General features: G+C 41.8%; 2 protein-coding genes and 1 pseudogene across 2 annotated transcripts; 1 reads left to right on the forward strand and 2 right to left on the reverse strand.

Moving 5' to 3' along the window:
• Positions 1–6,786: 6,786 nt before the first annotated feature.
• Positions 6,787–39,558, reverse strand: LOC121447340 (annotated as a pseudogene).
• A 9,139-nt stretch (positions 39,559–48,697) lies between these two features.
• On the reverse strand, positions 48,698–64,912 carry LOC121447341 (acylcarnitine hydrolase-like). Its single transcript, XM_041650537.1, has 11 exons — positions 64,695–64,912; positions 63,700–63,841; positions 52,837–52,970; positions 52,494–52,752; positions 51,671–51,769; positions 51,264–51,404; positions 51,071–51,151; positions 50,699–50,843; positions 50,143–50,280; positions 49,299–49,371; positions 48,698–48,881 (listed from the first exon to the last, which is right to left on the reverse strand). Exons 1-11 carry the CDS (start codon positions 64,910–64,912, stop codon positions 48,698–48,700), a joined length of 1,614 nt encoding a protein of 537 aa, XP_041506471.1.
• LOC121446892 (ferritin light chain-like) lies at positions 54,865–57,523 on the forward strand. The gene is made up of 2 exons (XM_041649788.1): positions 54,865–54,877; positions 57,043–57,523. Exons 1-2 carry the CDS (start codon positions 54,865–54,867, stop codon positions 57,366–57,368), a joined length of 339 nt encoding a protein of 112 aa, XP_041505722.1. The 3' UTR covers positions 57,369–57,523.
• Positions 64,913–72,089: the final 7,177 nt, after the last annotated feature.

A 72,089-nucleotide genomic window follows, 5' to 3' on the forward strand; every position in this document is an offset into this window, starting at 1 on the left:
GTTTTGGCTATCCTGGGTTTTTTGTTTTTCCATATAAAGTTGATTATTGTCTTCTCCAGATCTGTGAAGAATTTTGATGGGATTTTGATGGGGATTGCATTGAATCTATAGATTGCTTTTGGTAGAATTGCCATTTTTACTATGTTGATCCTCCCAATCCAAGAGCAAGGGAGGTCTTTCCATTTTCTGGTGTCTTCTTCAATTTCTTTCTTCAAAGACTTATAGTTCTTGTCAAGTAGATCTTTCACTTCCTTGGTCAGGGTTACCCCAAGGTATTTTATGCTATTTGTGGCTATCGTGAAAGGTGATGCATCTTTGATTTCCCTCTCTGCTTCCTTATCCTTAGTGTATAGGAAGGCAACTGATTTTTTGGAGTTGATCTTGTATCCTGCCACATTACTAAAGGTGTTTATCAGCTGTAGGAGTTCTTTGGTAGAATTTTTGGGGTCACTTATGTACACTATCATATCATCTGCAAATAACGAAAACTTAACTTCTTCCTTTCCAATACGAATCCCCTTGATCCCTTTATGTTGTCTTATTGCTATTGCTAGAATTTCAAGCACTATATTGAAGAGGTATGGAGAGAGTGGACATCCTTGTCGTGTTCCTGATTTTAGTGGGATGGCTTTGAGTTTTTCTCCGTTTAATTTAATGTTAGCTGTTGGCTTGCTGTAAATAGCTTTTATTATATTTAGGTAGGACCCTTGTATCCCTATTCTCTCCAAGACCTTTATCATAAAGGGGTGTTGAATTTTGTCGAATGCTTTTTCAGCATCTAGTGAAATGATCATATGGTTTTTTTTCTTTCAGTTTATTTATATGGTGGATTACATTGATAGATTTGCGTATGTTGAACCAGCCCTGCATCTCTGGGATGAAGCCTACTTGATCATAATGGATAATTTTTCTTATGTGTTCTTGGATTCGGTTTGCCAGTATTTTATTGAAAATTTTTGCGTCGATGTTCATGAGTGAGATCGGTCTGTAATTCTCTTTCTTGGTTGGGTCTTTTTGTGGTTTTGGTATCAGGGTAACTGTAGCTTCATAAAAGGAATTTGGCAATGACTCTTCTGATTCTATATTGTGAAATACATTAAGGAGTATAGGTATTAGTTCTTCTTGGAAGTTCTGGTAGAATTCTGCATTGAAACCATCTGGTCCTGGGCTTTTTTTCGAAGGGAGATTTTTGATGACCATTTCTAATTCTTTGCGAGAAACCTGTCTATTTAGATCATTCACCTGGTCTTGGTTTAGCTTTGGTATATGATACTTATTTAAAATAATGTCCATTTCTTTTGTATTTTCCAGTTTTGTGGCATACAGGCTTTTGTAGTAAGATCTAATGATTCTCTGAATTTCCTCTGTGTCTGTGGTTATGTCCCCCTTTTCATTTCTGATCTTATTTATTTGCGTGTTCTCTCTCTGTTGTTTAATTAGTTTGGATAGGGGTTTGTCGATCTTGTTGATTTTCTCCAAGAACCAACTTTTTGTTTCATTGATTCTTTGGACTGTTTTCTGTGTTTCTATTTTGTTGATTTCAGCCCTCAGCTTTATTATTTCCAGTCTTCTACTTCTCCTGGGCGCGTCTGCTTCTTTTTTTTCTAGAGCTTTCAGGTATGTTTTTAAGTCCCCAATGTATGCATTCTCCGTTTTCTTTAAGTGGGCACTTAGTGCTATGAACTTTCCTCTTAGCACTGCTTTCATTGTGTCCCATAGGTTTGAGTATGTTGTCCCTTTATTTTCATTAAATTCAAGGAAGACTTTAATTTCTTTCTTGATTTCTTCCTTGACCCAGGTGTGGTTCAGTAGTTGACTGTTCAGTTTCCATGAGTTTGTCGGTTTTTTGGGGGCAGCGTGGTTGTTGCCTTCTAACTTTAATCCGTGATGATCTGATAAGACACAGGTGGACACTGATATTTTTTTGTATCTGTGGAGGTTTCCTTTGTTTCCGAGTATGTGGTCAATTTTTGAGAAGGTTCCATGAGCGGCAGAGAAGAAGGTATATTCTTTCCTATTTGGGTGGAATGTTCTATAGATGTCTGTTAAGTCCATTTGCTTCATTACCTCCAATAATTCTCTTAATTCTCTATTAGGTTTCTGTCTGATTGACCTGTCCCTTGGAGAGAGAGGTGTGTTGAAGTCTCCTACTACTAGTGTGTGTGGTTTGATGTCTGCCTTGAGTTCTAGTAATATTTCTTTTACATAAGTAGGTGCTTTTATATTGGGGGCGTATATATTCAGGATTGAGACGTCATCCTGATGAATTGTTCCTGTTATGAGTATAAAGTGACCGTCTCGGTCTCTTCTGATTGATTTTAGTTTGAAGTCAGTTTTGTTAGAAATTAATATGGCCACACCTGCTTTTTTCTTAGGACCATTTGCTTGAAACACCTTTTCCCAACCCTTTACTCTGAGTAGGTGCCTGTCTTTGTGGTTGAGATGTGTTTCTTGCAAACAGCAGAATGTTGGATCCTGTTTTCGTATCCAATCTTTTAGCCTGTGCCTTTTTATAGGTGAATTGAGCCCATTAATATTAAGTGATATTAATGACCAGTGGTTGTTTACTCCGGTCATTCTTATTGCTTTTGGTAGTAGAGATTGTGTGTCTCCCTTCTTTGAGATGTGCTCGTGAAGGGTCATTAGATGCCTGGGTTATTGTAGGCAGTGTTGGCAGTGTTGGATTCCTTGGGTTGCGATTTTCCTTCTATTACTTTCTGTAGGGCTGGATTTGTGGCTACGTATTGTTTAAATTTGTTCTTATCCTGGAATGTCTTGTTTTCTCCATTGATAATGAACGATAGCTTGGCTGGGTATAGTAGTTTGGGTTTGCATCCATGGTCTCTTAGCTTCTGCAGAACCTCTATCCAGGACCTTCTGGCTTTCATAGTTTCCATCGAGAAGTCAGGTGTAAGTCTGATCGGTTTACCTTTATAAGTTACTTGCCCTTTTTCTTTTGCAGCTCTTAATATTCTTTCTTTAACCTGTATATTTTGTGTTTTGATTATTATATGGCGAGGAGATGTTTTTCTTTGATCCAGTCTGTTTGGTGTTCTGTATGCTTCTTGAATATTTAAATGAATATCTTTCTTTAAGTTGGGAAAGTTTTCTTCCATAATTTTGTTGAAAATATTTTCTGGGCCTTTGAGCTGTGACTCTTCTCCTTCTTCTATTCCTATTATTCTTAGGTTTGGTTTTTTTATTGTGTCCCATAGTTCCTGAATGTTTTGTGTTGAGAATTTGTTGGCTTTGCTGTTTTCTTTGATCTGTTCGTTTATTTTCTCTATGGTGTCCTCAGCATCTGAGAGTCTTTCTTCTAGCTCTTGTATTCTATTGATTATGCTTGTTTCTGTAGACTCTGCTCGTTGGCCTAGATTTTCCATATCCAGCTGGTCCTCAGTTTGTATTTTCTTTTTTGCCTTCATTTCAGTTTTCAATTCTTGAACTGTTTCCATTACCTGTTTGATGGTTTTTTCTTGGTTTCCCAGGGTATCATGTACGTATTTACTCATTTCTTCAAACTTTTTGTTATACTTCTCATCCATTTCTATAAGGGCATTTTTTACATGTTGTTTAAGGGACTCTATTATCTTCATAAAGTCGATTTTTTCCACTACTTCTGTGTTAGGTTGTTCAAATACTTCTGTTGTAAGATCATTGGGTTCTGATGTTTTCATGTTGTTTTTCGGATTATTGGGTGAATTCTTGCCTTGGCGCCTGCCCATCTCCTCCTATTGATCCTATCCAATGGGTCCTTTAAAAACTGGATCAGGTTTCCCTGCTGGCCAAGGGCTCCGCTTACAAAATGCCCTCACTCTCTTTCGTGGTTCCTGCTGCAGGCCAAGAACCCTCTCACCCCTCCGAAGGATCTTCAGGACAGGACCAGGCTCCCCTTGTGCCAGTGACCTGGCCAACCAAAGGCCTACCTCTTTGATTCAATTGTAGTAGGGCGATCTGCTCTCCTATTGCACGCCTGTTCCCGCCACTTGGGTCTGCCGCTGCGCCGGTCCCCGAAAGCCTCTTCCTGTATGTGGTGTTGCTCCGCCGCGTCTGGCCGCGCCGCCGCTCCACCACGTCTGGCCGCGCCGCCGCTCCGCCGCGTCTCTGTTGTCTTTTCTTTATCATTTGATTCTACAAATTTTTAAATTTCCCTCTTGATTTCACTCAAGAAAGTGTAATCATCAGTCAGTAGTGTGTTGTTTATTCCTACTAAACTATATGTCTTCTATAGTTTCTCTTACTGTGGATTTAGAATCTTATCCTATTGTGATCAAATAGATGTAAGTATTTCAAATTTCCAGTATTTCTTAAAACTTCTTGTGTGTCCCAATACATAACCTATTTTGTAGAAAATTCTCACGGGCTTCCAAGAACTCCCATTTTGTAATGTTTAATGGGGTGTTTTGTGGGTGTCTATGAACTCCACTAGATCTGTGATATCTTTAGTGTGGATGTTACTCTGTTTTTGTGGGGCACTTTTAAAAGTGCTTTTCCCCCCGTCCATTTTTTACTTTATACCGTGGCTAGTGTGATGGCAACTCCTACTGAGAACGAGTTTGCAGTCACTTATCCTCCTGACAAATATTTTTAGGGCTCGTTGGTTTCAACACCAGAACTCTCTGGACTCTGAGAGCTTATGATAAAGCTGAGATAGTGAGCCATGAACAGGAGTTTCAGAATCCCAGAGAACCCTGTCAGGATTCACCAATGAGTACAGGGTCAGGAGATCCTGCTTGGCTAGGAAAGACTTCATGGATGGAACTGGATGGGTGTCTACTTTAGACAGCCAGCAATGCTACCTGAGAATCTGGTTCCATCTCTCTAGTCTTCAAAAATATAGAGTACTCAGAGCCTGGCAAAAAAAGGCCTTCCTTCTCAGGGCTTTTCTGAATGTTTCCATGACATGGTACAACCATGGTTGTGCCTGACTCCTCCCATCCAGCAAGGCAGTGTATCCCTTCAAATTGTCTGTGCTCCCAGTCCTGTCCTGGGCAGATGTTCTCTCTTCCCTCAATTTCCTCACTGAAGGAACAGTGGGCCTATGGCAGATGACTGTCCCAGCTCTTCTAAGAACAAAGACATGGACCTAGATAATTTGTGTTATCTGAACAGTCTAATGTTCTTAATAATTGGCAGCAGGAGCCCAGTACTGAGCTCAGGCAAGAGTGGGAGAATCTGGCACCAGCCCTCTGGGAGGGTATCGTTCTCTGCCCATGGTGTCCAGAATGGACAATGTGACCCCAAAGCTCATGCTGTCCTGGGGTTGCTCTTCCTTCCACTGGATTTTTAAAAAGGGGGAGTTTGCCAACCTGGGAAAACTTGGCTTGTTGGGCGAGCTGATCAGAAATAAGGGGGATATGATATGTCAGGATCTCTAGCACAAAGGATCTGGGCTCTTAACGACAGAGAGAAAATGTTTTGGGACAATTTAGGTAGATTGAGCAGAATTCAGCACCCTTGTATAATGACATAAAGTAAAAGAGAGGGCATTTATTAGAAAGGCCAAAATGTTTAGTAACAGTAAAGAGGTAAGAATGGAAGTTATGTCTATGGACAATCAAGGGGGAGAGGGTTATCACAGGGAACAGGAGGTTTCGGGGGAGCTATGGAAGTCAGAAGGACACCCCCATATGTGGGCATGTGCTCAGAGAGACAGGGGACAGAACCTCTATTGAATATGTATGGACCTTCTGGTACCCCTGCCTTGCTATTAGGACTCACCCCATAGACAAACATCTTCAAAGATGTTTGATCTGTGCCAATGTGGGAGCTGCCATGTCTATAGAACTCCTGGAAATCAAGACAAACCTCAGCAGGCACACAGTAAGCAACCTAGTTCTTCTGGACATATATCCCTTCCCCCACACACATGTGCCACACACATACATGCACACACTCCCAGACTTGAGGAGATAATAGATACCAAATCCTACATCTATACAAAATTCTACCATTAACTACTTTGGTATGGAAATAAATGAATGAGGTTGGACGTTGGGAAGGGGAAGAATTAAAGAAATTGATATTGATGAATGAACAAATAATCTTAAAATAATTTGTAGGTGATATTTTATTTACAAACACAATTTGTAGAGTCACTTTTAGATGTTTTCAGATTCAAAGACTGAATTGGAAGCCGATTTGTGCTGTATCTATGAGTCATATTTCTATATTGAAACTTAGGCTCCAATATGATGATGTAGTTAGGCCTATTGGAGGCCTGGGTCATAAGAACTACTAATTATCCCATCTCACACAAGGTATTGTCTTTGGGTCAAAGAGCTAGTCAATAAAATACAGCACACCTGTTGGTATCTTATCCTTGGACTTTCTCTAAAAGTATGAACTTGATGAGAGAGGGCACATGCTTTTGATACAGCCCACAGTATGATATGGGTTCCTTTAAAAACCCATAACAACGTTCTCCAAAGCTTCTTCACTTAAAGAGGGTTTTGGTCTTAGAGAAGAGGATAGTGATGATCAGAGATGAGGCAAGGAAAGAAAGAAGAGACCTAGTCCCAGTGGGGTGTGAAAAGAGATGGGTACTTTGGGACTCACAAATCCATATTGTTATGGGAACATTTATTGAGTGGGTCTAACAAAAGATGACCCAGCAGGATAGAGTCACATACAGAGGATTCATGATAAATGTAGAAGAACAGACAAGTGTAGAGGTTGTGAATGTTATGTGAATGCTAAGATCAACCCAGGTCACTCAGTATGTTTTGGGAACCTCAAGGTGACCTATCAGCAGCCAAAGCTACCCACTATTCCTCACACAGGGCACTATAGCTCGTTGTGCATGTTCTGAGATTTCTTTGGTTCCTGGATCTTCTCAGGCAGAGTCTTGGTCCAGAACTGCAGCCTTCTGGCCTTCAGGGCTCGGCCCACAGCAGGCTGGATGTCCAGCTTCAGATACTGCTCATCCATCATCCATCATGGGCCAGTAGAGTAGACCCTCGCTGTTGGGGTTCCTGTGGATATGGCAGCCAGGGGGAAGGGTGAGGTCACTCTGATTCTAAGTCTGACCCCTGATTTGGGTCAGGCAGTAAAACAATTAGGCCAGTGGTGAATGTGGCTGTTGGGACAGGTGTCCTGATATAGGGATACAAGTGTCACCCACTGGTTTCTGCTCCATGTGGGGGAAGACTACCTGACCTGTTTTATGTCTCCCTCTGAGAGGTAATATCTAAAGAACAGTACCATAGCACTATGAGATGTCACTGTGAGATGAGCAGTATCTGACACCTACAAAGTATCTGTATAAAGGTGCTATGAGGTAAAGCAGACCCTATCATGTGATGAAATGTCCATGCATGCTAAGGCCTCCATCCAAAAGGGATCCCTAGAGAGGGACCCACACCTGGAAGGTTTAGGGAAGGGCATGTTCTCACCCATGTCTTGCAAAGTTGGCCCAGTACTTCATCATTCTCCTGTTCAGTAGCTCTTCCTCCTCAGTGAGGTTAACTGGAGTCATTAGGAAGACAAGGTCCAAGTATTTGCTACCTCATGCAACTGCCAATTCATGCGTCAGATTTATAATTCTAATTGTCAACTATTGGTTGCTACCTCCCTTCTTCACTATATACAGTATCCAAGATCCATGCAAGCCTCTAATTGAATTCTTTTTTTTTTTTTGGTTTTTCGAGACAGGGTTTCTCAGTGGTTTTGGAGCCTGTCCTGGAACTAGCTCTTGTAGGCCAGGCTGGTCTCGAACTCACAGAGATCCGCCTGCCTCTGCCTCCTGAGTGCTGGGATTAAAGGCGTGCGCCACCACCGCCCGGCTCTAATTGAATTCTTGACCCAATGTGCTGTCAACATCCCCATTACAGGTTAGATTGGGATAGGTCCAAATTCTAAACCAGATATCTATATATCTATATCATTTATATAATCTGTATCTATAGCCATATCTATACAGGTTTCTTCATGGAATGAGAGCTTAGCAGTCTCTCAGAGAGTCATCTGGTACCTTATTCAGGTCAAGAAAAATAAGGAAAGACTCACGTTTCACACCCCAGAAGAAGGACCCAAAGACAAAAGGAACCTCATCTCCATGGTCAGCCTTCACGTGGGGTGGCCTTAATTGCTTGACAAAGGTGGGCTGATGTTGGAACTCATAGAAGTATACAGGGGCATGGAAACCTGGAAGTAAAGACAGATGGTGACTTAGTCCCTTACCTGGAACTTTTCTGATGCATGATTGCTGACAAGAAACCTTGATGAACTATTACCTGGAATCATAAAAGTTAAGTGGCAGAGGGAGCTTTTGGCTAGAGCTCTAGCTGTGGAAAAGCCCTTGGTTAAACTATATCCATGCCTTCCCAGTTGAGTGGTTTTGTCAAGTCAATAAAGTACGTGACCCATTTTCTCTTCTGTACCTACATGTCACTCTATTAAACTAGACATGGGGTGACCTGGAACCACACTGCTCCACAGTGCGCATCCATGATTCACATCTCTGAACTGCTCCCCTAATCCTTGTTACAGATGTACTCACATTGAAGATGTGCTACTTGGAGTGCAGGGATCACAAACATGAAGTCTCCCATCATCTCCATGTACTGTATTTGGAGGGCTTGTGGTTCCTCAGTGTCCCCCATGTACTCTTCCATTATCAGGTTGCTACACTCAGGAGGCAGCATCTACACCAAGGAGAGCCAAAAGAATGAGGTTAGGCAGGCAACAGCCTTTGGCATGGGGAAAATGGGACCTGGGATGAGATAGGGTATAGGCAAAAAGGTTCAAGCTCAAATTTTTGATATGGGACTCCCCTCTGTATGTTATGAATATATTTTATTACCATTGGTTAATAAAGAAGCTCTTTTGGCCTATAGCAGGACAAAGTATAGCCAGGCTGGAAGAGATATAGAAAGAGAGTAGGTAGAGTCAGGGAGACACTATGTAGCTGCCAAAAAGAGACAGACATCAGAACTTTAGTGGGTAGGCTACAGTCTTGTGGCTATACACAGAATCATAGAAATGGGTTAATTCAAGATGTAAGAGCTAGCTAGAAATATGCCTGAGTCATTGGCTGAACAGTGTTGTAATTAATATAGTTCAATGTGATTATTTGGGTCAGAGTGGCCAGGAAATAAAAGCACAGTCACCATCTACAAAATGGCACACCAACGTGGGACAACTACACCCACATAAAAACTGAGAGAGCTTGGGAAGGAATTCTAGACACAAAAGAACAGAACCAAGAGCAGTTTCTTGGTAGCCACATTCTTTTTCAGATAGGCTTGGTTTGCTGGTTACAAGCAGAGGTGTGGCTCCATTGAGAAATGGCAGCTTCTTGGTTCATGCTGGTAGCATGAACTCTGGCTCTTTCAGGAGGTCCTGAACTTAAATAGGGTTTGTGAGCATTGTGTTACTAGTTGCTCAATGGCAACATAGACCCACTGTGTCCCTGGTGCTGGGGTGGTGTGCATGGCTCACAGAGGTGGTGAATATGCCTCTGCCATGTTGGACTGGGCAGAGTGAACAGGCAGGGCCACGAAGTTGGCCCTAGCCATGTTCTCTTAGCAATAAAAAAGCACCCTTGGTCAGAAAAGGATTACAGATATGCAATAAAGACACACTCAAACAAAAAAAGACCTCTAAATGGGTCAAAGTGTTGGATAAACATACATGGGTTTAAGAGGGAGAGGAAAAAGAATATAGATACTTATAAAAATAAGTAAATGGTTAAAAAATAAAACAAAGTCTTTAAAGCAACAGTAAAAGTAACTTAAAAGAGTACAGTCAGTCTGGAGAGATGGCTCAGTGGTTAAGAGCATTGACTGCTCTTCCAAAGGTCCTGAGTTCAATTCCCGGCAACCACATGGTGGCTCACAACCATCTGTAATGAGGTCTGGTGCCCTCTTCTGGCCTGCAGACATACACACAGACAGAAAACTGTATACATAATAAATAAATAAATATTTTTAAAAAAGGAGTACAGTCATAGATGAAAAGAGTAAAGAAAATAAGTCATTTACAGATGGAATATACACAGAGTCTAGATTATATATGTTATTGTGTTTTCTTTGAATCTTTTGACTGCATAGAGACATTTAATTCTGGGGGCTACTAAGTTAAACCAACATAAAGATATCTTGACTTCAAAATTTGGGTTTAAGGATATGTTGCTTTGAAAAAGAGGTTCTGCTTTTGTTTCCACAGATTTCCTGTGGATTCCTTCCAGGCTAAAGTGGTTTGATGGAGCAAGATCCCCTGAATGGTTTCCATGAACCCTAAAAACACTTCGCCCAACAAACAACAGGAAGCAGTTTGGAGAAAACCATGCCCAAATTCCCAAAATGATAGTTTATAAATGTTGGTTTTCATTTAAAGGGGAATACTTTGTTTTGGTATGGATCTTGTTCTATTGATAAAAATTTAAGGCTGACTTTGTTACACTGTATATATGTATTTCTGCTCTTGTTTAGGGTATTATGTATTTGTGTAGCTCATTTAAAAATGTAATATATAATTAAAATTACAGATTAGTAGATGGTCATCTGTAATAGTTAAACTGTAGTCATGTTAGTTAGGTTTCCTAGATGCTCAGCGATATATTTCAGATGGCTAGGTATTCTTCAAAGATTTCAAATACTTAAAGACTATGGCATTTAAAATATTTTGTTAACTTAGGACTTTTCATAACAGTGAGACACATCTGTTCCTGACAGCACTATACCAATCTACTTCAAGAGGATGATGGGCATTGAAGAGTCTCCTTATAGACTTTGTTAGTTATTTGGGCCATAAATTGCTCTTGTCTGAACTGCTTGATGGTATACTATATGAACTGGCATGCAGGACCCACAGAAAAGTGACTGCAGAACTTTCCAAAGGATAGAATCGTCTTTCAGAGTTGCTTCTTCACAGAAGAAACTGCCAGACATTCTCCATGACACAAAAGAAAGCAATTAACGAACTTTGCCAGCACAAGGCAGAACAGACCTTTGAATTTCCTGCTTCATGGAAAAGTCTGCCTGTAGGCTGAAGATGGATGCCCCAACACTACAGAAGAACATTGGGTGACTGTCCAGGCAGCAAGATGTCTCTGTCAGATCTAGAGTTTAGAAAGTTGCTTATAATGCACTTCTTATTTACTTAGGTAATATTATAACATTCTGGGGTCCTTGAAGAGTTGAAGACAGATAGTTATAGTTTTCCTTAGTTATGATAAAAGACAAATTATAAATGAGACTTTAGACTCACAAAGATAAAATAGATGATAGTAAATTTTCTTTAATTTTGCCAGATACAAATAGACTAAATATTGCAACTGTATTTCTTCCTTGAACCTGTTTTGTTATATGTAATTTTACTATGTTAAAGTTAAAACCTTCCTTTTAATTTAGACAGAGAAGGGGAGATGATGTGGGTTTCCCCTTTGTATGCTATAAATATGTTTTATTACCATTGGTTAATAAAGAAACTGTTTTGGCCTATAGCAAGGCAGAATATAGGCAGGCTGGAAGAGATATAGAAAGAGAGTAGGTGGAGTCAGGGAGATGCCATGTAGCTGCCAAAGCAGACAGATGTCGAACTTTACCTGGTAAGCCACAGCCTTGTGGCTACACAGAATAATAAAAATTGGTTAATTCAAGATGCAAGAGCTAGCCAGAAATATGGCTGAGTCATTGGCTGAACAGTGTTGTAATGAATATAGTTTCTCTGTGATTATTCAGGCCAGAATGGCTGGGAAACGAAAGAGCAGTCGCAACCTACAAATTTTGTGGAATATTACTTTAACTGGGAAAAGATATGCTACATTTGTTTGTGTGGTGGAATATTATTTTAACTGTGTAAAGGTATGTTGCATTTGTTTCAGCTGCCTTTGTTAAGGATATTAAGCTATGTTAAATTTGTTTATGCTGTGCTTGTTTGTGTAAAGATGTGTTGTTGTTTCACCTAAGGCACCTAGTTAGTCTAATAAAAAGCTGAATGGACAATATCTAGGCAGGAGAGGAACAGGAAGTGCTGGCGGGCAGAGAGAATAAATAGGAGGAGATATTTAGGCTAAGGAAGAAGAAGAGAAGAGTTAGAAGAGAAGGAGGAAAAAGAGAGGAACACACCAAGAGACAGAAGTCAGGTAGCTGCCCACCAGACACAAGGAACAGTAAAGTAAGATATACAGAAGGGAAGAAAGGTAAAAAGCCCCAAGGCAAAACAGGCAAAGAGAAACTGATTAAGTCATAAGAGCTAGTGGGTTAAGCATAAGATAAGTGTAAGAAGTCATAACTAATAAGAGGTCTTCTTGTCATGATTTGTGATCTGGTTAATGGCTTACAAAAAAGAAAAAGATACTCCAAGGTGACCCCACACAGAATCACACATATATACTGACCTTTATTAATAGGGATACTGTCTGAGAAGGAGATATGAGGGACTTCTCTATATAGACGTCAGAGGTCTCTCACCATTTGTGCTGCTGTTTTCTTCATAACAGTCTCCAGGTTCTCTTTGGTTATTTCCTTTATTTTCTGGACATTTTCTATAGCCTGGGAGGCAAAAGACAAGTCTGATAGACTTGGATTAAAGATGCATTGAGTTCCCACTGCTTAACATGTGAGTCTCTAGGTTCCCAGAATATTGGAAGTGAGCCTCACCACAGGGATGATCCAACCATACTCATCATTGTTGACACCAATGATGCTGGGGACAGGGCGAAAATTCCCAGAAGCCAACAACTCTTGGGGATGCCTGGGGAAGAACTCTCCATCCACCACAGCAGGAATGGCCTGGAAGACCTGAGGGGCATTAAAAATCAGTGCTGAAGGTTAGTGAAATAATATGCGGACCCACTGAGTTACTCTCACCATTTTCTCAGTTCACGTGAGTTTCAGGGTGCTCCGCTCACTCTGGAAGAGAACCTACACTTAGAACAGTCTATCTTGGTTCCAAGTTCATATTGTATCAGAACTAAAAGAACACAAAGTAATAGAGGCGAGGTATTTGGCTCAGAGTCCCACATCTTGTTGCCCAGGTCCTTCCAGACACACAATTCTCCCCACCTTGTTAATGGCCAGAACTTCTGCTTCACCTTTGTCTCTCAGGCAGTGCACCAGGGCCTCTGAGTCCATGCTTCACATCCAGTAGACTAGCCACCGTCTATAAGGGAACAAGCAGGGAGAAGAGCTTTCTCAATTCCAACTCGATGCTATTGTCCCCAAATACAACACTATAGTGTGTGTTGTGTATGGATTGGAATAAATATGAAATTGTTCCCAAGTCCCATAGCCCATAGGCAAGCAAACTTTTATGCAATATTCTTAATTCCCTATTGTGCACTCTAACCATTCCAAAGAAAGCCAAGAATACATCTTAACTCTTCAGAGCACTGCACCCGTTCTTATTTTAGATAGCTGGCTTGATGTGTTAGATGACGGCTTTTTAAAGTAACCTGGAGCAAGTGTGGAATGACTGTTTTCTAAAGGACGTTTAAGACTGACAGGTAGTGCAGGGAAATGACTCCACTCTACCAAACCATAGTAAACCTTTGACTATAGCTGTTGAGTATGTTGAGAGCTACTTAGAGCCATTCCCCTTCTTGTGTATGTCTTTTCTATAAGAACGCTGCAATGTATAGTTTATGTCTGTGCGGTGTATGTAAACCAGTATGGCCCTCCATCCAGCAGCTAGCATCAGTGAGTAGGAAGCCAGCTAGAGGTGCATCATCTTGGGCAATAGCCCAGTCTTGCTGAGTTAGATTTGAAATGGGGCCCAGCAGTCTGTCTGACCCAAGTTCTCAGTTGAGTCTGATGCTCCTGAGCTTCAGAGCCTAGCAAAAGTGAGATTCTTTCTTCCTTATTTATATTCCGCCTCACCTGGTATTCTGTGATCTTTTATCAGCAATGGTAATTTATTCTTAGTACTGCCTAAGAAAATGCATATGTTTTATGTATGTATAGTGTAGTTACTGATAATTCATTTAACTTGGTTTGGCATTTTTCTACCACTGACTAAAAAGTTTACATTAACTGATTTCAATATTTAGGTGCAATGGTCTGTAATTCTTTAGTTGTTATGACATTTACTTAGCTAAAATAATTGATGGGTGCTACAGTCTCCTGTTTATGCATAAAATGGGTACGTTGTGGGCAGGTTAATATAAGCTCTCTTTTCATTGCCTCTTTATCAGCAGACTATGGTTCTGCTTTGCCTAGACTAGCTCTCAGAACAGAATCACCATTCCGTATCATTTGTCTTGTATCTGAGATAGTAAATCAGATGGCTGGCCAGGCCCACACAGCACCTCGTTTAATCTTTTATGAGTTGATGAAGATTCCTTTCAAGTAGCTTATTTGACATTTGAATCCTGCAGTAGAGTAATGGTTCTCTTTGGTACTCATGCTTCAGGTGAAGTACTTCACAGAATGCTAAGATAGTGCATTTTATAACTTGGGTGTTTCTTCCATCTCAGTTACGTGCATTCTACAAATAAGCAGGCTTATTCATATTTTCCTTTATAATTCAGCACTTCCATCATTAATCTTCCTTCCACTGTTTACAAGTCACTGGTGAGTTAGCTCATGCAAGAGGATTCCCTTTTCAGAATAAACTAGTGAATACTTGCTTTCTGAGGATCACTGCTCTGTCCCACACAGCAGTGCTAAGTGGCTTCCTCTACAAACTGGTGCTGGAAAGTAAGTAGGCAAACTGCTGAGATGTTCTAGAGATGCCCTCCCTTCCCCTCCTGATTATGTCACCTGTTGCTGGTCTATTCAGCCCTCGTTTGTAATACCTCCTTAAACATCCTGCATTCAACCATGTCACCCTACCTGCTCTTTCACACTGATCTCCCCCACCAGAGCCCATCCCAAGAGGAATACGTGTGATTTGTAGGGGTGGCCTGTTAGCTGCCATTTTAGCTCATGAGCCTCAGGACAGCTTACACTCACACATAATCCCAGATGCTTGAGAGTGTGTTTAGAATCAAACTTCTGTGACCAATAAAAGCCTGTCCTGTCTGGAGTTAGGTAGTTATAACCTAAGGTGGATGCAATCCCTAGTGCAAAAAGAGAGACTAGAGAAAGAAAAAGGAGCTGTCCTGTACAGAGGTGATCATGATTTTACTCAATAGAGACCTTCTGCAGTGCAATTGAACTAACTCCTTCTATCTATCAACTCTACCTGCTCATCTAGTTCTTTTCAAGGATAAGCTCCAAGTGCTTGCTGCTTTCCTGGCGACTTGACTGAGTTTCACGCTCTTCTTTTTACTTTGTGTTTTCATGAGTAACTTGGAATATTTCATTAACTTGTTCTCAAGTGATTTAGCTGTCATTCTGCCATTTTGAGTTTAATTTTATCTGTATGAGCACACTGATCAACCACTGACTTGCCTTCTTGCATTGTCCTGCAATGATGTGTAAGAGTGACATTTGTGTAATGGCTTCATAGTTGGAATTTCAGAGCACTGACACCAGATATTCTCAGTTTGTTCTCTGGGGGAATTTCATTTGCATCTATGTTTTTAGCTATCTGTGATAACTTGTTAAATATTAAAAAGATATTTTGCTTCTATTGAAACATTTGTATACTCGCAATTATATTTCTGTAAACAGCTTCAGTCAAAAATAAAACATTGAAAGTTTTCATTTTGTAGTGGGTTGCCTTCTTTCTTCCTCAGACTTTGTGTTGGCCTGAATGTATCTGCAGTGTGGGGAAGTGACTGAGACTAGAGACCATTAGGGAGGTGATGGGAAGCAGAGGAAGGCACCTTTTGAGTGGTTATTTTGAACCTATCTTTTCCCCAGGCAGAATACTCAGTAGGTTTCTCTTTAGTTGTTCATATTGATTGTATATGTAGGTAATACACAGGGAGGCTCTCAGAGAAAACCAGCATCTCCTCCAGCTCCTCACTCAGGCCATCTCTCTACTCTTCTAGTTGCTTTGACTTGTATGAACTGGTGTTTGTATCAGAGTGTGCCAAGCATAGCTAGCTATTGGTAGATCTCAGGGATTTCCATGAGATATGCAGATAGTCCTAAGGTTCGTGTGTGAGGGACTCAGCATGTAGCTTATGATAAGAGTGTTCACTCAAATGACCAATTCCCTGGTTTCAGTTCAATATCTTGAAAAATAATGTGTTCACTAACCTGATCGTGGGAACGGGTGAATCAAAGAAAAACAAATTAGTAATATAGGTGATACAAGGATCATGAATATAGCATGTAAAGAACAACTTCAGACTGCCTTAGTAGAACATGGTGGTACATGCCTTTAATCCCAGCACAGGGGAGGCAGAAGCACATTGGATCTCTGTGATCTCAAGGCAAGCCAGAGGATGAAGAACTGAGTTGATCTACCACTCCAGAAAAAGGCAGGTGTGAAATATATATATTCCCAGCCCTGGAGAGATAGCTCTAGGTTCAGTGGAGAACCTGACTAAGGAATCGAGCTGCAGAGCAAACAAAACAGACACACGAAGTCAACCTCTGTCCTCCATATAGAGACATGGGTGCACGTGCATGTATAAACACACACAGAGATGTACAAATACCACACCTGTACACATAAAGTCAGAGAATGTTAACATTTGGCATAATAATCTTAAACAGAACTAAAAAGGTATAATAGCCAACATGCAAAGGCAGCTGGAATGATCGCTTAGCAGTTGAGATGCCTGCTACTTTGCAGAGGGCCTCAGTTTGGTTCCCAGTGCCCATATCTGCCAGCTCTCAACTGCCAGTGATTCCCACTCAGTGGGATTTAACACCCTCTTCTGGCCTCTGCGGGCACCTCCATGTGTATGCATATACACATGCACACTTGCATATAATTATAAATTTGTCTCTCTCTCAAAAAAAGAAAAAGAACCACCACTATGACTTATTGTCTCATAAACCTGTAAACCTGAGTTTAGTCCCCAACTCAGAAAAAGATGGAAATTGAGAACCAACTCTGTGAAATTGTTCTCTGACCTCCACAAATTCACCATGGCATGAATGCACACAACACAGAAATGTGTAAACAAAAAAACAAGGGCTCTAGAGTTTGGTGCTGCGTGGAGCCTTGACTCCCACACTCTACAACCACTCACCAATGTGTTTATCTGTAAAGGAAACTGTGCCTTTAGGGCTGTCACCAGAGTTACTAAGTATTAGTTAACTTAGTTCCTGGTTCACAGTTATACACGTTAACATTTACTAGTCTCTCGTATGCTAGGTACCATTTCCCTTTACTTTACTGAAAGATCCAGTACTATGACATGGTAACCATGAACATACAGCAGCTAAGATTGTACAAGATCAAGCCAGCAAGGTTCTCGCATAGATGGGGAGTTACTCTTCCGGCCTCACCTTTACTGTGGTGCTATTAGCAGTTGATCACTGCTGGGGGAAGGGAGGACCATTCTTTTTGAGGGTGTTCCCGCTGGTAGATTTCTCATGCTCCAGTGGAAGGCCCCACACCCATGCATACAGACAGCACTAATTGGACCTAGTGGGTTAGCACATGCACACACACACACACACACACACACACACAATCACAATAGAAGAAGGGAAGTTGTGAGGGAGGCTTGTTGGAGGGCGAAATTTGGGTGGCTATATTTCATTGCAGATATGTATGAAATTCTCAAGAATAAAATTTATTTTTAATAAAAAGATACAGTCCTTTTAATTGTTTTTAGCACCAAGGTTCTCTGTTATCCCATTGGTCTATGAATTTCTTAAAACATAAGGCCCCAAGTGCAGTCCTCAGGAGCCAGGTTCTGTTTAGGCTACACTGTGTGTGTGTTAAGGTTTCTGTTGCTGTCATGAAACACCAGACCAAAGGTAACTTGGGGACGAAAGGGTCATTTCTCTCACCCATTTCAGAAGTCAGGGCAGAGACTCAAATGGGACAGGAACCTGGAGGCAGGAGCTGATGCAGAGGCCATGGAGGGGTGTTGATTACTGACTTGCTCCTCATGGCTTGCTCAGTCTGCTTTCTTGGAGGACTCAGGACCACCAGCCCTGAGGAGGACTCACCCACAGTGGGCAGCATCTGCCACATCAGTCATTAACCAAGAAAATGCACTACAGGCTTCCCGCCTGGCCAGTCTGGTGGAATTTTCTCAGTTGAGGTTTCCTCTTCCATAACGATTTTAGCCTATGGGAAGATGACATAAGAACTGGCCAGCACAGCCTCCTTTCTGAGGCCTGAGTCTGACCCAGGTGGGACTTCCTTTCACTGTCCTTCTGCCCTTGTCTCCCAGGTGTTGGCCAGAGCTGCAACACACTGACCCTAGCACTCCGCCTTCCTTACTCTGTTTCTCAAGTTCCCCTCCTGTTGGCCATGCAGCTCACATCATGGCCGACTTCCATGCTTAACTCAAATGGCATGGCTCTCCCTCTCCCCTACCTAGAAATCTGTAACAAACGTCTCTCTATGAAAGAAGGTGAAGAGTCACCAAGCTTAGTGTGAGTCTTGTCCTGCAAGCAGGCCCAGCTGAAGGCCTGAAGCTGGCAGCAGTTTGGCCCAGAAGATGGCCTCTGTCAGCAGCGGGTGAGTAATTCCCTGGGATCACTTCTCTTCCGTAGTGTTTTCACCTTCCCTCCCATCTCCTTGCACACCCAGCATGGATCACCTACTCCACTGAAACAGCCCTTGTGCAGAACACCAAGGAGTGGTTTCCATGTGGCCACGCTTAGCGGTCTGTTCTCAGGCCTCCTCTTACTCGGTTTATCTACAGTATTTGACACGCTCAGTGACTCTCTCCGTGGCACCCTTTCTTCAGTTGGTGCTCAGGATGGACCAGTCTGCTCTCCTGCTTCCCCGATGTGAAGGAGAAGTCCTGGAAGAAGCTGTGTCTGTCAAGGCTGTCTGATTAACACTTCAACGACTGTGGAAAGTTTGGAATGCTGCAGGTCCACAGCCTAGTTAGTTTCTCTTGGACTTTCTTCAGCTCCCTAAAGAGCTCCTCCTTACCTACCTCTGTGCCAAATCAAACATCCTGACAGCAAATGTCTTGTTTGGCTTCTATTGCTGTGATAGAGCACTACAACTAAAAGCATCCTCTAGAGGAAGATACAGCGAGGGCGGGAACTTAGAGCAGAGTCCCAGGACCACCTGCCCAGGGGTGGAATCACCCACAGTGAGCTGGGTCCCCTCCCATATCAGTCATGAATTAAATGTCCCCCAGATTTCCCTACAGCCCAGTCAGTCTGAAGGAAGCAATTTTTCAATTGGGTTCTCTTTTCCCAGATGACTCCAGCTTGTCAGATTGACAAATGAAACAAGAAACAATTAACCAGCACAGAGATTTCAAAAAACAGACACAAAATAGGAATGTGCTAACCCTGTTCTCTACCATCCCAAGGGCTAAGACAGCAACTGAGGCTTAGAGCTGAGATTCCTGGCTGTAACCGCCCTCTGATGTCTCCACCAATGTATTTTTAAGATGCTTTGATCTTTAACTTTGTTCTCTTACCATAAAAACTTGTAACTATAGAAGTACTTACACACAGGGAATTTGGGACAACCTAAATCCATGCTCCCAAGCGATAGTTACTCAGCTTGACTCTAGGACAATGTTGAGGTAGGAGCTATGTTTTTGGTGTGTGCCTTGGCCACCCTTTTTCAATCTCATTTTGACTTCAAGTATTGAAGAGCTTCAGAGAGGCAGACCTCCATACACAGCTCTAGGAGAGCACCTCCAGTTTCGTCGCTTTAAAGACTTGGTGCACACGTGTGTACCTAGATGATAAATTCCTTAAGTTGTGGCTCAGGATGACCTTAGATTTCTGACCCTCAGCCTCAGTCTCCTGAATGCTGGGATGATAGTCCTAACATCATCAACATGCCTGCATGCATTTCAAGAATTTAAATTGGTGGTCGGGGTGGGGTGGAGCTAGGGAGATGGCTCAATATTTAAGAGCCCTCGCAGAGGGCCCAAATAGAGTTCAATTGTGAGCACCTACATCAGGTGGCTTACAACCAATGCCCGTAACTCCAGGAGTTGTGACTCTTTATCTTCTAGTCTCCTAGGGATGCTATCTTTGCTTCTTTGTTAAAAATCATGTGTTCAAAGGTGTGTGGATTAATATCTGGGTCTTCTATTTGGTTCCATTGGTCCTCCTGTCTGTTCTTATGCCAATATCAGGCTGTTTTCAGTATTGTAGCTCTGTAGTAGAGTTTGAAGTCAGGGATTGTGATGCCTCCAGAAGTTCTTTTATTGTATAGGATTGTTTTTGCTATCCTGGGTTTTTTGCTTTTTCATATGAGGTCTTTGAAGAATTTTGCTGGGCATTGCATTGAATCTGTAGATTGCTTTTGGTGAGACTGCCATTTTTACTGTGTTAATTCTGCCTAGCCAAGAGCATGGGAGATCTTTCCACTTTCTGGTGTCTTCTTCAATTTCTTTCTTCAAAGATTTAAAGTTCTTGTCATACAGGTCTTCAACTTGTTTGGTTAGAGTTACTCTGAGATATTTTATGTTATTTGTGGCTATTGTGAGGGTGTTGGTTCTCTGATTTCTTCCCCAGCACTTTTATCATCTGTGTACAGGAGGGCTACTGATTTTTTCGATTTAATCTTGTATCCTGCTACATTGCTAAAAGTGTTCATGAGTTGTAGACGTTCCTTGGTAGAATTTTTTGGGATCACTTATCTAAGCTATCATATCATCAGAAAACAGTGAGCGTTTGACTTCTTCTTTTCCAATTTGTATCCCCTTGATCTTTTTTTGGTGTCTTATTGTTCTAGCTAGGACATCAAGAACTATATTGAGGGCTGGGTGGTGGTGGTGCATGCCTTTAATCCTAACACTTGGGAGGCAGAGGCAGGTGGATCTCTGTGAGTTCGAGACCAGCCTAATCCAAAAGAGCTAGTTCCAGCACAGACTCCAAAGCTACAGAGAAACCCTGTCTTGAAAAACCAAAAAAAAAAAAAAGAAAAGAAAAAGAAAAAAGAAAAAAAAGAACTACACTGAATAGATATGGAGAGAGTGGAAACCTTGTCTTGTTCCTGATTTCAGTGGTATTGCTGGGAGTGTCTTTCCATTTAGTTTGATGTTGGCTGTTGGCTTGTGTTGGCTTGCTGTATATTGTCTTTATTATGTTTAGGTATGTATCCCTGCTCTCTCCAAGACCTTTATCATGAAGGGATGTTGTATTTTGTTGAAAGGTTTTTCGGCATCTAATGAGATGATCATGTAGTTTTTAATTTTCAGTTTGTTTATATGGTAGATTATGTTCACAGATTTTCATATGTTGAACTATCCCTGCATCTCTGGGGTGAAGCCGACTTGATCATGGTGGATGATGATTCTGACGTGTTCTTGGATTCAATTTGCCAGTATTTTATTTTGTATTTTTGCATCAATGTTCATGAGTGTGATTAGTCTGTTATTCTCTTTCTTAGTAATGTCTTTCTGTGGTTTGAGTATCAGAGTAATTGTAGCCTTATAAAAAGAGTTTGGCATTGTTCTTTCTGTATCTATTGTGTGGAATAATTTGAGGAGTATTAGTATTAGTTCTTTGAAAATCTTGTAGAATTCTGAGCTGAAACCATCTGTCCCTGGCCCCCCCCCTTTTTTTTTACTTTTGATGACTGTTTCTATTTCTTCAGCATTTATACATCTGTTTAATTTGCTCATCTGGTCTCGATTTAATTTTGGTAAATGATATTTATCTAGAAAGTTGTCCATTTTGTTTAAGTGTTACAATTTTGTGGAGTACAGGTTTTTGAAATATGACCTGATGATTCTCTGTATTTCCTCCATGTCTGTTGTTATGTCCCCCTTTTCATGTCTGATTTTGGTAATTTGGGTATTCTCTCTCTGCCTTTTGGTTTGTTTGCATAAAGGTTTGTCTATTTTGTTGATTTTCTTGAAGAACAAACTCTATGTCTCATTGATTCTTTGTATTGTTTTTCTTTGTTTCTATTTCTTAGCCTTCTTGTCCAACCACTCTTTTTTAAGACAAAAATATTGAGGACAAAACTAATCCCTGGAATTCAGATTAATGATGTAGAAGGGAAATCATATAAGTCTGTAAAACCTCATGCTGTAAGTAAAGAGGCCATTGAAACATTGGCAGGTTAGGTTGTCTAACATATTGCCTTTTAAAATGATCAACTTATGATCTATATTTAGGATATTAAATCTTACCTGTGGTTTAATTAGCTGGATTAGGTGCAATAACAGTTACCTGCCAGTAGGTGTCGCAGGCCACTTGCAAAACTAACCCAGCTGGGCATAATGATGCATGTGAACTCACGTGATGGGTCTGAAATCTGACCTTAGAACCAAATGCTGAAAGATAAATCACAGACTGTCTGCTCTGCAGATGTCTCTAGAGCAGTGGAATAGGCAAATGCAAACAAATCATTAGAAAGCTGTGGAACAGCTGGCTCAAACCAGGGAAGCCCGCGTCTCACCCAGATTTCTGCGGTGCACACTGGTGGGAGGCAAACGGTAAGGTGCATGGGGACTTGAAAGTCCAAGGCATGTAAAGAAAAAATACAAAGAATTGCTGCAAGAGAAGCCCCTGTGTAAGATTCTATATTGAACTGCTGGCTCAATGCATGGGCTGTGGCTGAGGGAGGGCTTGTGCCAAGCTGAGATAGTGGCAGGCAGTCGAGCCAGGGAGGTTCTAAAACCAAACATTGAGTGCCAGATGAAGGCATAAATCATAAAACAATCCCAAACCAGTTTGGAATTATGATTAATAAAAGGGTTATTTATTTAAGGGGAAAAAACTGACAGATCACCATCCCAGACAACAGCCCTCTGCAAGATGAGGAACAAAGTCTAGCAGCCAGAAGCTAGAAGCAAGAGAGCGAAAGTACATAGCATAGCTGCTTTTTAAAGCAAAAGAGACCACGCCCAAGTGGGCTGGTATCTTAAAGCTTATTGCCTGAAGGAGCAGAAGGATCTCCCGCAGCAGTGCACCCCTGCCCCTAGTAATTCTTCCAGTTATCCCTATCTATCTCCTAAAAAATCCACAGCCTTCAAAACAGTCCTCTAGCTATGGGCAAGCACTCAAGACACCAGCTTGTGGATCACTAGCCCATAATAACTACTGAAAGTCTAAAACGTACCCCGAGATTGCTGTTGGTGAACTGTCCTGTGTATTCAGAGAAACGAGAGCCACATGGCAGAGGGTTTACAGTAGTGAGGCTCAGTGCTGACCTTCCCTGCAACACAGTCTCCTCAGAACACTTGAAGGCTTGGTACTGGGGGAAAGGTGCTGAGCAATTGGTCACACGAGCTCCCGATACCTGAAGGCAGTGCTGGGGCATGTCTCACAAATGTGGCAAATGGAGACCACAGACACCAAGAGAGGGTGAAAGTTTCAGAGTTTATCTTCAGGGAAAGGGGAGCGCCTGAGAGCGAGGTGGGTGCAAGGGCACAATGACTCCGAGCAAGATCATCAGTCACCAGAATCCCACCCGGCAGAAGGACCCAAAGATTGGTTTACATGGTCCTGCTTTTGCTTAGGGGATAAAATGACTTTGTAAAGAGGAGGGGAATGTGGGTGCGGCAGCATGAGCTGCTCTGATTTTCCTTCCAGGAGTCAGGAAAGTCATCAGCTGCGGTGGGCAGTGGTTGTTAGCAGACACCAAGATTACAGCAATGAAAGCTTTCAGGATTGAAGCCCCAACTTGACTGCCTGGTGAGGTGCAGCCAACTACTGGTCTCACCAGGAGCTCAACAATGCATTAAGGCCCCAGTGAGAGCACCCCTCTGCTCAGTTTCTTAATCAAGGCTCAACTTCAGCCTCATCTATTTCCTGAGTAGGCAACATGAAATCTTGGTTTTCAACCCAAAGGTCATGGTTCATTATGATTTGTATTCAGTGTAGTGGCTGGGAAAGGGGACTTTGCTCTGGAGAACTGGCCCAAGTAGGGCAAGATGGTGAGAGGTAGAGGAATAGGGAGGTCCTAGGGCCTGCAGGACACAAGGCACCACCACTCCTTAATGAAAGAGAAAGTGCTTGGGGAGCAAAAGTCCAGACAGAGCAGAATTTGTCACCTTTGTAAGGGTCAAAGTGCAAGAGACTTTGTACTGCTGGGGTTGAAACATTTATGGAAATCAATCACACGGACCATCAAGAAGATTAGGAGATGACCAGAAGTCAAGAGGCTTCTGGAGGATCCATGAGGGCAGGAAGACAACTCCATACAAGGAGAAGTTTGCTCAGGGTGCCAGGGACAAGGGTCTCTTCTGACGCTGCCCCATTTCCAGGACACTCCCAATAGGCAAATATTTTCAGAGAAGTGACAGACTCAAGCAACTGTGGGCTCCACACTGTCTGCAGAACTCCTGATCCAAAGAGCAAACTTCAGAAAATGGGGCACTGAGAAACCCATGTAGTTCTGATCAATTCCCTAACTCCTGACCCAGATTGAAAATCCCATGAACATGTCAAGTTATGCTTCTGCAGGCATTTGTAAAATTTCATATACAGGGAACATATGTAGGGATTTTTTTTACTCATCAGTTAGCATCCTTTGTGGCTGATGTCAGAGATCTTTTTTTTTCTCTTTCTTTTTATTTACTTATTTATTAAAGATTTCTGTCTCTTCTCCGCCACCGCCTCCCATTTCTCTCCCCCTCCCCCAATTAAGTCCCCCCCCCTCAGCCCGAAAAGCAATCAGGGTTCCCCATCCTGTGGGGAGTCCAAGGAACCCTCACCTCCATCCAGGTCTAGTAAGTTGAGCATCCAAACTGCCTAGACTCCCACAAAGACAGTGCTGCAGTAGGATCAGAAACCCATTGCCATTGTTCTTGAGTTCTCAGTAGTCCTCATTGTCCGCTATGTTCAGAGAGTCCGGTTTTATCCCAGGCTTTTCCAGACCCAGGCCAGCTGGTCTTGGTGAGTTCCCAGTAGAACATCCCCATTGTCTCAGTGTGTGGGTGCACCCCTCGCGGTCCTGAGTTCCTTGCTCGTGCTCTCTCTCCTTCTGCTCCTGATTTGGACCTTGAGATTTCAGACCTGTGCTCCAATGTGGGTCTCTGTCTCTGTCTCCTTTCATCACTTGCTGAAGGTTAATATTCAGGAGGATGCCTATATGTTTTTCTTTGGGTTCTCCTTATTTAGCTTCTCTAGGATCACTAATTATAGGCTCAATGTACTTGGTTTATGGCTAGAAACCAAATATGAGTGAGTACATCTCATGTTCCTCTTTTTGGGTCTGGCTTACCTCACTCAGGATAGTGTTTTCTATTTCCATCCATTTGCATGCAAAATTCAAGAAGTCCTTGTTTTTTATTGCTGAGTAGTACTCTAATATGTATATATTCCATTCTTTCTTCATTCATTCTTCCATTGAAGGGCATCTAGGTTGTTTCCAGGTTCTGGCTATCACAAACAATGATGCTATGAACATTGTAGAGCATATACTTTTGTTGTATGATAAGGCCTCTCTTGGGTATATTCCCAAGAGTGGTATTGCTGGGTCCAGGGGTAAGTTGATCCCGAATTTCCTGAGAAACCGCCATACTGCTTTCCAAAGTGGTTGCACCAGTTTGCATTCCCACCAGCAATGGATGAGTGTACCCCTTTCTCCACAACCTCTCCAACAAAGGCTATCATTGGTGTTTTTTATTTTAGCCATTCTGACAGGTGTAAGATGGTATCTTAAAGTTGTCTTGATTTGCATTTCCCTGATCGCTAAGGACGTTGAGCATAAACTTAAGTGTCTTTTGGCCATTTGAAGTTCTTCTGTTGAGAATTCTCTGTTCAGCTCAATGCCCCATTTTATAATTGGGTTGATTAGCTTTTTACGGCCTAGTTTCTTGAGATCTTTATATATTTTGGAGATCAGACCTTTGTCAGTTGCGGGGTTGGTGAAGGTCTTCTCCCAGTCAGTGTGTTGCCTTTGTGTCTTAGCGACAGTGTCCTTTGCTTTATAGAAGCTTCTCAGTCTCAGGAGGTCCCATTTATTCAATGAGGTCCTTAATGTCTGTGCTGCTGGGGTTGTACGTAAGAAGTGGTCTCCTGTGCCCATGTGTTGTAGAGTACTTCCCACTTTCTCTTCTATCAGGTTCAGTGTGTTCGGACTGATATTGAGGTCTTTAATCCATTTGGACTTGAGTTTTGTGCATGGTGATAGATATGGATCTATTTTCATTCTTCTACAGGTTGACATCCAGTTTTGCCAGCACAATTTGTTGAAGATGCTCTCTTTTTTCCATTGTATACTTTTAGCTCCTTTATCGAAAATCAGGTGTTCATAGGTTTGTGGGTTAATGTCAGGGTCTTCTATTTGATTCCATTGGTCGACTTCTCTGTTTTTATGCCAATACCAAGCTGTTTTCAATACTGTAGCTCTGTAGTAGAGTTTGAAGTCAGGGATGGTAATGCCTCCAGAAGATCCTTTATTGTATAAGATTGTTTTGGCTATCCTGGGTTTTTTGTTTTTCCATATAAAGTTGATTATTGTCTTCTCCAGATCTGTGAAGAATTTTGATGGGATTTTGATGGGGATTGCATTGAATCTATAGATTGCTTTTGGTAGAATTGCCATTTTTACTATGTTGATCCTCCCAATCCAGGAGCAAGGAAGATCTTTCCATTTTCTGGTGTCCTCTTCAATTTCTTTCTTCAAAGACTTAAAGTTCTTGTCAAATAGATCTTTCACATCCTTGGTCAGAGTTACCCCAAGATATTTTATGCTATTTGTGGCCATCATGAAAGGTGATGCTTCTCTAATTTCCCTCTCTGTTTCCTTATCCTTAGTGTATAGGAAGGCCACTGATTTTTTGGAGTTGATCTTGTATCCTGCCACATTACTAAAGGTGTTTATCAGCTGTAGGAGTTCTTTGGTAGAGTTTTTGGGGTCGCTTATGTATACTATCATATCATCTACAAATAACGAGAGCTTGACTTCTTCTTTTCTGATACGAATCCCCTTGATCCCTTTATGTTGTCTTATTGCTATTGCTAGAACTTCAAGCACTATATTGAAGAGGTATGGAGAGAGTGGACATCCTTGTCGTGTTCCTGATTTTAGTGGGATGGCTTTGAGTTTTTCTCCATTTAATTTAATGTTAGCTGACAGCTTGCTGTAAATAGCTTTTATTATATTTAGGTATGACCCTTGTATCCCTAATCTCTCCAAGACTTTTATCATAAAGGGGTGTTGAATTTTGTCAAATGCTTTTTCAGCATCTAATGAAATGATCATATGGTTTTTTTCGATGTCAGAGATCTTTGTGAGCTGTGGTCTGAAAGCTATCAAATTTATTTGCTGAAATCTAATTTCTGATCCAATGCTATTAATACTTATGACTCTGGGAAGATCCAAGAGTGTCATTGTTTTCTCATTCTGTCCAACGAGGATGCAATGTGAAATCTTTAGAGCCAGAGGCCTAACCATTACCATAGAGCAAATCTGATGACATTTGACCTTGGAGATTCCTTGGTTTATAAACATGTATAATTTTTTTGCTATTTGTATGTTGTCCAGATTATAATTTGTTTAGAGATGCTGGACTTACTATGTTGCTCAGGCTGACCGGAAACTGCAGAAATCATATAATCTTTCTTCCTAGGTCTCTGAATAACAGGGCCGAAGATACCTATTACAGAGCTCAGCTTGCAATTTGTGAATTTTTGGAACAACAACCTGACTGAACACATGAAAACAATAGGTAGGACTTTGGCTATTAGGTTTCTTTATTGGCCACTTACAAATAAGAAGACATGAGACTTGCTGAGAGAACATAGGATTTTGACAGTCCACTCCCATATAATAAAGATTTCCAAAGCTTCTGTTTCATCTGAAGACTGACTGGGGCTTGGAGAAGAGGAGAGAGGAGGAGAACAGAGGAAGAAAGGAAGGAAAGGGCGTTGTCCCAGGGAACAGTGAAAGAAGATTGGGGCACTTAGGGGTCACACATATACAGTCATGGGAGCATTCACGGAGTCTCATAAAAGGTGTCCCAGCATGCTGAGGACCGAGGGACACACCAAGGGTTTGTCGTACATGCAGACCAAATGGACAATTGCAGAGGTAAGGGATGGTGATGTGACGGTTAGACTCTAACCGGGATTCTCTAAGAATGTTCGGCTGACCCCATGTATATTCAGTCCTTCACACCATTCCTCTCACGGGGTACTACTCTTTGTCATTATCCTGAGACCCCTTTAGCTCCTGGATCTTCTGGGGCAGAGTCTGAGTCCAGAACTGCAGCCTTCTGGCCTTCAGGGCTTGGCCCACAGAAGGGTGGATGTCCAGCTCTAGGTACTTCTCATTATCGTCCATCACAGGCCATTCTGGTAGACCCTCGCTGTTGGGGTTCCTGCGGATATGCCAGCCATCAGGGAATGGTAAGGTCATGCTCATACAATTTGTGATCCCCCAATTTGTGTCAGGGTATTAGACTAATTGGTCCAATAGGTGAGGGGCTGAAAGAACACATGTCCTATACAGGGATACAGTGTCACCTGCTAGTGTCTGCTCCATGTGGGGCAAGACTACCCGAACAATTTTGGGTCCCTCTCAGAGGCAAAATCTAAAGAACAATACCATAGTTCCTATCAAGTCATTGTAGTGTGACCAGTAACCAATATGTACGATGTACCTAAGTGTGCCCTGGGGTGAGAAGGACTCTATCATGTGATGAGTTATCCATGCATGCAAATAAAGTCATCAACCACCAATGGAGCCCTAGACAGGGACCCACCACTGAGGAGGTTGAGGGAGGGATGTGTTCTCACCCATGTCGTGCAAAGTTGGTCCAGTACTTCATCATCGTCCAGCTCAGCAGCTCCTCTTCCTCAGTAAAGTCAGCTGTAGCCATGGGGAAGACAGAGGTCCAGGTTCCAGCCACCCCATGAGTTGCCTATTCGTGCTCCGTGACCACCATCCTTCCTGTAGCCTGACCTTGAACTCTAGCCCTCTTTTCCTCCTTCACCACCAAGGATCCCGGAGCCACCCACACCTCTAATTGATGCCTCCAGGTTCAGTTCTGCTCAGTGTGTCCTCATTCCGTCTAACATAGGTGTGGTGGCTCAAATGATATGAATCCTATAGACTCACATATTTGAATGTGTGGTCCCCAGTTAGTGGAACTGTTTGGGAAGAATTAGGAAGAATGGCCAGTGTATCACTGGAAGTTGGCTTTGAGGTTTAAAAGTCCAGTCAGGTCCAATGAGCTCTCTGCCTTGGGTTTGTAGATCAGAATCTACACTTTTAGTTAGCTATTGTTCCAGTCCCTTGCCTGTCTGCATGCTGCTATTCTCCCATCCCTGATGGTCATAGTCTCTAACCCTTTGAAACTCTAAGTCCCTATAAATGCTTTTCTCTATAAGCCAACTTAATCATAGTGTCTCATCGCAGCAATAGAAAAGTAACTAAGGCAATGGATTCTAATCTGGGTATAACTTTTTGAGGTTGGAGAAGTTGCTTACTTGATTATGTCCTCTTTCAGAGCCTTGATTTTCTCAACTGGACTGAGAGCTCAGTTACCCATCAGGTACCCACCTGTGACCCCATCGAGCTCATGAAACACAAGAAGACTCACGTTTTATGCCCCAGCGGGAGGACCCCAAAAGAAAGGGAATCTCATCACCATGGTCAGCTTTCACATAGGCTGGCCTCGTATCTTTTTCGTAGCTGGGCACATGACAGAATTCATAAAGGTAGACAGGGGCACGAGAGCCTAGAGGTATGGACACATGGTTACATAGTATTCTCTCACCTGTAACTTTCCTGCCTAATGGTTATTGATAAGTTATGTCGGTATACAGTTATCTGGTGTTATAATTGTCAAGTGAGTGGCCCCAGGCTGGATCACTAGTTATGGGAAAGCCCTTGGCTAAACAGTGACCCTGGCCTTTGCAGCTAAGTAGGTTTGGCAAATCAATGGAGTATCAGCAACCTGTTTCCTTTTTTATATCTGGATAAGATGTCACTTTCCTCTCTTACACTACAATGAAGAAATACCGATGTAATGGTCCCAGGAGTTTGGTACCAGAGATGTGATCCAGACATGAGTGGGGACCTGGACACTATTTTTTTTTGTAAGTAACACCTCAGTGAAGCCAATTTTATTTTATTTGATTTTTTTCTTGTTGTTGTTCTTTTTTATTATTATTATTTATTTACTAATTAAAGATTTCTGTCTCCTTCCGTCACCGCCTCCCATTTCCCTCTTCCTCCCCCAATCAACTCCCCTGTCTCATCAGCCTAAAGAGCAGTCAGGGTTCCCTGCCCTGTGGGGAGTCCAAGGACCTCCCACCTCCTTCCAGGACCTGGACACTATTAAGCTCATCTGGGACCCATGGCTCTGAGCTCCTCCCAACTAGGCCTCATCACAGATGTACTCACGCTGAGACTTTGCTACTTGGAGTGCAGGAATCACGAACAAATAGTCTGCTATCATTTCCTTGTACTGTATTTGGAGGGTCTGAGCATCTTCAGTGTTGTTCATATACTCTTCCATTAGCAGGTCACTACACTCAGGAGGTAACATCTACAGCAGGGAATCAGGAAGAATGAGTTTAGGCAGGTTCTTATTTTGATAGGCAGCAGCCTCAGTGTGGAGAATGTGGTCAGGGATAAGATATGATATAGAGGGAAAGGTATAAGTTCTGGGGTGAGCCCTCCACAAACCACAAACACGCAGATCTTTGTAGGCATGCTGTCTGGAAGGATATATAGTGGCTCTTTCTATTGAAGACACTACTAAAGGTGGCTTACTATGTGTGTTGCTGTGTTCTTCAAAATAGCTGGCAGGGTCTCTCTGGTTATGTCCTTTATTATTTGTTCATAGCCCTGGGCCTGGCAGAGAGAGGACAGTTTTCTATACTATAAGGTGGGATAGATATGGATCAAGTTTCCTCTGCTCACCTTATGAGTCCCAGACTTCTAGAGAATTGGAACTGAGCCTCACCACAGGGAGAAGCCAGCCATACTCATCATTGTTGACACCAATGATGCTGGGGACAGGGCGAAAATCCACAGCAGTCAACAACTCTTGGGGATGCCTGGGGAAGAACTCTCCATCCACCACAGCAGGGATGGACTGGAAGACCTGAGGGACATGCAAGGGATATGGAGGTCAATTCTGATGTCCACTGAGAAACCCAAACCATTACCCCTGCCCCCATTTAATTGTCTCAGGATGTTTCTCCACACCTGACAGAATCTACATATATTAGGATTTTAGTATTTATTTTGCACACGTGATTAAGAGGATGCCAAACCATGCAGCAGAGGTAATTTGTTTAGAGTAGTAAGGACTGACTCTCCCACATCCCACTGACCAGGTCTTCCAAGTCACACAACTCTCCCAACCTTGGTAATAGCTAGAATCTCCTCTTCACTCTTGTTTCTCAGACAGTGCACCAGGGTCTCTGAGTCCACAGTCTCACAACCAGATAAGCTGGCTACTTTCTGTAAAGGAATCAGGCAGGAGTTGATCCATCCTTTCAGGCAAGTAGAGGAATTTTCCCAACCCCAGTTGATTGGCATGGTGCTCAAATATCACATTGCACTTTGTTTGGTAAAATAAAGTATAAAATTCCCATTTTGTGTTGCTCAGATGTAACAGCCAGAGAGGTCATTCTACCTAAAGACTTTTAAAAATAAATTTCATGTGTTTGTTCACTACTGTGTGTACAGGAGTGCCTGTACCATGGTTTCCATGCAAAGATTAGAGGACAACATTTGTTTGCTACTTCTCACAACCCATCTTGTTTGAGAAGTGATCTTTCATTATTTCTTCCTTTCTACAAGGGTTCATCTTATTTGTGACCTTTCAGGGATTTTCTGGTCTCTGCCTCCTATCTCATCCTATGAATACCAGGATCACACACTTGTTGCTGCATGCAGCTTTTTGTGGTTTCTGAAGGAATTTGAACTCAGGTCCTTATGTTTTTACCTATTGATCCATATCTTTATCCCATATGTTTCTGAACATGATGGTCACTACAAAATTATTACACAGAGCCTGTATAGAGAGAAGTGGATTCTAACCCTTGATTCTCTGAGACTATTGAAAGAAGCTATTTCCCATGCTCCTTGTTTTCCCAATTGAGAAAACTCCCAGAGTACCAGAGGGTGGAGGCTGAGGCTGCAGGGTCATCAATGGCTAAAGTCACTCACTGTGTAGACCACCTCAGAGGTGTTAGAGATCAGGTAAGGCAGCAGGGCCACTCCACTCTCCATGATGGCTCTGTGGAAGAGTCCTTTGGACATGGGGGACACAACCTGTGAAGACACACTTGTGCCACCTGCTGACTCGCCAAAGATGGTGACAAGGTCAGGGTTGCCTCCAAAGTGGGCGATGTTCTGCTGGACCCAGTGCAGTGCGGCCACTTGGTCCAGGTAACCCCAGTTCCCTCTGGCGTGCTCATCTCCAGTGCTGTAAGATGCAGAGAAGGAATCACAGGGCTGCCTTATTTCCTTTTATCCCCGACTGCACAGTGCAGGCTAGCCCCAGACTCACCTGAAGAAGCCCAGTACACCCAGGCGGTACTGGATAGTGACCACCACCACATCCTCCTTGGCTGCCAGCATGGATCCATCAAAAATGGAAGCCAGACCCCTAGACAGTCCACCCCCATGAATCCATACCATTACCTGTGGAAATCAATTCAGATGTCAGGATATTGCAACCCAGCTCAAGCTCCACCTGGGTGTCTTCTACTTTACCTAATGCTTTGGCTCAGTGAACTTAGTCACACAGACAAAAATCCTCAGTACATCCTCACCTGGACCACAGACAGGGCTCTAGTACCGTCAGGATACTTGCTAGTCTCTCTCCTTCTCTAAGGACCAAAGCCTTAATTAGTGACTCTAAATCTGGAGTAATAACATCCCCTACTCTCAGATGCCTATGAAATGGAATGAAAAAGGGTATATTCATCAGTGATTCTCCTGATTATTAACAAAAAATCATTGGCACATAGCTGGTCATGGTGATGTATGTCTTTAATACCAGAGATCTGGGACCAGGTAGGCTACCTGTGGACTTCCCCACTCTCTGTTCCCCAGACCCAATTCTCACGGTCACCCCTAGCACTGCAACAGACCATCTCCCCCCAGCATTCCCAGTGAACACACCAGCTGAGCAGGCAGCACCCTTTCTAAAAATCCAGAGAGGAAACAGAAATTAAGTATCAAAACACCCACCAAAGAAAGAGAAACCCAGAAATCAACACCTAGACCTCTAAACCACCCCAAATCCAGATACCTAAATGCCAGCATAAGAACACAATAAACAACATCCAGGTCAGTGTGTCTCCAACAGAACCCAGCTATCCTACCACAGCAGGTTCTAAATATTCCAACACAGCTGAAAAAAAATACCTTAATATGAAGATGAAAGAGGTCCTTAAAAATCAAGTTAATAAAACCCTTAAAGAAAGTGAAGAAAATAAAAAGAATTGAAGGAAACAAATAAAATTGTTTAATATCTGAAAATGGATATAGAAACAATAAAGAAAACGTAAACTAAGGGAATCCTGGAAATTAAAAGTTTAGGAATGTGAGCAGGAAGTACAGAGTCAAACTTCACCAACAGAATACAAGAGATGGAAGAGAGAATCTCAGACTTTGAAGATACGATAGAAGAAATGGATACATTGGCCAAAGAAAATGTTAAATCTGAAAAATTCCTGACACAAAACATCCAAGAAATTTGGGACACTATGAAAAGAACAAATGTATGAATAAATGCAATAGAGGAAGAAAAAGAATACCAAATAGTTCAAAAGCCTAGAAAATATCTTCAACTAAACCGTGGAAAAAATTTTCCTAAATTAAAGAAGGAAATGCCTATATAGTTACAAGAAGCATACAGAACACCAAATAGATTGGATCAGAAAAGTCCCCTCAGCATATAATAATCAAAACACTACAGTACAAAGAAAGAATATTAAAAACTTCAAGGGAGAAGACTAACTAACATATAAGGCAGACCTATTAAACTTACACCTGACTTCTCAATGGAGACTCTAAAATACAGGAGCTCTTAGACAGATGTGCTAGAGATTCTAAGAGACCACAGGTGCCATCCAAGATTACTATACCCAGCAAAACTTTCAATCATCTTAAGACATTCCATGATAAAATTAAATTTAAATAATATCTAGAGCCGGGCGGTGGTGGCGCACGCCTTTAAACCCAGCACTTGGGAGGCAGAGGCAGGCGGATCTCTGTGAGTCCGAGACCAGCCTGGTCTACAAGAGCTAGTTCCAGGACAGGTTCCAAAACCACAGAGAAACCCTGTCTCGAAAAACCAAAAAAAAAAAAAAATTAAATAATATCTAGATACAAATCAGTCCTACAGAAGGTACTAGAAGGAAAACTCTAAACTAAGGTTAATTACACACATGGAAACATAGGAAATAAATAATCTCACACCAGCAAAACCAAAAGAATGGAAGCACATACACACCACCACCACCAACAACAGCAAAATAACAGGAATTAACAATCATTGACCACTAATATCTCTTAATATCATTGACTCAATTTTCTGATAAAAAGGCGCAGATTAACAGATGGTTACAAACACAGGATCAATCCTTCTGCTGCATACAATTGTACACCTCAAAACCAGGGGTAGACATTAGTTCAGGGTAAAGGGTTGGAAAAAGATATTCTAAACAAACACACCCAAGAAGCAATCTGGTGTAGGAGTGTTAATATCTAATAAAATTAATCAAAAGAATTGTGGAAGGATACGATATATTCATCACAAGAAAAATTACACCAAGATGGCATTTTAATTCTTAACATTGATCTCAAACACAAGGGCACCCATTTTTGTAAAAGAAACACTTTTAGACCTTAAATCACATATGCACTCACACACTGATAGTACCCCATTCTCACCAATGGACAGGCCATTCAGACAGAAACTAAACAGAGAAATACTAGAACTAACTTACTTTATCAGAGAAATTAATCTAACAGTTATTTACAGAACATTTCACCCAAACACAAAAGAATCTACCTTCTTCTCAGTACCTCATAGATTTTTTTTTCAAAAGTGACCAAACATTTAATCACAAAGTAAATCGCATCAGATACAGAAAAATTGAGGCAATTCCTTGCATCTGATCAGACAACTGCAAACTAAAGCAGGATATCAACAAGAACAGAAACAACAGAAAGCTTACACACTCACGGACATTGAGCAAATTTTACTGAATGAAAAATGGGTCAAGAGAGAAATAAAGAAAGAAATTAAAGACTTTCTAGAATTCAATGAAAATGAATACACATCCAAACTTATGGGACACAATGAAGATGGTGCTAAAAGGAAAGTTCACAACATTAAGTGCCCACATTAAAAAAATTGGAGAGAACTCATACTAGCAACTTAACAGCACACCTGAAAGTTCTAGAACAAAAAGAATTAAACACACCTAAGAGGAAAAGAAAGCAAGAAATAATTAATCTGTAGAAATCAATAAAATACAAACAAAGATAACAGTATAAAGAATCCATAAAACAAAGATTTGGTTTTTTGAGAAAATCAACAAAATAAACAAACCCTTATCCAAACTAATTAAAAGACAGGGAGAATATCCAAATTAATAAAATCCAAATAATCAAATCAATAAAAGTGAAAAGAGTGGCCATAACAACAGACACCAAGGAAATCCTAAAACTCATAAGGACATGCTTTCAAAACCTGTACTCCAGCATTTAGAAAATAAATGGATAATTTTCTCAATAGGTATCACTTACCAAAGTTAAATCATGAACAATTTAAATATACCTATAACCCCCAGTAAAATAGAAATAGTCATTAAAAGTTTCTCAAATAAAAAAGATTCTAGGGCCAGATGGTTTTTTTGTAGGATTGTACCAGACTTTCATAGAAGAGTTTATATATGAGAGAGGATCTATTTTCAATTAAAAAAATTATCATACCTCTGGATGCAGAGATCAAAGATCTCTGTGTGTTTGAGGTCAGCCTTGTCTTCATAGTGAGTTCTAGGCCAGCCAGGGTTATATAGAGAGACACTTTCTCTATATAAAAATTCTTGGCACAATGAATAGTCCATTCCAGTAAATTTGTAAGAGCTCAGGATTTAGCTCTCAGGCCTCTGGTAGGTAGTGTGAAACCTGAGTTGATCAAGGAGCCAATAGCCACTGACTTCCCAGAGTGTTTAGGTCTCTGTGTCCCATACCTAGGGTTTAGTTGTGTACCATGGAAGAAGGCCTTCCTGGATACCTGACAGGAGGGCTTCTCATCAGAGTCTCACATTGATTTTGCCCCTTTTAGTCATCCTGAAGAAATGCCCACCCCCAGATCTGAGTATGGGTTGCCACTCACAGTCAGGTTAGAGCCCTCATGAGCATGAGCTGGTGTGTAGATGTTGAGATACAGGCAGTCCTCAGACATAGAGATGGAAGGTATGCTCCATTTTATCATTGCCAGACTTTCTGACTTCACTGCATCAGGATTTTGTAGACACCTGGGGACAATGACAGTTCTTCTAAGAGATGTGTGGTAGTTAAAAACAGACTCTTAGTTCATATTTGCTCTCAGCCACCAAAACCCCTCTTTCTGGCCCCATGATGCCCTGGTAACATGAGATCCTACTCCAAAATCTCTTCCAACTAAGGTAAAGGTCAGAGACTTTGGGAAAACCGGTATGGTGCTCAAACTTCTAGTGAGGATCCCAGATGAGTCTTTGGATCCCAGTCTTCCTGATGATGGGATATTGATATTTCCATGAACTTCTGTGAAAACTATTGGTGTGTGTAATGACACCATTTCACTTTGTAATCTCCAAGGCCTGGGTATTGGATCCTGTGCCCATATAGATGCTGCATTGATAAACACGGTGGTGGGACATCCTTCACCTCACATCCAGACTCTCAAGGGACTGCCTCTTGGCCAATGGTACCTGGACACCTATAGGTTGGTACGGTAATTGTGGAGGGTGATTTTGCTAAGGAACCATTATCACTTTGGCCTTTCTCTGGCATCTGCAGCATATCCCATCACAGAGAGAATGCAGTGGAGAGCTGGAGATGGAGAAAGCACTGCAGTCTGATCAGGTTCTGACCTCCTGCCTATTTCAGGACCTGACATTTTCTGGGTCTCAGGAGGACTTACATGGCTGGGTAGGTGGTCCCATCCCTCACACCACTCCATGGTTCTGGAGGCTCAGGAGGTGCAAATCTCAGCTCTCCTAGAGGTGGCTTGGCAAAGGGAATTCCCAGGAAGATGTAGACACCCTCTTTGGTGTCATTCAAGTGGATTAGACTCCCCTGCACCTGTCCCGTGTGGGTAGTCCTGATGGGCTTGGCTGAGTCTTCACCTGTAAGTGACATGCGATATCAAGGTTGGGTTTGCCCAACCATCTCCCTTCACACTGTGGATGTTTCTTCTTTCTTGCTTTCTTCAGTTCAGCCTTCTCCACGTACCCACCTCCCTGGCAACTTGTCTCCACAGCACCATGTTCCAGTGTGGAAGAATTAGGCAGACCTGCCATATTCTCATAAAAGGTAAAAATCCTCCATACCAGATAAACATGGAATGATTGCTCAATGCTACATGGTGAGGTAACAAGTAGCCAAGGCCGCAGCCACTCTCAGGGAGTAGAAGGCAATTTTCCACCATCTCTCTAGTGTTGGAAACTCATTCCTATTTCCAACAACACGCTGTCTTCAGGACAATATGCCACTTGCCATAGCTGTCCCTATAGATCACTGAGGATATGGGGCACTAATATCTGTCACTGCTACAGCAACAGGCAATACCTGCTGAAATGGGTTTGCTAAGAGTCAGGCTACAGCCAGGATGCTTCACCCCCAAGAAAAGCTCACCATGGAATCCCACATATTGGAGTGCGTGTACTTTCAGTCAGGAGGCAGGAAAATAGCCCAGAAAGGGACATTTTTTGACAAATATGTTAAAAACAAAAAAGGATGCATACATTTTCTTTTTTAAGTTTTAAATGAAACAGTTGAAGTTTACTAAGCAGAGTTTCTTTTTTCTCTTTTCCCCTCATTTTTCTAGACAAGGTTTCTTGGTGTAAAAGCTCTGACTTTCCTGGAACTTTCTTTGTAGACTAGGTTGGCCTCGAACTCACAGAGATTCACCTGCCTCTGCCTCCCAAGTGCTGGGATTATAGGTATGCACCCCACCCAGCTAAGTAGAGATTCTGATTTTGAGTGGCATGTGGGGAAAGATAACACATCTCTAATTACACGTGTACCCTTCTCAAGAGTTACTGTTTTTATAACAGCTGTATGTGGAAAAAGAGGGCCCATGAAAAGTAAAACTAAAAATAACAGAAAATTTCCTGTAATTAAATCTCAGCTAATGTCATCTATATCATATTTAACACCAAAAGTTACCATTAATTAGATTACCATCTGACCATTTATGTGATACTTTAAATTCCTGATTTTGCTATGGTAAGTATTGTTGTCCAAGTTTACTTCCAGATGTCTGCCTCATTTTGATTATTACCGATGCTGAAATTGCTGTGGTATTCTGTTTTAACATTTCTACATTTACCACCCCACCAGACAGGTTCTTGCCGTGTAGCCCAGTCTGGCTTGCAGCTGAAAAGCCTTCTACCTTCTCTGCCTCATCTCGAACACCATTTACAGGTGTGTGCCATTACACCAGCTCACTCCTATCTTATCTTGATGTCCCATGGATGAGCCTGGCCTGAATGGTGTACAACTCTGTGCCCTCTTATAGTTATCAGTGATTCTGAACCCAGGATCCAAAGAAGAATGTTCAAATAAGCCAAGAGTGAGTTGGGCAGATCTTCCCGTCCAGGAGTCACTGGTGACATCTCAGAACCTGGACAACAGCAAAAAAGAGTTACAGTGTGAAGTCCTTATGGCCTCTTTAGGGTAAATCTGATTGAAGAGGATGTCACCATGACACAGGCTTGAACACTTTTGGGCAGGAGGTCTCAGGGCTATACACTGACCCCGGTCACAGTACCCTCCTGACTCATATTTTCATGAGCCTGAAGACTTTCTGGCAGACACAGAACACATGCCCTTTGCCTCGGACTCCAAGTTGTACCTTTTCCAAAGGTCAGAAAATGAGAAAAGAAACACGGGCCTCTCAGTTGGGCAACTGTTGTAGGGCTGGAGAACTGTATGACTGAGGGCCAGAAAATTCCCAGGATTATTTGGAGTATACCGTGATGCTTCTCTTTCTGAGAGGGTGACCCATTTGGAGTTCAATGCTAGTAGGAAGGTGTAATTCATTTTATTATTACCCATGGGTCAGTAAGAGCTCCAGCCACAGGCACAACCCTATACAGAAAGGGCACATGGCCCATCTGGCTCTCTGTCCCCAACACTCTTCCTTCTGACTTTCAGGCCCAGGCTTGGCAGAGTAACCCTCTGTACTATTGAGTGTCCTCAGACATCACTGACTCTCTGGGCTCCTGTAGGAGCCACTTTTCCTCTCTGTCGTCTCTACGTGCTCCTCCTCCCTTGCTACCTTCCCTACCACAGCCTTAACCTCTGCCTCTGCCAAAATTGGCAACTCTGGCCCCCACCACCCACGTAAGGAGTCTCACCATGCGCGCGGAGAAGAAACACAAGCCCACAGGCTACAGCAATTAACAGAAGTGCACAGGCTCCAGCAATCAGCCAACCACGACGTTTGCAGGACGGCATGATCAGCTCTGAGGCCTGAGTCTGTGCTGCTATGGGATGCACTGTGTGCAGGAAGCAGAATATGTGGGCTCTGCCTGGACAATTATTTGAACCCTATGATTTATAGGCGGGAGCTTGTTGGGCGGGGCAAAGTTGCAGGAGAGCTGCGACTAAGCAGAACTGATAGGAACCAGGGTTCAGCAGGTGGGGCAAATGCTTTTCTGTGATGTGAGTTACTTTTTTAGTCTCAATGCAAGCCACAACATAGCTTCAGAAGCTAAATATTCTGATACCAGCAACCATCACCTCAAACCTGGGGTCACCATGTGTACTGTTCTTGGAGTCACAGGTCCTATGTAGGTGTGGGACAGAGAGCAAGGAATAGAAAGATATGTTAGTCAGAGTTGCTTTTTTAAGGAGGTGTGCACTGTGATATTCCCACAGATGGGTGGAATGAATACTTGAGAATTGTCCTCTTGATAAAGGAAGAGCAGGAGCAAGCCCAGGGTGCTCTCAGCACACCCTTCACTCCCAAGCTTCTTGCTTTCTTGAGTCATAATTCATGAAGTCTGCAGTCAGGTCTCTCCTCTCTTACAGTGATCATCTTTTTAAAATTGTTTTTATTGAGCTATACATTATTCACAACTGTCCTCTCTCACTTTCTCCTACCATTCTAAATGCTCCTGCGATCCCTACACTTCCAATTTACTCAGGAGATCCTGTCTTGTTGGCTTCCTATGTAGATCCATGTACGTCTCTCTTAGGGTCCTCTTTGTTGTCTAGTCTCTCTGGGTTTGTGGTCTGTAAGCTGCTTTTTCTTTGCTTGATGTCTAAGAGTCACTTATGAGTGAATGCATGCTACATTTGCCTTTCTTTGTTTGGTTTACACAACTCAACATGTTTTTTTCTAAATCCATCCATTTTCCACCAAATTTCAATATGTCATTATTTTTTTACTACTGTGTAGTTCTCTATTGTGTAAATGTACCACATTTTCTTTATCCATTCTTTAGTTGAGAGGCATCTGGGATCTTTCCAGGTTCTGGTTATTACAACTATTGCTGCTATGAACATAGTTGAGCACATGTCCTGTGGTATGATTGAGTGTCTTTTGGGTATATACTCCAAAAACAGTATTGCTGGACCTTGAGGTAGTTGGTTTCTAATTTTTGGAGAAATTGCCATACAGATTTCCAAAGCAGCTATACAAGTGTGCACTCCCACCAGCAATGGAGGAGCGTTCCCCTTACACCACAACCTCTCCAGCATATGTTGTTATCAGTGTTTTTGATCTTGGCCATTCTGACAGGTGTAAAATGGAATATCAGTGTTATTTTGATTTGCATTTCTCTGATGGTTAAGATGTCTTTTAGCCGTTTGAAATTTTGCCTTTAACAGTTCTCTGTTTAGGTCTGTACCCCATTTTTTTTTTTTTTGATTTTCGAGACAGGGTTTCTCCTTAGTTTTTTGGTTCCTGTCCTGGGACTATCTCTTGTAGACCAGGCTGCCCTTGAACTCACAGAGATCCACCTGCCTCTGCCTCTCGAGTGCTGTGATTAGAGGCGTGCGCCACCACCGCCTGGCCTGTACCCCATTTTTTTATGGGATTATTTGTTCTTTTGATGCCAAATTTCTTTAGTTCTTTGTATATTTTGGAGGTCAGTCCTCTGGCCAATGTAGGGCTGATGAAGATCTTTTCCAAATCAGTAGTCTGCCATTTTGTCTTATTGACCACATTCTTTGCTTTACAGAAGCTTTTCAGTTTCAGGAGGTCCCATTTATTAATTGTTGCTCTCAGTGTCTGTGCTACTGGGATTTAGGAAATGGTCTCCTATGCCAATGCGTTCAAGTGCACTTCCCACTTTCTCTTCTCTGAGGTTCAGTGTGGTTGGTTTTGTGTTGAGGTCTTTCATCCATTTGGACTTGAGTTTTGTTTGGCTATCCATATGGATCTATGTGCATGCTCCTGCATGCTGATATCCAGTTGTGTCAGTGCCATTTGTTGAATATGCTTTCTTTTTTCCTTTTTATATTGTTTGTTCTTTTGTCAAAGTCAACTGTTTGCAGATGTGTGCTTTGAAATCCAGGTCTTTGATTATATTCCATTTGTTCTCCCATCAATTTTCATTACCCTACCAGGCTGTTTTCATTACTGTAGCTCTATAGTAGAGTTTAAAGTTCAGGATTGTGATGCTTCTAGAAGTTCTTTTGTTTTACAGGACTGTTTTGGATATCCTGAGGTTTTTGTTTTCCATATGAAGTTGAGTATTACTCTTCTGAAATCTATGAAGAATTTTGCTGGGATTTTGACAGGCATTGCATTGACTCTGTAGATTGATTTTGGTAAGATTGACATTTCTATTATGTTAATTCTACCTACTCAAGAGTATGGGAGAGTTTTCCATTTTCTGGTGTCTTTTTCAGGTTCTTTCTCCAATGTTTTAAAGTTTTTGTCATATCGTTCTTTCACTTTTTGGTTAGCATTACCGCAAGGTATTTTATGTTATTTGTGGCTCTTGTGAAGGCATGACATTTCTCTGTTTTCTTTTTGACCCATTTATCATCTGTTACATTGGTGACCTTAAGTCCACACATATTTTTACTTGATATCTGTTCCTAGTGTATATATTTTTTGTATTGGGTTTGAAACTCTCTTATTTACACAAAAAGGGGAGGTGTTATGGAAGCACATTCTGCTCTTTCAGCCAATAGCCTTTAAGATACCAGCTCAGTAGGGCATGGTCTCTTATTCTATGAAAAGAAGTGATAACTATGTGCCCCACTCTCTTGCTTCCAGCTCCTGTTCTGGCTGTTAGACTCTGTTCCTGTTTGCTCTCAGAGGACTGTTGTTTAGGACAGTGATCTGTAAGTTTTCCCCTTAAATAAATAACCCTTTTAGTATCAATAATTCTGAACTGGTGTGGGATTGTTTTACAGCATAACAGGGGCTGCCTGCCTTCACCCCAAGCAAGCAGTTCTTCCATATATAATGCAGACATGTAGTAGGAGGCCACTTGTTTGTTTCCTGGACACCCAGACTCCCAAAATAACCACACAGAAACTCTATTAATTAAACCCCTGCTTGGTCTATTAGCTCTAACTTCTTATTGGCTATCTTTTACATCTTAATTTAACCCATTTCCATTATTTTATATTTTACCATGAGGATTGTGACCTACCGGCAAGGTTCCAGCTGCATATGTCTCTGGGCAGAGGGTAGGGGGTGCATCAGCATGACTTTTCCCTGACTCTGCCCTTCTTTCTCCCAGCATTCAGTTTAGTTTTCCCCACCTAGCTAAGTTCTAAGTTCTGCCCTGGTATAGGTCCAACGCAGTTTCTTTATTCATTAATGGTAATCACAGCATAGAGAGGGGACTCTCACATCACAGACATTGGGCCTATACCCATCCTTTTTACCCTTTACCCTCCTGGTCTCTTGGTCTCCCTAGTTTCCTGGCTCTCCCCTCCCCATTCTCCTATTGACCAGGCTCAGGGTCCTATTCACTCTGGACTCTCCCAGATGTTTCTGCCTCTGGCTATGATCTCCCTTTTATCTACAATAAACCTCCATCTCCACCACACCTAGGAGCAGTCATGCCTCCTTCTCTTTCTATTTTTCATTCAGCATTTGGAGTTGCAGTCATCCTCCATGTTGAGATCAGTCTGTGCTCTACTCTAAGTCCCTCCATAGTGTATAAAACAGTGGTTCATCAGGCAGGGCTCTGCTTCATAGAATATTTTACCAGGACCTAGAAACTATTCCATCTTCCTCACCATCCATCCAGCACAGAGTAGAAATGAGTTAGTCTGGGAATAGAAAGGACACCTCCTTAGCTTTACTGGGGAGACTTACAACAGGGAGGATCATGTTGGGTAGCAGGCAAGGAGGTCCTTGTGCTCACAGATAGTCACTAGGGGAACCAGGAATGCTAAACACACACTGTTGTCTCTAAAGGGAGAGATGGATAACCTGTTATCTGCCCAGAAAGGTGGGAACAGATTGCTGAATAGCCTGAAAACTTGGGTTATCTCTGTAGCAGAGACTACACCAGATCTTCCCTATTTGAACTTCCTTTCTCAGTTAATCTATAGAACCAATCTTTATGGAGGATGACATTTGTACTTAACACAGAGTCTCGATGTGGTCTTCAGCTTTGCTGTTCACATGAGTTGAGTTAATTATCACTAGGAAACTTTTCACCAAATTGTTCTGTGCTTAAAAATGCCCCAGTTAAACTACTTGGCATCAGACTTGAAGTCTGAACCACCATCGGATTGTTACTGTGCTGGCTGTGGTGTTTGCAGAGACTGCACAAAATGGGTGCATTAAAATCATATCAGGGAATCCATGCCCAGGGACTTACCGGACACTCCCAGTTGAGGAAAGGGCATAACTCCTACATGGGGACTGCATAAAGTGATGTCCCCTAAGATTACTATGGTAGGAGGTGGGGCATATCTTAGTGGTACTGCACTGGCCTAGCGTGTGTGAGACCATGGGAATGATTCCTAGTAGTCCAGAACAGGCAAACCCTTTAACACAAACAAACTCGGAGTTTGTTCAAAGACAAAGGGGATAGTAATATTGGGTAATAGAGTGAATACTTGTGAGCCATTATTTATGGATAATTTACACTGGTACAGTTTTGTATATTGATACAAGTTCAAATTTTATTTGTTACCTTTGTTTACATTATTTGTACATATATACAAAGTTATTTTGTCAGATTGTATATATGCATGTTTCTACCTCAGTTTAGAACATTTTGTATACTGATACAACTTTTAGGATATATTTTCATATTGCATTATATATTACTCCTACCTCTGATCAAGATATTTATAGATTGTTTACATTTTGAGGTCATTGTCCTCATTTGTTGCACAGTTGTTTACAGATTGTTTAATATTCTTACATGAAGTTTTACTCTTTAAGTTATACAGGTATTAATTTTATTATTATAGGTCAATAGTTGTTCATGTTTGTTGTAATACAGTCAGATCAATTAGGTTCTTTAGATACATAGAGATTGTATTCTGTCTAGATAGGTAATCGTCAACCACTTCAAGGATCTGTGGAACATGGCATTTAAATAATTTGGGTTCTGTTGACATGAGACATGATTGCTTCTGACAGCACCAATCTATTCCCTAGAGAATGTTGAGCACCAAAGACACTCCACTTGGAGCTTGTTTTCTTTTTTGGCAAAACTGACCTTTGGGCGTGGAACTCACAATGCCTCAACCACTGACAAGGTACATGATATCCGGAAATGGATAAGCAGGACTGTCAAATCTTGCCCTGAATGCTTTTGACTTTTTCTTTTTTTTTTTTTTTTTTTTTTTTTTTTTTTTTTTTTCTCAAGAGGACATCTAATTTATTCATCTTTCTTCACAATTCTATGTACTTTTTCTGAGAAACCAGGAGAACCCTGCCTGGTTCAACCCTTCATTGAGTTGAACTTATCTGCAATTCCACAAAAGAACTGTAGGTGGCAGTAGCCGCCACCATTCCACATTCTCTTTCATCATGAAAGGATATGAACATCTTCTGAAAACATGGAAATTCTTTACCTTAAATTTAAGAATCCTTCATTTTTTTTCCCTTGCAACCAGGCACATTTATTTAATTTTTTGAGAGCTGGGCAGTGGTGGCACACACCTTTAATCCCAGCACTTGGGAGGTAGAGGCAGATTTCTGTGAGTTCAAGGCCAGCCTGGTCTACAAAGCAAGTTTCAGGACAGGCACCAATACTACAGAGAAATGCTGCCTCAAAAAATTAAAATTTTTTAAATGTACTGGTTTATGTGTATCGCCTGCATGTGTGCATGTGTACAATATGTGTGTATCAGACTGCGGAGTCTCAGATCCCCTATAACTGGAGTTCTAGATTGTGAGCCTCAAACTGGACACTGGAAACCAAACCAAGTCTTCTACAAATAGCACCAAGTGCTCCTAACTATAGCGCCATCTCTCCAGTCCCACCCCAAGTTATGTAAGATTTTTATTTTAGTGTATTTATTTTTTGCCTGCATGGTTGTTAAACACTATATGCATGAAAAGCCCACAAAGGTCAGAAGAGGGAATTGGCTCCTCTGGAACTGAAGCTTGAGTTGGAAACTGAACCCAAATCCTCTAGCAGTGTATGAAGTGCTAAGTCATTGCTCCAGCCCCTTTTCGGTTTTTTGAGAAGAAGTCTTGCTATGTAGCCCTGGCTGGCCTAAAAAACTTCAGACTTTCTGCCTCAGGCTGCAACATGCTAGACAAACAGACATTTATCATCATACCTAGACACATAGACATTTATCATCATACCTAGACACATAGGCATTTATCATCATACCTAGACATACAGGCATTATCATCATAGCTAAACATACAGGCATTTATCATCATACCTAGACACATAGACATTTATCATCATACCTAGACACATAGACATTTATCATCATACCTAGACACATAGACATTTATCATCATACCTAGACATATAGGCATTTATCATCATACCTAGACATATAGGCATTTATCATCATAGTTAAACATACAGGCATTATCATCATACCTAGCTAAAATGCTCTCTCTCTCGTTCCACCCATGAGTCCTGGGGATTAATTTAGGTAACCAGGCTGTGCAGCATTTGCTGGCCCTGAAAGGTTTTTATCGTTTTTCAAACTTATTTAAATGTAGGTACATACACATAGCACATACATATATGAATATAAAATTTAAAAATCTTGTGTATTGCCTGCATGTATATCCATGTACCATGTGTGTGCCTAGTGCACAGAGGGCAGAAGAGGGGGTCAGGTCCCCAGGAACACAAGTTAGGCAGTTGTGAGCCCCAGTGCTGGTGCTAGGATCAAATGTGAATTCTCTGGAAGAGTAGCCAGAGCTGTCTTTTGAGGCAGGGTTTTTCTGTGTAGCCATGGCTGTCCTGAACCTCACTCTGTAGACCAGGCTGACCTCTGCCTCCCAGGTGCTATTTTCTATATCTCAGTGGAGGGAGGTGAAGTGGGGAAGCAGGGTGTAATATGCCCTGGGTTCTAGCGGCTGCTTCCTCCGGTATGCTAGGCTCCCTGTGGGTATCGGCCCCTCAGCTGGCCCTACAGGCTCAGTGGTCTCTCAGAATCCCCACAGGTGCACACAGTTTTGATGCATGTGTGCACACACTAAACTGACATCTAGTGATAATTTGGTCATGTCACATAAAGCCGACATTGGTATCACCTCCTCCATGCCCTGACTACTTGGTAACTGTGTGAAGGAGTACTGGGCGCTGTAACAACAATGAGCAGTTGATGTAAATGAACTATCCTTTAGTAGAAGGAATCTTCTGGGTTTGATCAATACACTGCAGTTATGTAAATGACCCTCCTTTCCCCAGGAAGATGCACATTTTGCAGGTGGATGTAGAAGGACAGCGAATGTTAGTCATGTGTGGTCCCAGATGAGAGGCGCGATGTGGATTCATGATACTGAATTTCCTGGATAAAGAGCTTTTTTGTTTTGGAGGAAAAACTTAAAAATTTTTATTGTAGAATACTTATAATTCAAGCAAATCCAATTCACTAAGATGTCCAAGTGAAAAGGTACACTCCCTTTCTCTGTCACATGCTGCTCACACAGGGTTTCATGTGGAATGAGATCTCTGTTCATGCAGTTTCACTTCAGGTACCAGCTACAGAGGCCTCATGGTGTGTCTGTTACAGCAACAGATAAAAATATGCTATAATGTCCATGATTTTAGATTTGTTGCATTAACTGATTGCCTTTGAAGTGAAGCCATTGAGTGGCCTTAGGGAGCTCTAATACATCGTAATGTGAGGTGACTGATCTCCTTGCTAGAAAGAGTTAAATTGTGGTGCCAGAAATGGAGTGAATTTGTAATTATTTTGGTTGAAATCAAGGGCCAAAACCTCCATCTATTCTTAGACAACACCTGAACCCTGTGTGTAAGGCCCAGGGACCCTGATGTTTCCTGTAGAAGAACCAGGAGTGGATGAGACAGAAGAGGGTGGGATCAGTATTTGTGCCCTCCTAGGACTTGTTTTGTTTTATTGATTTTTATTGAGCTCTACATTTTTCTCTGCTCTCCTCCCACCCTCTCCCCTCCCCCTTCAACCTTTCCCCAAGGTCCTCACGCTCTCAATTTACTCAGGAGATCTTGTCTTTTTCTACTTCCCATGTAGATTATATCTATGTAAGTCTCTCTTAGTGTCCTCATTGTTGTCTAGGTTCTCTGGGATTGTGGTTTATAGGCTGCCGTTTTTTGCTTTATGTTGAAAAACCACCTTTAAAGAGGTACATGTGATAATTGTATTTCTGTGTCTGGGTTACCTCACACAAAATAATGTTTTCTAGCTCCATCCATTTGCCTGCAAAATTCAAGATGTGAAATCTTCTGAGCCAGAAACCTAACTCTCAACACAGAGCAAATCTGATGGCATTTGACCTTGGATTTCTTGGTTTATAAACATATATAATTTTTTTTTGCTATTTGTATGTTATCCAGATCATAATTTGTTTAGAGATGCTGGGCTTACTATGTTGCTCAGGATTACCCGAAACTGCAGAAACCATATAATCTTTCTGTTTAGGTCTCTGAATAGCAGGGCCCACAGTACCTATTAAAGAGCTCAGCTTACAATTTGTGAAATTTTGGAACTGATTGAACACATGAAAACAATAGGTAGGACTTTGACTACTAGGTTTCTTTATTGGCCACTTACAAATAAGAAGACATGAGACTTGCTGAGAGAACATAGGATTTTGACAGTCCACTCCCATATAATAAAGATTTCCAAAGCTTCTGTTTCATCTGAAGACTGTCTGGGGCTTGGAGAAGAGGAGAGAGGATGAGAGCAGAGGAAGAAAGGAAGGAAAGGGCGTTGTCCCAGAGGACAGTGAAAGAAGATTGGGGCCCTTAGGGGTCACACATATACAGTCATGGGAGCATTCACGGAGTCTCATAAAAGGTGTCCCAGCATGCTGAGGACCGAGGGACACACCAAGGGTTTGTCGTACATGCAGACCAAATGGACAATTGCAGAGGTAAGGGATGGTGATGTGACGGTTAGACTCTAACCGGGATTCTCTAAGAATGTTCGGCTGACCTCATGCATATTCAGTCCTCAACACCATTCCTCTCACGGGGTACTACTCTTTGTAATTATCCTGAGACCCCTTTAGCTCCTGGATCTTCTGGGGCAGAGTCTGAGTCCAGAACTGCAGTCTTCTGGCCTTCAGGGCTTGGTCCACAGCAGGCTGGATGTCCAGCTGTAGGTACTTCTCATTATCATCCATCACAGGCCATTCTGGTAGACCCTCGCTGTTGGGGTTCCTGCGGATATGCCAGCCATCAGGGAAGGGTAAGGTCATCCTCATCATTGTGATCCCCAATTTGTCAGGGTAGTAGACTAATTGGGCCAATAGTTGAGAGGACGGATGAGGCACGTGTCCTTACACAGGGATACAAGTATCACCTATGAGTATCTGTTCCATGTGGGGCAAGACTACCTGGACAATTTTGGGTCTCCCACTCAAAGGCAAAATCTAAAGAACAATACCATAGTTCCTATCAAGTCATTGCAGTGTGACCAGTAATCAATATGTATGATGTACCTAAGTGTGCCCTGGGGTGAGGAGGACTCTATCATGTGATGAGTTATCCATGCATGCTAATGAAGTCATCAACCACCAATGGAGCCCTAGATAGGGACCCACCACTGAGGAGGTTGAGGGAGGGATGTGTTCTCACCCATGTCGTGCAAAGTTGGTCCAGTACTTCATCATCGTCCTGCTCAGCAACTCCTCTTCCTCAGTGAAGTCAGCTGTAGCCATGGGGAAGACAGAGGTCCAGGTCCCAGCCACCGGATGCAGCTGCCTATTCCTGCTCCGCAATCACCATCCTTTTGTAGCCTGACCTTGAACTCTAGGCCTCTTTTCCTCCTTCACCACCAAGGATCCAAGAGCCACCCACACCTCTAATTGATGCCTCCAGGTTCAGTTCTGCTCAGTGTGTCCTCATTCCATCTAACATAGGTGTGGTGGCTCAAATGATATGAATCCTATAGACTCATATATTTGAATGTGTGGTCCCCAGTTAGTGGAACTTTTGGGGAAGAATTGGGAGAAATGGCTTTGTCGGAGGAGGTGTATCACTGGAAGTTGTCTTTGAGGTTTAAAAGTCCAGTCAGGTCCAGTTAGCTCTCTCTCTGCCTTGTGTTTGTAGATCAGAATGTAAGCTTTAGTTAGCCACTGTTCCAGTGCCTTGCCTGCCTGCATGCTGCTATTTTCCCATCCCTGATGGTTATAGACTCTAACTAACCCTTTGAAACTCTAAGTCCCAATAAACCCTTTCTTCTATAAGCTGACTTGGTCATAGTATCTCATCACAGAAATATAAAAGTAATTAAGATGATAGATAATATTGGGTAGAATCCAGATTCTAATCTCAGTATAAATTTTGAGGATGGAAAGGGTGTTTACTTGATTATGTCCTCTCCAAGAGCCTTGATTTTCTCGGCTGGACTGAGAGCTCAGTTGCCCATCAGGTACCCACCTGTGACCCCATCCAGCTCATGAAACAAAAGAAGACTCACGTTTTATGCCCCATTGGGAGGAACCAAAAACAAAGGGAATCTCATCGCTGTGATCAGCTTTCACATAGGCTGGCCTCACATCTTTTTCGTAGCTGGGCACATGACGGAATTCATAAAGGTAGACAGTGGCACGGGAGCCTAGAGGTAAGAACACATGGTTACATGGATTTCTCTCACCTGTAACTTTCCTACCTAATGGTTATTGATAAATTATGTCGGTATACAGTTATCTGGTGTTATAATTGTCAAGTGAGTGGCCCCAGGCTGGAGCACTAGTTATGGGAAAGCCTTTGGCTAAACAGTGACCCTGGCCTTTCCAGCTAAGTAGGTTTGGCAAACCAATGGAGTATCAGCAACCTGTTTCTTTGTTTGTATCTGGATAAGATATCACTCCCCTTTCTTATATGAGAATAAAGAAATACTGATGTAATGCCCCCCGGGGTTTAGTACCCGAGATGTGATCCAGACAAGATTGGGGACCTGGACACTATTAAGCTTATCTGGGACCCATGGCTCTGAGCTCCTCCCAACTAGGCCTCATCACAGATGCACTCACATTGAAACTTTGCTACTTGTAGTGAAGGCATAACGAATAAGAAGTCTGCTATCATTTCCTTGTACTGTATTTGGAGGGTCTGAGCATCTTCAGTGTTGTTCATATACTCTTCCATTAGCAGGTCACTACACTCAGGAGGTAACATCTACAGCAGGGAATCAGGAAGAATGAGTTTAGGCAGGTTCTTGTTTTGATAGGCAGCAGCCTCAGTGTGGAGAACGTGACCAGGGATAAGATGTGATATAGAGGGAAAGGTATAAGTTCTGAGGTGAGCCCTCCACAAACCACACACACACAGATCTTTGTAGGCATGCTGTCTGGAAGGATACATAGTGGCTCTTTCTATTGGAGACAGTACTCAAGGTGTCTCACCATCTGTGTTGTTGTGTTCTTCAGAATAGCTGGCAGGGTCTCTCTGGTTATGTTCTTTATTATTTGATCAGAGCCCAGGATCTGGCAGAGAGAGGACAGTTTTCTATAGTATACTGTGGGATAGATATGGATCAAGTTTCCTTGCTCACCTTTTGAGTCCCCAGACTTCCAAAATATTAAAACTATGCCTCACCATAGGGAGAAGCCAGCCATACTCATCATTGTTGACACCAATGATGCTGGGGACAGGGCGAAAATCCACAGCAGTCAACAACTCTTGGGGATGCCTGGGGAAGAACTCTCCATCCACCACAGCAGGGATGGACTGGAAGACCTGAGGGACATGCAAGGGATATGGAGGTCAATTCTGATGTCCACTGAGAACCATTACCCCTGCCCCCATTTAATTGTCTCAGGATGTTTTTCCACCCCTGATAGAGATTCTACATATTTTAGGATATTTGGTATTCATTTTAATAATTTTACATACATGATTAAGAGGATGCCAAACCATGGAGCAGAGGTAATTTGTTTAGAGTAGTAAGGACTGACTCCCACATCCCACTGACCAGGTCCTCCAAGTCACACAACTCTCCCAACCTTGTTAATAGCCAGAATCTCTTCTCCACTCTTGTTTCTCAGACAGTGCACCAGGGTCTCTGAGTCCACAGTCTCACAACCAGATAAGCTGGCCACTTTCTGTAAAGGGATCAGGCAGGAGTTGATCCATCCTTTCAGGCAAGTGGAGGAGTTTTCCCAACCCCAGTCAATTGGCATTGTGTGCAAATATCACACTGCACTTTGTTCTGGTGAAATAAAGTATGTAATTCCCATTTTGTGTTGCTCAGATGTGACAGCCAGAGAGGTCATTCTACCTAAAGACTTTAAAAAATAAGCTATGTGTGTTTGTCCACGAGTGTGTGTGACTTCAGGAATGCCTATACCATGGTTTCCATGCTAAGACTAGAGGACACCGTCTGGTTGCTACTCCTCACTTCCCATCTTGTTTGAGAAATGATCTTTTATTATTTCTTCCTTTCTACAAGAGTCTATCTTATTTGTGACCTTTCAGGGATTTTCTGGTCTCTGCCTCCTACCTCATCCTTTGAATACCAGGATCACACACTTGTTGCCACATGCAGCTTTTTGTGGTTTCTGAGGGAATTTGAACTCACATCCTTATATTTTTACCTATTGAGCCATATCATCATCCCATATGTATTTGTGTCTGAACATGATGGACACTACATGGTTATTACACCTAGCCTCTATATAAACACCTGGATTCTAACCCTTGAATCTCTCAGAAAGTAGTGAAAGAAGCTATTTCCCACACCCCTCGTTTTCCCAATTGAGAAAACTCCCAGAGTACCAGAGGGTGGAGGCTGAGTCTGCAGGGTCATCAATGGCTGAAGTCACTCACTGTGTAGACCACCTCAGAGGTGTTAGAGATCAGGTCAGGCACCAGGGATACCCCACTCTCCATGATGGCTCTGTGGAAGAGTCCTTTGGACATGGGGGACACAACCTGTGAAGACACACTTGCGCCACCTGCAGACTGTCCAAAGATGGTGACAAGGTCTGGGTTGCCTCCAAAGTGGGCAATGTTCTGCTGGACCCAGCTCAGGGCAGCCACTTGGTCCAGGTAGCCCCAGTTCCCTCTGGCGTGCTCATCTCCAGTGCTGTAAGATTCAGAGAAGGAATCACAGGGCTGTCTTATTTCCTTTTATCCCCTATTGCACAGTGCAGGCTAGCCCCAGACTCACCTGAAGAAGCCCAGGAGACCCAGGCGGTACTGGATAGTGACCACCACCACATCTTCCTTGGCTGCCAGCATGGATCCATCGGTCGAGGAAGCCATACCCGAAACCAGTGCACCCCCATGGATCCATACCATTACCTGTGGAAATCAAGTCAGATGCCAGGAGGTTCCCACCCAGCTCAAGCTCCACCTGGGTGTCTTCTACTTTACTTAATGCTTTGTCTCAGTGTACTTAGACACACAGACAAAACTTCTCAGTACATCCTCACCTGGACCACAGACAGGGCTCTAGTACCATCAGGATACTTGTTAGTGTCTCTCCTCTAAGGACCCAAGCCTGAATTAATGGCTCTAAATCTGGAGTAATAACATCCCCTACCCTCAGTCGCCTATGAAATAGAATAAAAAGGGTATATTCATCAGTAACTCTTCTGATTATTAACAAAACTCCTTGGCACATAGCTGATCATGGTGATGTATACCTTTAATACCAGAGCTTAGGACCAGGTAGGCTGCCTGTGGACCTTCCCTACTCTCTGTTACCCCAGATTCAATTCTCAGGGTCACCACTAGCACTGTAATAGACTGACTCCCCCCAGAATTCCCACTGAACACACCGAGTGAGCAGGCAGAAGACTTTCTAAAAATCCAGAGAGGAAACAGTAATTAAGTAACAAAACACACACCAAACTAAGAGAAACCAGGAAATCAACACCTAGACCTATAACCACCCCAAACCCAGATGGCTAGATGCCAGTATAAGAACACAATAAACAACAGCCAGGTCAGTGTGTCTCCAACAGAACCCAACTATACTACCACAGCAGGTTCTACATATCCCAACAGAGCTGAAAAAAGACCTTAATATGAAGATGAAAGAGGTCTTTAAAGAACAAATGAATAAATCCCTTAAAGAAAGTGAAGAAAAAAAACAATTGAAGGACAGAAATAAAAGTATTCAAGACCTTAAAAACGGTTATACAAACAATAAACAAAACACCAGCTAAGGGAATCCTGGAAGTGAAAGGTTTAGGAATATGAGCAGAAACTACAGAGGCAAGCTTCACCAACAGAATATAAAAGATAGGAAGAGAGAATATCGGATTTTGAAGATACAATAGAAGAAATGATTACGTTGGTGAAAGAAAATGTTAAATCTGAAAAATTTCTGACACAAAACATCCAAGAAATTTGGGACACTATGAAAAGAGCAAATCTATGAATAATATGAATAGAGGAAGGAGAAGAATACCAAATAGTTCAAAAGCCTAGAAAATATCTTCAACAAAACCATGGAAGAAAAATTTTCCTAACTTAAAGAATGAAATGCCTATATAGTTACAAGAAGCATACAGAACACCAAATAATTTGGACAAGAATAGTCATCTCAGCACAAAATAATCAAAACACTAAACATACAGAACAAAGAAAGAATATTAAAAGCTTCAAGGGAGAAGACCAACTAACATATAAGTCGGACCTATTTGAGTTACATCTGACTTCTCAATGGAGACTCTAATAGGCAAAAGGTCTTGGACAGATGTGCTGGAGACTCTACAAGACTACAGGTGCCAGCCAAGATTACTACTCCCAGAAAAACTTTTAATCACCTTAAGGCATTCCATGATACAATCAAATTTAAACAATATCTATATACAAATCAGCCCTAAAGAAGGTACTAGAAGGAAAACTCTAAACTAAGGTAAATTACACACATAGAAACATAGGAAATAAATAATTTTACACCAGCAAAACCCAAAGAATTGAAGTACATTCACACCACCACCAACAATAACAGCAGCAAAATAACAGGAATTAACAATCATTGATCACTGATATCTCTCAATATCAATGACTTGAATCTCCAATAAAAAGACACAGGTTAACAGTTGGTTACCAACACAGGATCAATCCTTCTGCTGCATACAAGAAATACACTTAAATATCAGGGGTAGACATTAGCTCAAGGTAAAGGGTTGGAAAAAGATATTCTAAGCAAACAAACCTAACAAACAATCTTGTGTATGTAGTGATGAGGCGAGCAGGTCTGCTTTTTGTCCCGCCTGGATCCTGCACGGTTAGCTTAGCCCCAGAATAATTACACAGAAACTGTATTCATTTAAACACTGCCTGGCCCATTAGTTCCAGTCTCTTATTGGCTAATTCTCACATCTTGCTTTAACCCATATTTAGTAATCTGTGTAGCACCACGAGGTGGTGGCTTACGGGGAAAGATTCAGCATGTCTGACCTGGCGGCTGGCTCCATGGCATCTGCCTGACTCTGCTTCTTTCTTCCAGCATCCTGTTTTGTCTACTCTGCCTATCTAAGCTGCTGTCCTATCAAAAGCCAAGGCAGTTTCTTTATTAACCAATGAAAGCAACACATAGACAGATGACCCTTCTACATCAGGTGTAGTCATTTTAATATCTAATAAAATTAACCAAAAGAGGTAGGAAGGATACTACATATTCACCACAAGAAAAAATTCACCAAGATGACATTTCAATTCATAACGTTGATCCCAAACACAAGAGCACCCATTTTTGTAAAAGAAACACTTTTTTTTTGAAGACTGAGATTAAAGTGAAGTGTATTGTAGGGAAATTTACATTATGGATTCCATTCAAATTAACATTACATATTAAGCATGTCAAAGTCTACTTTTCACTGTCATTAATATTAAAATGGTGACGTACTGTTGCCAAATGAATCGAGAAAACTACTAATGTGAAAAATGGGAGAAAAGAATGGGTTTAAATTCTATTCTCTCTCAGTCAAGATAATCACTGCATAATTTTTAGAGTTTTTTTTATGTAAAAGAAACACTTTTAGACCTTAAATCACATATTTACTCTCACACACTGTTAGTGGGAGACTTCAATACCCCATTCTCACAAATGGACAGGCCATCCAGACAGAAACTAAACAGAGAAATACTAGAGCTAACTGACTTTATCAACCAAATTAATCTAAGAGATATTTACATAATAATATACCCAAACACAAAAGAATCTACCTTCGTCTCAGCACCTCACAGATTTTTTTTTCAAAATTGACCAAATAGTTGGTCACCAATCAACTCTCTACTGATGCAAGAAAATTGAGTCAATTTCCTGTATTTTATTAGATAATTGCACAATAAACCAGGATATCAACAAGAATAGAAGCAAGAGAAAGCTTATAAACTCACAGAAACTGAGCAACTCTTTACTGAATGAAAAATGGGTCAAGACAGAAATAAAGAAAGACATTAAAGACTTTCTAGAATTCAATGAAAATCAATACACAGCACACCCAAACTTATGGAACACAATGAAGATGGTGCTAAAAGGAAAGTTCACAGCATTAAGTGCTTACATTAAAACAATTGGAGAGAGCTCATAATAGCAACTTAACAGCACACCTGAAAGTTCTAGCACAAAAAAAGTAAGCACACCTAAGAGGAAAAGATCAGGAAATAAACTGCAGAAATTAATAAAATATAAACAAAAAGAACAGTATAAAGAATCAATAAAACAGCAGCGCAGCTGGCGGGGACTGACTGGGACAGGCTGGAACCGGCTGGGACCGGAGCAGCAGCAGAGGACACAGGCTGCTGGCAGCGGGAACAGTCCCAGCAGCAGAAGCAGGCTGCAGGGACCGCGCGCAACACTGAGAACAGAACGCCACACTACAATTAAACCAAAGAGGTAGGCCTTCGGTTGGGGAGGTCCCTGGCAAAGGAGGAGCCGGGTCCTATTCCTGAAGACCCTTCTGAGAGGTGAGAGGGATCTTGGCCCTCGGCAGGATCCAGGAAGCAGAGCAAGGGCATTTTGTAAGAGGAGCCCCTGGCCAGCAGGGAAACTTGAACCAGTTTTAACAGACCCCTTAGATAGCATCAATAGGAGGAGATGGGCAGGCGCCAAGGAAAGAATTCACCCAATAATCTGAAAAACAACATGAAAACACCAGAACCCAATTATCTTACAACAGAAGGTCTCCAACACCCTAACACAGAAGAAGTGGAAAAAAATTGACTTTCTGAAAGCAGTAGAATCCCTTAAACAACATGTGAAAAATGCCCTTATAGAAATGGATGAGAAGTATAACCAAAAATTTGAAGAAATGAGTAAATACGTACATAATACCCTGGGAAACAAAGAACGATCAAACAGGTAATGGAAACAGTTCAAGAATTGAAAACTGAAAAAGTGGCCTACACCCTCCAGAGCCACGTCATCCCGGAGGCCGTGCACTCTTTCAGGATGTGCAGAAGGCATCTCAAGATGAGTGGGGTAAAACCCAGGAGGCCATGGAAGCTGCCCTGGCCTTGGAGAAGAACTTGAACCAGGCCCTCTTGGATCTTCATTCCCTGGGCTCTGCCCGCACAGATCCTCATCTCTGTGACTTCCTTGAAAACCACTTCCTGGATAAGGAGGTGAAGGTCATCAAGAAGATGGGCAACCACCTGACCAACCTCCGCAGGTTGGCTACTGGACCCCAGGCATCTCTGGGCGAGTACCTCTTTAAGCGGCTCACTCTCAAGCATGACTAGGAGGCCTCTCCTTCCGAGGGGCTCCCACCTCTGCTCTGCACCAGCCCGCCTCAGGACCTTCACCCTAACCTCTCAAGAAGCCACTAGGGAGCTTTGTAACGCCCTGGAGCCCCTCTCAAGTTTTGGACCAAGTAAAAATAAAGCCTTTTGAAGCAGCAAAAAAAAAAAAAAAAAAAAAAAGAATTGAAAACTGAAATGGAAGCAAGGAAGAAAACACAAACTGAGGACCAGCTGGATATGGAAAATCTAGGTCAATGAGCAGAGCCTACAGAAACAAGCATAATCAATAGAATACAAGAAATAGAAGAAAGAATCTCAGATTCTGAGGACACCATAGAGAAAATAAACGCTCTGATCAAAGAAAACTGCAAAGCCAACAAATTCTCATCACAAAACATTCAGGAATTATGGGACACAATAAAAAGACCAAATCTAAGAATAATAGGAATAGAAGAAGGAGAAGAGTCACAGCTCAAAGGCCCAGAAAATATTTTGAACAAAATTATGGAAGAAAACTTTCCCAACTTAAAGAAAGATATTCCTTTGAATATTCAAGAAGCATACAGAACACCAAATAGACTGGATCAAAGGAAAACATCCCCTCATCATATAATAATCAAAACACAAAATATACAGGTTAAAGAAAGAATACTAAGAGCTGCAAAGGAAAAAGGCCAAGTAATTATAAAGGTAAACCGATCAGACTTACACCTGATTTCTCTATGGAAACAATGAAAGCCAGAAGGTCCTGGATAGAAGTACCTCAGAAGCTAAGAGACCATGGATGCAAGCCCAGACTACTATACCCAGCCAAGCTTTCATTCACTATAAATGGAGAAATCAAGACATTCCAGGATAAGAACAAATTTAAACAATACGTAGCCATGAACCCAGCCCTACAGAAAGTAATAGAAGGAAAACCGCAACCCAAGGAATCCAACATGGCCAACACTGCCTACAATAACTCAAGCATCTAGCGACCCGTCACTAGCACAACTCAAAGAAGGGAGACACACAAATTCTACTTCCAAAAACAATAGGAATATCCGGCATAAACAACCACTGATCATTAATATCACTTAATATTAATGGTCTCAATTAACCTATAAAAAGGCACAGGCTAAGAGATTGGATTCGAAAACAGGATCCAACATTCTGCTGTTTGCAAGAAACACATCTCAACCACAAAGACAGGCATCTACTCAGAGTAAAGGGTTGGGAAAAGGTGTTTCAAGCAAATGGTCCTAAGAAAAAAGCAGGTGTGGCCATATTAATTTCTAACAAAACTGACTTCAAACTAAAATCAATCAGAAGAGATCGAGATGGACACTTTATACTCATAACAGGAACAATTTGTCAGGATGACGTCTCAATCCTGAATATTTACGCCCCTAATATAAAAGCACCCACGTATGTAAAAGAAATATTACTAAAACTCAAGGCAGACATCAAACCACACACACTAGTAGTAGGAGACTTCAATACACATCTCTCAGCAATGGACAGGTCAATCAGACAGAAACCTATTAGAGAAGTAAGAGAACTACTGGAGGTAATGAAGCAAATGGACTTAACAGACATCTATAGAACATTCCACCCAAATAGGAGAGAATATACCTTCTTCTCTGCAGCCCATGGAACCTTCTCGAAAATTGACCACATACTCGGAAACAAAGGAAACCTCCACAGATACAAAAAAATATCACTGTCCACCTGTGTCTTATCAGATCACCACGGATTAAAGTTAGAATTCAACAACAATCCTACCTCCAGAAAGCCGACAAACTCATGGAAACTGAACAGTCAACTACTGAACCACACCTGGGTCAAGGAAGAAATCAAGAAAGAAATTAAAGTCTTCCTTGAATTTAATGAAAATAAAGGGACAACATACTCAAACCTATGGGACACTATGAAGGCAGTGCTAAGAGGAAAGTTCATAGCACTAAGTGCCCACTTAAAGAAAACAGAGAAAGCATACATCGGAGACTTAACAGCACACCTGAAAGCTTTAGAAAAAAAAGAAGCAGACACGCCCAGGAGGAGTAAAAGACTGGAAATAATCAAACTGAGGGCTGAAATCAACAAAATAGAAACACAGAAAACAGTCCAAAGAATCAATGAAACAAAAAGTTGGTTCTTGGAGAAAATCAACAAGATCGACAAACCCCTATCCAAACTAATTAAACGACAGAGAGAGAACACACAAATAAATAAGATCAGAAATGAAAAGGGGGACATAACCACAGACACAGAGGAAATTCAGAGACTCATTAGATCTTACTTCAAAAGCCTGTATGCCACAAAACTAGAAAATGCAAAAGAAATGGACAATTTTTTAGATAAGTGCCACATATCAAAGCTAAACCAAAACCAGGTGAACGATCTAAATAGACCTGTTAGTCGCGAAGAACTAGAAACCGTTATCAAAAATCTACCTTCCAAAAAAAGCCCAGGACCAGATGGTTTCAATGCAGAATTCTACCAGAACTTCCAAGAAGAGCTAATACCTATACTCCTTAATGTATTTCACAATATAGAAACAGAAGAGTCATTGCCAAATTCCTTTGATGAAGCTACAGTTACCCTGATACCAAAACCACACAAAGACCCAACCAAGAAATAAAATTACAGGCCTATCTCACTCATGAATATTGATCAAAAATTCTCAATAAAATACTGGCAAACCGAATCCAAGAACACATTAGAAAAATTATCCATTATGATCAAGTAGGCTTCATCCCAGAGATGCAGGGCTGGTTCAACATACACAAATCTATCAATGTAATCCAGCATATAAATAAACTGAAAGAAAAAAAACCATATGATCATTTCATTAGATGCTGAAAAAGCATTTGACAAAATTCAACACCCCTTTATGATGAAAGTCTTGGAGAGAATAGGGATACAAGGGTCCTACCTAAATATAATAAAAGCTATTTACAGCAAGCCGTCGGCTAACATTAAATTAAATGGAGAAAAACTCAAAGCCATCCCACTAAAATCAGGAACACGACAAGGATGTCCACTCTCTCCATACCTCTTCAATATAGTGCTTGAAGTTCTAGCAATAGCAATAAGACAACATAAAGGGATCAAGGGGATTCGTATCGGTAAAGAAGTTAAGCTCTCGTTATTTGCAGATGATATGATAGTATACATAAGCGACCCCAAAAACTCTACCAAAGAACTCCTACAGCTGATAAACACCTTTAGTAATGTGGCAGGATACAAGATCAACTCCAAAAAATCAGTGGCCTTCCTATACACTAAGGATAAGGAAACAGAGAGGAAAATTAGAGAAGCATCACCTTTCATGATAGCCACAAAAAGCATAAAATATCTTGGGGTAACTCTGACCAAGGATGTGAAAGATCTATTTGACAAGAACTTTAAGTCTTTGAAGAAAGAAATTGAAGAGGACACCAGAAAATGGAAAGATCTTCCTTGCTCCTGGATTGGGAGGATCAACATAGTAAAAATGGCAATTCTACCAAAAGCAATCTATAGATTCAATGCAATCCCCATCAAAATCCCATCAAAATTCTTCACAGATCTGGAGAAGACAATAATCAACTTTATATGGAAAAACAAAAAACCCAGGATAGCCAAAACAATCTTATACAATAAAGGATCTTCTGGAGGCATTACCATCCCTGACTTCAAACTCTACTACAGAGCTACAGTATTGAAAACAGCTTGGTATTGGCATAAAAACAGAGAAGTCGACCAATGGAATCGAATAGAAGACCCTGACATTAACCCACAAACCTATGAACACCTGATTTTCGATAAAGGAGCTAAAAGTATACAATGGAAAAAAGAGAGCATCTTCAACAAATTGTGCTGGCAAAACTGGATGTCAACCTGTAGAAGAATGAAAATAGATCCATATCTATCACCATGCACAAAACTCAAGTCCAAATGGATTAAAGACCTCAATATCAGTCCGAACACACTGAACCTGATAGAAGAGAAAGTGGGAAATACCCTACAACAGATGGGCACAGGAGACCACTTCTTACGTATAACCCCAGCAGCACAGACACTAAGGACCTCATTGAATAAATGGGACCTCCTGAGACTGAGAAGCTTCTGTAAAGCAAAGGACACTATCGCTAAGACACAAAGGCAACCCACTAACTGGTAGAAGATCCTCACCAACCCCGCAACTGACAAAGGTCTGATCTCCAAAATATATAAAGATCTCAAGAAACTAGACCGTAAAAGGCTAATCAACCCAATTATAAAATGGGGCATTGAGCTGAACAGAGAATTCTCAACAGAAGAACTTCAAATGGCCAAAAGACACTTAAGGTCATGCTCAACTTCCTTAGCGATCAGGGAAATGCAAATCAAGACAACTTTAAGATACCATCTTACACCTGTCAGAATGGCTAAATTCAAAAACACAAATGATAGCTTTTGTTGGAGAGGTTGTGGAGAAAGGGGTACACTCATCCATTGCTGGTGGGAATGCAAACTTGTGCAACCACTTTGGAAAGCAGTATGGCGGTTTCTCAGGAAATTCGGGATCAACTTACCCCTGGACCCAGCAATACCACTCTTGGGAATATACCCAAGAGAGGCCTTATCATACAACAAAAGTATATGCTATACGATATTCATAGCAGCATTGTTTGTGATAGCAAGACCCTGGAAACAACCTAGATGCCCTTCAATGAAAGAATGGATGAAGAAAGTATGGAATATATACATATTAGAGTACTACTCAGCAATAAAAAACAAGGACTTCTTGAATTTGCATGCAAATGGATGGAAATAGAAAACACTATCCTGAGTGAGGTAAGCCAGACCCAAAAAGAGGAACATGGGATGTACTCACTCATATTTGGTTTCTAGCCATAAACCAAGGACATTGAGCCTATAATTAGTGATCCCAGAGAAGCTAAATAAGGAGAACCCAAAGAAAAACATATAGGCATCCTCCTGAATATTAACCTTCAGCAAGCAATGAAAGGAGACAGAGACAGAGACCCACATTGGAGCACAGGACTGAAATCTCAAGGTCCAAATCAGGAGCAGACGGAGAGAGAGCACGAGCAAGGAACTCAGGACCGTGAGGGGTGCACCCACACACTGAGACAATGGGGATGTTCTATTGGGAACTCACCAAGGCCAGCTGGCCTGGGTCTGGAAAAGCCTGGGATAAAACCGGATTCTCTGAACATAGCGGACAATGTGGACTACTGAGAACTCAAGAACAATGGCAATGTGTTTCTGATCCTACTACACGCACTGGCTTTGTGGGAGCCTAGGCAGTTTGGATGGTCAACTTACTAGACCTGGATGGAGGTGGGAGTTCCTTGGACTTCTCACAGGACAGGGAACCCTGATTGCTTTTCGGGCTGAGTTGGGGGGACTTAATTGGGGGAGGGGGAGGGAAATGGGAGGCGGTGGCGAGGAAGAGACAGAAATCTTTAATAAATAAATAAATTTAAAAAAAGAATCAATAAAACAAAGTGTTGTTTTTTTTTTGAGAAAATCAACAAAATATATAATCCCTTAGTCAAACTACCTAAAAGACAGAGAGAGAATATCCGATTTAATAAAATCAAAATAACCAAATCAAGAAAAGGGAAAATGGGACCATAACATCAGACACCAAGAACATCCTGTGACTCATAAGGACATGCTTTCAAAACCTGTACTCCAGCATTTAGGAAATAAATGAATAATTTTCTCAATAGGTATCACTTACCAAAGTTAAATCATGATCAGATAAACAATTTAAATATACCTATAACCTCCAGTAAAATAGAAGTAGTCATTAAAAGTTTTGCAACTAAAAAAAAAAGCCCATGTACAGATGATTTTTATTGTAGAATTATACCAGACATTCAGAGAAGAGTTAATATATGAGAAAGAATCTATTTTCAATTAAAGAATTACCATACCTCTGGAGGCAGAGCTCAAAGATCTCTGTGAGTTTGAAGCTAGCCTTGTCTACATAGTGAGTTCTATGTCAGGCAGGGTTATATAGAGAGACACTTTCTCAAAACAAGAAAAAAAACATTGACACAATGGATAGTCCATGCCAATAAATTTGCAAGAGCTCAGGATTTAGCTCTCAGGCCTCTGGTAGGTAGTGTGAAACCTGAGTTGATCAAGGAGCCATAGCCACTGACTTCCCAGAGTGTTTAGGTCTCTGTGTCCCATACCTAGGGTTTAGTTGTGTACCATGGCAGAGAAGGCCTTCCTGGACACCTGACAGGGAGGGCTTCTCATCAGGGTCTCACATTGATTATGCACCTTTTAGTCATCCTGAAGAAATGCCCACCCCCAGATCTGAGTATGGGTTGCCACTCACAGTCAGGTTAGAGCCCTCATGAGCATGAGCTGGTGTGTAGATGTTGAGATACAGGCAGTCCTCAGATGTCGAGATGGAAGGCTCACTCAGTTTAATCATTGCCAGACTTTCTGCATTCACTGTAATAGAATTCTGTAGACACCTCGGGACAATAACAGTTATTCTAAGAGTAGTGCAGTATTAAAAACAGACTCTTAGTTCATATTTGCTCTCAGCCACTAAACCTCCTCTTTTTTCTAAAATAAAAAGATTTATTTAATTATTTTGTATACAACATTCTGCTTCCATGTATGCCTGCACACCAGAAGAGGGCACTAGATCTCATTATAGATGGTTGTTATCTGCCATGTGGTTGCTGGGAATTAAACTCAGGACCTCTGGAAGATCAGTCAGTGCTCTTAACCTTTGAGCCATCTCTCCAGGCCCTAGAACCCCCCATTCTGGCTCCATGATGCCCAGGTAACATGAGATTCCATTCCAAAAAGCTCTTCCAACTAAGGTAAAGGTCAGAGACTTTGGGAAAACTGGAATGGAGCTCAAACCTCTAGTGAGGCTGCCAGATGGGTCTTTGCCTCCCACTCTTCCTGATGATGGGATATTGATATTTCCATGAACTTCTGTGAAAACTATTGGTGTGTGTAATGACACCATTTCACCTTGTAATCTCCAAAGTCTGGGTTTTGGATCCTGTCCCAATATAGGTGCTGCATTGGTAAACATGGTGGTGGAACATCCTTCACCACACATCCAGACTCTCAAGAAACTGCCTCTTGGCTAATGGTACCTGGACACCTATAGGTTGGTACATTAATTGTGGAGGGTCATTTGCTAAGGAGCTCTCATCACTTTGGCCTTTCCCTGGCATCTGCAGCATATCCCATCACAGAGAGAATGCAGTGGAGGGCTGGAGATGGAGAAAGCACTGCAGTCTGATCAGGTTCTGAGCTCCTGCCTATTTCAGGACCTGACATTTTCTGGGTCTCAGGAGGACTTACATGGCTGGGTAGGTGGTCCCATCCCTCACACCACTCCATGGTTCTGGAGGCTCAGGAGGTGCAAATCTCAGCTCTCCTAGAGGTGGCTTGGCAAAGGGAATTCCCAGGAAGATGTAGACACCCTCTTTGGTGTCATTCAAGTGGATTAGAGTCCCCTGCACCTGTCCCGTGTGGGTAGTCCTGATGGGGTTGGCTGAGTCTGCACCTGTAAGTGACATGCGATATCAAGGTTGGGTTTGCCCAACCATCTCCCTTCACACTGTGGATGTTACTTCTTTCTTGCTTTCTTCAGTTCAGCGTTCTCCAAGTACCCATCTCCTTGGCAAATTCTCTCCACAACACCATGTTCCTGTGTGGAAGAATTAGGCAGACCTGCCGTATTTCCATAAAAATCAAAACTCTTCTACACCTAATAATCATGGATTGCATGTTCGATGCTTCTTGGTGAGGTAACAAGTAGCCAAGGCAGCAGCCACTCTCAGGGAGTAGAAGGCAATTTTCCACCATCTTTCCAGTGCTGAAAACTCATTCCTATCTCCAGCAAAACGCTCTCTACAGGACACTATGCCACATGCCATAGCTGTCCCTATAGATCACTGAGGACATGGGCCACTAGAATCTGTCACTGCTACAGCAACAGGCAAAACCTGCTGAAATGGGTTTGCTAAGAGTCAGGCTACAGCCAGGATGCTTCACCCCCAAGAAAAGCTCACCATGGAATCCCACATATTGGAGTGAGTGTACTTTCAGTCAGAAGGCAGGAAAATAGCCCAGAAAGGGATGTGACAAATATGTTAAGGATAAAAATCTATGCATTCATTTTTCTTTTTCATTTTAAAATGTAACAGTTGAAGTTAGGCAGAGATTCTTTTTTTCTCTTTTTTCCTCATTTTTCTAGACAAGGTTTCTTGGTGTGAAAACTCTGACTTTCCTGGAACTTTCTTTGTAGACTAGGTTGGCCTTGAACTCACAGAGATTCACCTGCCTCTGTTTCCCAAGTACTGACATTATAGGCATGCACCACCACCACCCAGCTAAGTAGAGATTCTGATTTTATGTGGCTTGTGGGGAAAAGATAACACATCTCTCATTACATGTGTAGACTTCTCAAGAGTTACTCTTTTTATAACAGCTGTATGTGGAAAAAGGGGGCCCATGTAGAGTAAAAAAAAATAGCAGAAAATTCCATGTAATTAAATCTCTGCTAATGTCACCTATATCATATTTAAAACTAAAAGTCACCATTAATTGGATTACCATCTGACCATTTATGTGATACTCTAAATTCCTGACTTTGCTATGGTAAGCATTGCTAACCAAGTTTACTTCCAGATGTCTTCCTCCTCCTGATTATTACTGATGCTGAAATTGCTGTGGTATTCTGTTTTAACATTTCTACATTTAGCACCCCACCAGACAGGTTCTTGCCGTGTAGCCCAGTCTGGCTTGCAGCTGAAAAGCCTTCTACCTTCTCTGCCTCATCTAGAACACAATTTACAGGTGTGTGCCATTACACCAGCTCACTCCGATCTTATCTTGATGTTCCATGGGTGGTGCACAACTCTGTGCCCTCTTATAGTTATCAGTGATTCTGAACCCAGGATCCAAAGAAGAATGTTCAAATAAGCCAAGAGTGAGTTGGGCAGATCTTCCCATCCAGGAGTCCCTGATGACATCTCAGAACCTGGACAACAGCAGGGAAGAGTCACAGTGAGGTCTTTATGGCCTCCTTAGGGTAAATCTGGTTGAGGAGGCCTGGCAGGAGGTCAGCATGACTCAGGCTTGAATGCTTTTGGGTAAGAGGCCTCAGGGCTGCACACTGATGCCGGGCACAGTACCCTCCTGGCTCACCTATTCATAAACCTGAAGACTTTCTGGCAGACACAGAGCACATTCCCTTTGCCTCAGACTCCAAGTTGTACCTTTTCCAAAGGTCAGAAAATGGAAAAGGGAACACGGGCCTCTCAGTTGGGAAACTCTTGTAGGGCTGGAGAACTGTATGACCGAGGGCCAGGAAAATTTCCTAGGATTATTTGGAGCGTACCGTGATGCTTCTCTTTCTGAGAGGGTGACCCATTTGGAGTTCAATGCTAGTAGGAAGGTGTAATTCATTTTATTATTACCAATGGGTCAATAAGAGCTTCAACCACAGGCACAACCCTATACAGAAAGGGGACATGGCCCATCTGGCTCTCTGTCCCCAACACTCTTCCTTCTGACTTTCAGGCCCAGGCTTGGCAGAGTAGCCCTCTGTTCTATTGAGTGTCCTCAGACATCACTGACTCTCTGGGCTACAGGGGCCACTTTTCCTCTCTGTCGTCTCTACCTGCTCCTCCTCCCTTGCTACCTTTCCTACCACAGCCTCAGCCTCTGCCTCTGCCAAAATTGGCAACTCTGGCCCCCACCACCCATGTAAGGAGTCTCACCGTGCGCGCGGAGAAGAAACACAAGCCCACAGGCTACAGCAATTAACAGAAGTGCACAGGCTCCAGCAATCAGCCAACCACGACGTTTGCAGGACGGCATGATCACCTCTGAGGCCTGAGTCTGTGCTGTTATGGGATGCACTGTATGCAGAAAGTAGAATATGTGGGCTCTGCCTAGACAATTATTGGAACCCTAAGATTTATAGGCAGGAGCTTGTTGGGCGGGGCAAAGTTGCAGGAGAGCTGTGACTAAGCAGAACTGGTAGGAACCAGGGTTCAGCAGGTGGGGCAAATGCTCTTCTGTGATGTGAGTTCCATTTTTAGTCTCAATGCAAGCCACAACATAGCTTCAGAAGCTAATTATTCTGATAACGGCAACTGTCACCTCAAACCTGGGGTCACCATGTGTACTGTTCTTGGAGTCACAGGTCCTGAATAGGTGTGGTACAGAGAGCAAGGAACAGAAAGCAATGGAAGCTATGGTTTCCTTTCTAAGGAGGTGTGCACTGTGATATTCCCACAGATGGGTGGAATGAATACTTGAGAATTGTCCTCTTGATAAAGGAAGAGCAGGAGCAAGCCCAGGGTGCTCTCAGCACACCCTTCACTCCCAAGCTTCTTGCTTTCTTGGGTCATAATTCACGAAGTCTGCAGTCAGGTCTCTCGTCCCTTATAGTGATGATCTTTACTTGTTTTGATTGAGCTATATTATTCTCCACTCTCCTCTCTTCCTTTCTTCTACCCTTCTAACCTCTCCTGTGACCCCACACTCCCAATTTACTCAGAAGATCCTGTCTTCCTTACCTTCCTATGTAGATCCATGTACATCTCTCTTAGGGTTCTCTTTGTTTTGTAGTCTCTCTGGGTTTGTGGTCTGTAAGCTGCTTTTTCTTTACTTGGTGTCTAAAATCACTTGTGAGTAAATGCATGCTATATTTGCCTTTCTTGATTTTGTTTACATAGCTCAACATGTTTTTTCCAAATCCATCCATTTTCCACCAAATCTGAAGATGTCATTATTTTTTTTTACCATTGTGTAGTCTCTATTGTGTAAATATAACACATTTTTTAATACATTCTTCAGTTGAGGGGCATCTAGGTTGTGTCCAGGTTCTGGCTGTTACAACTAATGCTGCTATGAACACAGTTGCGCACATGTCCTTGTGGTATGATTGAGTGTCTTTTGGTTATATACCCAAAAACTGTATTGTTGATTTTGAGGGAGTTGGTTCCTAATTTTCGGAAATATTGCCATACTGATTTCCAAAGCAGCTATACAAGTGTGCAGTCCCACCAGCAATGGAGGAGCGTTCCCCTTACCCTACATCCTCTCCAGCACAAGCTGCCATCAGTGTTTTTGATCTTGGCCATTCTGACAGGTGTAATATGGAATATCAGAGTTGTTTTGATTTGCATTTCTCTGATGACTAAAGGTGTTGACTATTTTTAAAGTGTCTTTTAGCCCTTTGAGATTTTGCTGTTGACAGTTCTCTGTTTAGGTCTGTACCTCATTTTTTTATTGTATTATTTAGTCCTTCGATGTCAAATTTCTTGAGTTCTTTATATATTTTGGAGATTAGTCCTCTGTTTGATGTGGGTTTAATGAAGATCTTTTCTAAATATGTAGTCTGCCATTTTGTCTTGTTGATCGTGTTGAGCGTGCTCTACAGAAGATTTTCAGCTTCAGGAGGTCCCATATATTAATTGTTGCTCTCAGTGTCTATGCTACTGGGATTATATTTAAGAAATGGTCTCCTATGCCAATGCGTTCAAGTGCACTTCCCACTTTCTCTTCTATGAGGTTCATTGTGGTTGGTTTTGTGTTGAGGCCTTTAATCCATTTGGACTTCAGTTTTGCATGGCTATAAATATGGTTCTATTTGCATTCTCCTGCATGCTGATATTCAGTTATACCAGTACCATTTGTTGAATATGCTTTCTTTTTTCCCCCATTTTATATTGTTAGTTTCTTTGTCAAAATCAACTGTTTGTAGGTGTGTGGATTGAAATCCAGGTCTTTGATTAGATTCCATTTGTCCTCCCCTCTGTTTTCATTACTCTACCAGGCTGTTTTCATTACTGTAGCTCTATAGTAGAGTTTGAAGTTCAGGACTGTGATGCCTCCAGAAATTCTTTTGTTTTACAGGACTGTTTTGGTTCTCCTTGGGTTTTTGTTTCCCATACGAAGTTGAGTATTATTCTTCTAAGATCTGTGAAGAATTTTCCTGGGATTTTGATGGGCATCACATTGAATATAGATTGCTTTTGTTAAGATTTCCATTTTAATATGTTAATTTTACCTACTCAAGAGCATGGGAGATCTTTTTATTTTTCGGTGTCTTCTTAAATTTCTTTTTGTAACATTTTAAGTTCTTGTCATATAGGTCTTTCATTTGTTTGGTTAGCATTACCCCAAGGTATTTTATGTTATTTTTGGCTATTGTGAAGGGTGATGTTTCTCTTATTTCTTTTTTGGCCCATTTATCATCTGTTACATTGGTGACCTTAAGTCTATACATACCCCTCTCAGTGAAGCCATGACTGTTTCAGTTAGTCTCACTGCAACTCTGACCACTTATTTGTTTTTTTATTACACACTATTTTTATGGCTATTGATTAGATTTTATTTGCCATAAAATTAATGACCTCACAAATTGCTTTTTATGTTCATAAACAGACATCATAAAAGTAAGTATATAACACTAAGCATCTCTATAGTTAATCAAATTATTAACTTTTTATGGTACTATAAAATCATGACCAAATTGTCTAATAACACATGATTACACTGTGTATGAATAGGCCCACGTGCTTTCCTCATTCCCCTTCTTCATAAAAATAAATATGACTCACTAATGTTTCATTATGACACTTTGTACATGTCTGTCATGTTTATAATCACATTCTCCCCGATATCTTCTCTTGTCTTTTTTCTACTCACATCAATGATCCCTTTCCTCCCAATAGACTGCTTTCTATTTTTAAATGTTTTCATTTTAATTTTTATTTGTAAGGTTTTACCTACATGCATGTATGATGCACTTTGTGTGTTCCTAGTACCCACAGATGCCAAAAAACAGTTGGATTCCCTGGAACTAAAGTTATGGTTTTGAGCTGCCATGTGGTTGAATGGAACTCAGGTTCTCTGCAAGAGCTGCAAGTGCTGTTAATCACTGACCCACCTCTCCAGTCCCTATTTCACCATCAGTCTCTCTCTCTCTCTCTCTCTCTCTCTCTCTCTCTCTCTCTCTCTCTCTTTCTTCCCTTCTTACCCCTGTCCCTGGTTCATTTATTTAGGCCAATGTGACATACTTTGTTCATCAGCACATGAAACACCAGGCAGATGCTAGTAGGTACCCAGGCAAATGGTGGCACATTTGGGGCTCCAGAAGCAGGCAGACAGGCTTACAGACAGGTGACACATACAGTTGGGTCGGTGAAGACATAGGCACCCAGATACGGCTTCAATTCATCAGCAAATCAGTCCCTTTAGATATTCAAGAAAAAGCCTCTACCCATCTCAACAATGTCTCTATCATAGCCAGTAAATATTCAGTCTTTTTTTATGGGTGGCTTGTGGGTGAAATTAGTCCCCCAGTCCTGTCCAGTCTCACCTCGAAAGGCAGTGTTCTGATGCCCTGGGGCATGTCAGGCAGGACTGGGTAACCTTATGGAGATTTCTGAGAAGGGACAAATCTTCAATTAATTGTGAGCATAGATTAGGGGCAGTAGCCCCTATGGAATTTGTTATGGAGGGTTGTTAAAATGGCAAATCTTTTTCAGGTAAAATTATTTTCCACCCTTAACAAACCAACCGTGATATGAGGTTGGTCCCTCTTTGGATAGCTTTTCTTTTTTCCTCAGAAGAGAAAGGAGGAGGTAGATGGGCAAGGCAAAAAGGATCAAAGAGAGGTTTATGACTGGGAATTTAGTTCCCCTGTCAACTTTAGGATTTTCTAGACTAATAATGACAGAATTAAATTCTTGGTGCCCCTGGCAATGGAGGATATCTGCCCACTGGGAACAAAAGGTAGCCTGAAACAACTTCAAAAGCCGTGGTGGTATCACACACCTTTAATCCTGGCACTTGGGAGGTATAGGCAGAAGGCTCTTTGTGAATTCTAGGCCAGCCTAGTCTACAGAGCAAGTTCCAGTACAGCCAGGGATACACAAGGATATCTGTCTCAACAACAACAACAACAACAAAAATTCAAGTTGTGATTAATTCTAGATGAGTCCTTGGCAGGTAGGACTCCTCTCCTTCCATGTGGGAATGCATGGTATGGAAGATGTGTTTGGCACCTGAATAGGTATTTCCAACAGATCCTTAGTCAAGGTTAGTGTGCTCTAGCTAATACAGTAAGTTCCTCTTGTTATGACATGATCCCTGGGAGGAGGGCCCTATCCAGTAGCTTGGTCAGAGGTGGCTGTTGTCCCGTTTGTGTGACTTCCTGAGTTTCAGCTGTACTCCTGTCTATACATCACATGAAGGATTGAAGGGGCAAGGGATAATCAGAGCTGCTAGGGAAGGAGTAAGAGAGTGATTTACTGTCTAGGACAGTGGGAGAGGAGGATTTTCTGGGTTTGGGAGAGCAAGGAGAGAGTGATTCAGCTTAACTGAACAAAGCCATGCCAGGGGTTTGAGGTAGAGTGGCGTGGAGAGCTTGGTGATGGGTGGGAAAAATGACTTTTTTTTTGAAGTCAGGGATTGTGATGCCTCCAGAAGTTCTTTTATTGTACAGGATTGGTTTGACTATCCTGGGTTTTTTGCTTTTTCATATGAAATTGAGTACTGTTCTTTCAATACCTGTAAAGAATTTTGCTGAGATTTTTGGTGGGCATTGCATTGAATCTTTAGATTGCTTTTGATAAGATTGTCATTCTTACTTCTGCCTATCCAATAGCATGGGAGATCTTTCCACTTTCTGGGGTCTTCTTCAATTTCTTTCTTCAAAGATTTAAAGTTCTT

The sequence above is a fragment of the Microtus oregoni genome, unplaced genomic scaffold (genome assembly GCF_018167655.1).
Source record: "Microtus oregoni isolate MIOR12 unplaced genomic scaffold, Mior012 000004F_ref0000308, whole genome shotgun sequence".
NCBI classification, from domain to species: domain Eukaryota; kingdom Metazoa; phylum Chordata; class Mammalia; order Rodentia; family Cricetidae; genus Microtus; species Microtus oregoni.

Excerpts from the sequence above, each read along its gene's own strand:
- LOC121447341 (XM_041650537.1), bottom strand. The coding sequence starts at position 64,912 with ATGTCACTTACAGGTGCAGACTCAGCCAACCCCATCAGGACTACCCAC. Across the intron at positions 51,770-52,493 it reads CCTCTGAGGTGGTCTACACA|AAAGTGGCCAGCTTATCTGG; the intron begins GTGAGTGACTTC and ends ATCCCTTTACAG. Across the intron at positions 50,281-50,698 it reads ACAAGTAGCAAAGTTTCAAT|GCTCCCGTGCCACTGTCTAC; the intron begins GTGAGTGCATCT and ends TCTTACCTCTAG.